General features: G+C 34.3%; 2 protein-coding genes and 1 long non-coding RNA gene across 3 annotated transcripts in view; 1 reads left to right on the top strand and 2 right to left on the bottom strand.

Moving 5' to 3' along the window:
* Positions 1 to 20,760: 20,760 nt before the first annotated feature.
* On the bottom strand, positions 20,761 to 42,195 carry LOC123541761 (cell death abnormality protein 1-like). The gene is made up of 13 exons (XM_045327350.2): positions 41,675 to 42,195; positions 41,362 to 41,518; positions 40,940 to 41,100; positions 40,220 to 40,387; positions 38,825 to 38,981; positions 37,485 to 37,648; positions 34,172 to 35,605; positions 33,617 to 33,746; positions 32,156 to 32,184; positions 27,999 to 28,076; positions 27,255 to 27,310; positions 22,853 to 22,881; positions 20,761 to 21,612 (listed from the first exon to the last, which is right to left on the bottom strand). The coding sequence occupies exons 1-11, from the start codon at positions 41,952 to 41,954 to the stop codon at positions 27,276 to 27,278; spliced, it is 2,793 nt and encodes a 930-aa protein (XP_045183285.2). The 5' UTR covers positions 41,955 to 42,195; the 3' UTR covers positions 20,761 to 21,612; positions 22,853 to 22,881; positions 27,255 to 27,275.
* An 11,394-nt stretch (positions 42,196 to 53,589) lies between these two features.
* LOC128551047 (piggyBac transposable element-derived protein 2-like) lies at positions 53,590 to 54,084 on the bottom strand. The gene has a single exon (XM_053531338.1). The coding sequence runs from the start codon at positions 54,082 to 54,084 to the stop codon at positions 53,590 to 53,592; it is 495 nt and encodes a 164-aa protein (XP_053387313.1).
* Positions 54,085 to 55,179: 1,095 nt separating this feature from the next.
* Positions 55,180 to 55,717, top strand: part of LOC128551223 (uncharacterized) — an 825-nt gene continuing 287 nt past the window's right edge. Inside the window, exons 1-2 of the long non-coding RNA XR_008368720.1 lie at positions 55,180 to 55,336; positions 55,688 to 55,717. The exon at positions 55,688 to 55,717 is cut by the window's right edge and continues 287 nt beyond it. This is a non-coding gene — a long non-coding RNA (uncharacterized LOC128551223). The remainder of the gene's footprint in view (positions 55,337 to 55,687) is intronic.

Here is a 55,717-nt window from a genome sequence, read left to right as displayed (position 1 = left end):
CCAGGCAAGGGATGCAACCAAAGCCAGGTGACCACTTAACGGAGGGTTATATTCTTCTTCTTGGGGGCTTACAGATGTAGTTCATATTTGTTCAAATTGTGGTGTATTATAAAGGGCAATATAATAAATGTATAATCATGTTGTATTCTTTTTTACAGGGACGATTATCGTAATCATCATCTCCAACAACTAAAAAAGCATAAAGCAGAAAAACAGCCGATGTTTTATTATTAAAATATAAAACTTTATAGCAATATTCATACATGTAGTCAAAGCTGGCTAAATTACCATCAATAAAATGTATAGTATACATGTATAATACATCATAATAGTCATCATCATCATCATCCTAGATGTAGCTCACAGTCCTAAATCTAAATGATATCATCACAATCATTGTCTTAAACAATTACTTTCTCTGAAAAAAGTCACCAATCTTCGTCTGCTTCTCAGTGGCTTCAACTCTCATTTGTATGAATAAGTCGTCATAGTTCATGACCATGTTAAGCATGGGCAACTGGTCCTTAACAACTGCATAATTCTTTAGTAAGTTTTTGCAGACACTCTGCCACATCACTAACAGTAATACATGTGAGTTCTGATTGTACCTCAGTGTCAGTCTTCTCAACCTCGCACTCTGCTTCCTCCTCGAGATCCTTTAAGATATCGTTAGCATTCCGATCCCAGTCAGTCATGCCATTGTTGCAGGTAGAATACTCTTGATCAATTTCTACAAGATCCTTAAAATTACAGTCAAACAACTCACTAGCCATCTTGAGGACAACAAGCGGGCAGTCATCATCCAAGTCTAAGTCATCATCACTAGAATCATTAGAAATCACACTGTTAGACAGAACCTCTGGTGTAACGCTACACTTACAAAGCACTTAAAAATGGTCTGCGTCTCAACCTTTTTCCAGGCTGCGGATATCCAATAGATAGCACGGAGAACACTGATGTCACGTAGAATTTCTTGTCCAAGCTTTGTAGGGTTCTTCCCAATCTCAAAGATGATATGCTTTAGCTGTTTATGAAATTATCTGGGTGGTTGAAAGTTAGCACTCAGCTATCTTCTCTGCATTTTCTTACCTCTAAAGTGATATCTGGGGGAACTGGAGCGTTGTCAAACAACAGCAGGATCTTGCGATTTTGGGCGCCCATTTTCCGGTCCAGTTTTTCAATCCAGTCTTTCATGAGAGGAGTTAACATGCACGCTTTGTTGTTTGCTTCGTAGTGGACAAGCAACTTATTGGTACTCATGCGGCCAAAACAACGAGGTTTCTTCGACTTCCCGATGATCGGTGGTGTCAATTTCCCGCCTGTAAAAAAAGACAGAACAACAAAATTAAATCATTTTATCATTTTTTTAAAGAAACTTATAAAAACTGTTCTCTTTGTAGCAATGAGTCTGCTAGTTCAATTAATTGGTCACGGCCGCAGCGAGATAGTTTTTGCAGTTTGACAATAAAAAAAAATCATATCTATAAAAGTGGTCAATCTGGAAAACGTAGTTGAATAGGTTATGAGTCTGCAATGGTTAGATTGTTTCTTCATGCTGGAAATGGATTCCAACAAATTATATGCAGTCGATATACCTAAGCATAAGTCCTGTGAAACGTTTTCTTATCGCTGAAATATCCGAAATGTTGTCAGTATTTTCATCCTGGCTATTTTCTGTATCTCGGACATTATGCACATAATGGTAAAACCCGGACAGCACCAACACCGCGAGTTGCTAGTTTTAGCTGTGGAATCTCCAAAACTGGCTTCTTAAATTTCGGAAACTTAAAAGTTTCAGAAAATGACTGTTTATGAAAGTTAATTTATAAATCATTTTACGTTACATACCTATTATAGACGCACACAAGGCCAGTGTGATTCGTTGCTTAGATCGTTTTCCTCCCGAGCACGTTTCTCCTTTCTTGAAGTAAGTCGACTTTGTTGTACCGCGATAAAAGAAACCCGTTTCACCCATGCTGAAGATATATTCGTGAGCGTAACACTGACACACCCCTGGAATACTGTCTTTCCACTGCTTAACATTAACACTGCTTACTTCCCCGCGTTCACCAACCGCGTCTTAAACACAATGTTATTACGTTTCACGAAAGCTTCAAGCCACCCATTACTGTCCTTAAACTCCTGGCCTTTTCCTGCATCATAGGCCCAGATATATTAATAAGGCGTGCGGTAGCGTCCATAAATCACCGATACACGAGACAGTCCGATTCACTGTACTCCGTCTCCTTCTTGTGACGTTTCAATGTTAAATTTCCATTAGATTCATATTCATTCATAACTTCACGTTTCCTTTACAATACATTTTTGCGTACGTCCGACACCCTGGCCACAACACGAGAACTTTTCCCAGTTACCAAAAGTTTTAAATATTTCACTCTCTCCTCTAACGTCATACACTTTCGCTTAGCACTAGACATTATTCTAAGATTAGCAATGAACGATGTTAACAGTAGCACAGACTTTTGAAAGAATGAGTGTTTAAGGACAGTTCATAATCAATTAGAATTTTGAAGAAATGCTTCGTCAACAAGTTTGCAAATGTGCGATTTACATTCTTTATTCAATGCCACCTAAATACGTCATGGCAAATATCAACAATTATCAATAAATTTTCGAACAATAACTACCGATTCCACTGCGAAAAACAAATGTAAACTGCTTTTATTCTTTATTGTGTTTAGTTGGCGATTAGATATTATTAGAATTATATGATCAAACATTACAACATCTCAAAGTAATTTGAATAAAAACACTTACTTCATTTAATCAGATGTCATAATTGCACATCAAATATACGGCATATATTGTCTACCGGCCACGTGTCTACTACCATCGGTGGTTGATTTCTTATTTGTTACTATGGATACGGCTTGAAATTTAGCAACTTGTTAAATATAATTTTATACATGGCCACGGGACCGACTGCAGATCGTTTTAGGCTTTGGGAGACGATTTGAGTGGCCGCTCGCCGCGGACAGCAGGTGACCGCCAAATCAAGGTATAAAGTAAAGCGAATGTCGTCAGGAGCGTCTCAAACTGACCGTTAACGTCAGGTGACTGCCGAATCAAGGTGGCCGTTAAGGCAGGTTAGACTGTAGCTTAATGATGAAATGTATCATTTTTTTTAATTTATAATTATATCAAAAAGAAAAGTTCATGCTGAACTTTAGTTTTAAAATGTAGGCCCCGTGTTCACGAAACATTTACAGTCTCAGCTGAGTTTGATAATGACACTTAATTTTTCATTTATAGCTAAATAGCATGTTTAAGACTAAATTTTAAGTTGATAACTATTTTAAAGTGATTATTCGGTACTGATGGTTAGTCTCATTTGGAATTTAACCTTGAAGTTTTGGTTTAACTGATATTAAAATTTCAAACACGGGGCCTGATCATTGGTTTATAATACCAATATCTTGCTATATATCCAACAAACAACGTGGCATGCCACTTCGAGCTTTCTTCTTGTATAACTAAGCGCCTTAAACGACACGTAATTTTAATATCTTTATGTCTTTATTTTGAAATGATGGTGTCTCGAAGCGGGCGCTCTTCCGCTAGGCCACCAAGGCCGTCGTCGCTTATACGTATATATTTTCTAAATTCTGACTGGAACTATTTCAACTAAATTTTCTATCCATAAGATTGATTGAAGAAAATCGATGTGTTCTTCCTAAACGTCACTGATATATTAATTTGATACCGATGCCGAACTATATATATATATATATATATATATATATATATATATATATATATATATATATATATATATATATATATATATATATATATATATAATTGGTTTTTTTTTCGATTAAAGGATGGAAGTGTGTACTTCTGGCACCTTTTGTTTTATAATATCAATTATTCTTATATGAGGCCTAAAAAATTCTTTGTTTCCAGTAACAAGCTCAAAAACATTAGGGTAGGCAGGTAGGAATTATTTATTTTTTAGAATTTTTATTAACGGAAACTTTTTGGAAATTATTTTTGTGTCAAAAAATGAATACAGATAAGGGGGTAATGCCATTAGAGCAGCAGGAAGTTGATTTCTAATATCACTGACCATGTGTAAAGCATAAAAAGTGCAGTCTGGCAACTTTTTGTCAAAAAGTTGAAACAATTATTCTCCAAGGCCATAAAAACATTTAGGATCGGGCCAAAAATTTAGGGTAGGTCGGGATACCGGAAACAAACAATATCTTTTAAGCCTTACATATCGTAGCAGAGCAATGAAAATATATAATGATTTTAAATAACGTTTGTTTGAACATTATTTTTACATATTAATTTTGCAAATAATTAACACACACTTATCTTACATTAATCTTATACTAACTAGAAAAAGAGGAGATTTAAAAACATACTTAGCTTAAGCCATTTATCCATAAAAAACTTGAAAATCAACGATACCAGTGTCAGGGTTGCGCGATAGAATAACACGGAAGAGAAAATATAGGATTTTTATTTTCTGCGCATTAACCATCACATTGACATCTTAACTAATTTTAAGTTTAAATCATTTTGTAAGTTTATTACCCCTATAGCAGATTTTTGTCAGTATAACACAGGAATGTTCTTCTCTGATTTCATTCATTGGGTAACTTCATCTTTAACAATTTGCATTATATCATTTACATCAGTTGCATAGAATGTTACACTTTACATAAAAATTAATGTCTTTGATAGGGGAAAGCGTCCTGCAGTAAGATTGTCTAAATCATACAGCTTAAAAAATCACATACGCAGCTGTTTTTCTCTATTTAAACTCGAATTTTATATCGACTGTTCTCAATTTAATAAATTATTTTGAAAATATAAATAAATAAAGTCTACAAAGGAACCTTAGGGTATTAGTTCACTAATAGAGAACCTCCTTTTTGAAGAGTATTCAATTCTTACCATAAACCTACTTTTACTGCAATTCTTAGGTGGGGGGGGGGGGGGGGGGGGGCGTGAAAGCCCTACTGGAACCATTTTTCCCCCTTATTTTCCTTTTTTTCTAGTAAGTTTTTACTTCTTTCAAGACTTATTATTGATTTCTTGTACAAAAATGGAAAAAGATGAATCTTATAAGCGATTTCTTGGTGTACAGAGTGATTTTACTACTTAAACAGAAGGGGTAGAGTTACACATCTTTAAAAATATTGAGTTACACGCGGTAAAAGTTCTCTATTTTGCTTTCACTCTTAGATTATATATTGTGGAAGAAATTTAGGTAGGTTTTACGTCTGCCCTAAGGATATTTTTAAATGGAGTAAGCAAAATTCAAAACAGAAACACAGCATTCGAACTTATTTTTTCAATGTTGAAGTATGAATTCTGTCTCATTAAATCCGTTTACTTGAGGCACCATAGAAAAAAATGATATTGACATTTTTATTTTGTGTTTTATAATTGTTTACCAATAGTTTGATGTTTCTTTTATTAAAATTAATGGTCAAATTAGTTCTTTGCGAACGTTTTGGATAGTGGCTATCACTTTGAAATTTGTCTCTACTTGAGCTTGAGGAGATACCATAAGTTATACAAAATTTATAAAAAACGGCACGGTAAAAGTTGTTTAAAAATTGAAAAATAGTGCAAAACACGGTTACCTTTCAGAATATACCAAACAAAAGCCATTTCGTAAACATTACTATTAGTGCTCTAATACCTTAAGAAAAACAATATATGGTCAAGGCAGTTATGAAAAAAGCAACACCCTTTACGCCTCCCCGGCACATGCAATAGTGTATACAGGAGTAATAAACATAAGATGTTGATTTAATTGGATTAAGTTCACTGATAGATAATTATTTATTACAGTCTTTAGTTATCTTCGTGAAAATGATCTAAAGTGTATAACTATTTAGACAAAATTCACTGATAGGTGAATATTCATTACAACATTCAATTTTTCTAGCGAAAATGTGTTATTTATGAGTACATGCACGACAACCTACCGCTGTAAATTTGTAATTGTGTTTCTACCTATCCGTAATACAATATTGTAAAAATGCGAAAGCATTAAAATATTTGATATATCGTTAAGACAGCTGCACGAACAATCTAGCTATGTGAAAAGATCAGTTACTGTCGACCCGTGCAGACAAGACCTAAAAGGATAATTTAAAACTGTACGGATCACGATGTAAATCACAAAGTTCGGTGACAACGTCTTTGAGATAAATTGTAATATTGCAATATTATAAATGTAAAGCAATAAACTAGATTACATTTTTATGATAATGATGTAAAGTTAAGCTATATTCCTTCTAAGTATGTGCGTAATAAAATGGAAGTACCGAAATACATACAAAAAGCATAGGAAATATCAAATACATTAGACCAAGCCTAGGATATCCTATAGTACTTCTGGTTTAACGTCATAATGCACATGGTTATACCTAAGTGAAGAAAAAAATATTCAGTTCACGAGATAAACCGTTGAATATTCCCTGTCCTTTTAATATTGATCAAAGAAGCTTTTCGTATCGTGAATACATGTATATATATATACTGAATTATAATCATTAGGTGTTTCAAGATTATACTTTTTCATGAAACTAATACTTAATTGGTTTGAATATACATGGATTCATTCGTTGGAAAATAAGATATATTGTTTATCCGTTTGAGTCGTAATATCCTAAAAGGATAAATGAGTTCTCACTTCTAAAGAAAATGACTGTGGCAAAATGCCAATATAGGTTACGTAGATACAATTTAGAACGTTCACGTTGTGAATCCTAGATCACAGTCTGCCCAGTAACTCTCTCCTTCGAAAATAACTCGACGGTATTTTCGTACGTAGCGTTTTAAATCACAATATTAACAGAAACTCTTGTTTTGAATCAGATATAAAGATTGTCATGACGTTTGTTTGTCTGATTGTTTGTTTTGAGTTTAACGCCGTTTTAACAGTATTTCAGTAAACCTAACCAGTGTTCCATGATTCTGTACCAGTACAAACCTGTACTCCGCACGTAACTGCTAACTTGCCCGCATAACTCAAAGGTGGAGGACGAATGATTTCAGATACAACGTCTTTGATTAAACTACCACGGAAGAACATAAGCCCCGCCCGATCCGTAAATTAGCGCCATCCCTATTGAGGTAAGCGGACAGGTTGACTAGGAGTCAATATCAAAATGTTTGTATATAAGTTGGATGTAATTATACCAATTTAGTCTTACGTTGTTGCCGAAAGTCCTGCACATAAATGACATTGATACAGGAAGATACTTTGGAAGAATGGGGCGGGTTGACATGAAGTGAATATCGAAATATTTGTATATAAGTTGAGAATAATAATCCTGTTTAATCTTACGTTGCAGTAGCTCATGCATATCAATGACATTGATACAGGAAGAACATTGAAATCATAGAATGCAGCTCGGTAACCTCTTCATGCATTTTTGTAACGACAAATTCACAGTAAGGTTTCATTTTTCATCCTTCCTATTTATTTTGACTTTAAAAGATATGTATATCTCTACATAAAACAGCATGCTATACAACACAATTTTGCAATTTTGCATTATATTTTTGTTTTCAAATTCCTATTTTTTTTTTCCTTTTTTTTTTTTTTGATATTTTAAAATTTTAATGAGTCAAATCACAGTATGTAAATATTTAAGTTTTATAGCTCTAAAAATCAAATTACAGAAAAAATGTATGTAAATGCGAACTTCCTGAATTACAATCAAACCCATCTATTCAGATATCTTAGATGATGAAACGGTTTTTTTTTTTTTCATAATTTCTACTGTCAAGCTTAATCTGAGTTTAAGAATTCTGATCATTGGTTTATTATTCAAATATCTGAGCCATGCCATGAGAAAACCAGCAGAGTGCTTTGAATCCGCGCAGTCTGGTCAGGATCCATGCAGTTCGCTAACAGTGTCTCTGATTACTATAGGCCTTGAAAGCGAACAGCACGGATCCATGCTGGTCGCAAACTCACTATATTGGTTTTCTCATGGCGTGGCTAATCTATTAATTGGAGCAATTTGATTGTTAAGGTAAAATTAAAACATCTATAAATCATTTCTTATCTATAACAGGTTTTATCCTATCCGATTGTCAAGATTTCTATTTCAAATTTGATGAAAAAATGTTTCGTAAGTTTTGATGCGGAGAGCAAAGTCCTTAAAATTTGAAAATTTGTGCGAAAATGGGTTAATTTAGGATTATAAGGATTAAATTATATATGCAATCTAAGTTAAAATCTCTATTCTGCAACCGATTTTATCAAATACTTACAGGATAATTTGTTTCCCTCGTAACTATTGCCTATTTATTTCAGTACTTCAAATCATCCAAAATTCAACCTTTCTAAAACATATTGAGTTACGGAAAAATAGATATGGGACTTAACATTTACATAACTTGTAGTCCGTGTGACCTTAAATAAAATAATACAGACACTTAATAATAGTGGTAACAAGCACGACTTATATATATATATTCGCAAGGGCGTAGCCCAAGAGCAAATAAAGGTGATATTTCAGATGGGCGTAGCCCGAGTGCCAATAAAGATTATGTTTTACGGGGTCGTAGCCCGAGAGCAGCTGTAGGTTTTATTGCACTGGGGCGCACTCCGAGTACAAATATAAGCTTAGGAACACTAATAACGATATAATTAACGGAATTGCTGTTTAATGAATTGTTCCTTATTTTACCTTAACACTATAATGGTAACTCGATTGCCTTAATCAGTAAACAAATGTCACCATTAACAATTTTTATCGCAAAACTACAGAAAAAAATGATGTTGGAAATTACGATCCTTGGCGGTTATATTGCCCACTTCCTGATTTTGTGTTATGCAATTCTATTACTTTTTAACGTAAGCTATTTATTAGTTATCACTGTTTATATCATTGTAAATCAAATGATTTTCTGCTAATAAAGGGTATAGCGAATAGCCATACAAATTATTTTTGTTTGGATATTTAGTTTATTTTAATGAATCGAAATTTGTTAATTCAATACCAAATGAAGACGAAATAGCTTCTGTACTTCTTTTCGTTTTTATAATGTTGATATTAGATACCATATCGCCTTTGATAAAGCATTTGGACAAAAAATTCATCATTCCAAAAGAGGAAAACAAGGTTAGATTTCCGACAAAACACTTCTGAAAAAGGCTACTGAAATAAGCTAATACGATAGCTGAAAATAGAGTACAATTTTAAAAGGGTTTTATGAAAGTGACACGGGGAATTTAATAAATTTTTAGGCACTGAGATATACGCACAACTAGGCAGTGGACGAAAGCTATACAATTCAAGTAGGCACAATCTATTCTAAAATTCAAACTGCCTCAAAGTACACAAAAATAATATTGAAAAAAGAAGATAATTTGAAAATTGTTTTGATGTGTCTGCGGTTTACGTTGTAAGGTAATTGTGTTAAATGAACGTAGCAGTCCCTTTTGTATATTCTTCCTTGTTCAAATTCACACTTCACCAACCCCCATGTTTTTATACCCCTGCCCCTTCCTTCCCCATTTTTTATATTCTGCATAAAAATCAAAATATACTTGTTGGATTTTTGAAGGAATCCGTCTATAATATTTTTTATTACAGCTTCTTTTTATGACAGCCCTACTTTGCATATGCGTGGCTCTATAGCTGTGTTTGGGATGTCTGTTGCTTCTGGGAAATGTACCCTTATCTTTTATCTTTTTTGAGAAAATGGAGACATCTCCGCTAAGACTTTATTGCTTATATGACTATTGACCTAGTACCTCCTGCTAACCTTGCACTTTCTACCCCTAGCTATAAAAATACTTGCATAATTACTACATGAATTAGCCATCTGAAGAAAAACTATGTAAAGATCAAATCAGTTAATGCCCTGGGAATAGAATAACATTTTTGTGGTGACATTTGTCAACAAACAGACGATTTTTGTTTATTTCAAAACCCACAAAATTTCACATGATGATATTTTGTAAAAGTTACTGCTGGAAAAAGAACAATCTCTGTTACACATATATATGCGTCAAAGAATGGGAAATATCTAGAAATAGAGAAAATCAAAGAAACACTTAAGGAACGTTAGATACATGCTGTGTTATCCTGCATATCATTTAACATAAATTGCTTCGTTTTCTTTTGCATTGATAAAACACAGACAAGATTAGGATTTCCAAACAGTGTTCACTAAACAATTTAACTCTATAAACAGTTTGATTCCTTTGTGTAAAGTGGGCTTAGTGTAAGTCTCTATTACAACAGCAATTCTGAATCTACACCTGTGCTCGGTGTATCAAGTGCCGCTGCGGAAGTTTACCTTATATGATTAATTGGTACCTACTAATCTAAAATCTAAACACACACATTTTAAAAAGTAATTTAAAACCAGTTTAAATGGTGAGCTCTGAATTGTTCTTAAAATCGGCACGAACATACCTTGTATCGTTCATCATTTCATCACCATTTACAAATCTTTCAGGAACTAAATGCTTGAATTTTTGTCAGAATCATGTTTCTAACGTCTGGATCAATGTAAGGTTTAAGATGCAACAAAATGGAACATGCGTATAATTTTCCTATTCCATGCTAGTTTTATATTTGACATTTTTGTTTACGTTTTATACACAGTATCTGAAAAATAATCTCTGAAACGTATATGTTTTATGACAAATATGTGATAAATTATCATAAAACGTCCATTCGTTAACCAATAACTAACAAATTGTCAACGTGGCCGTCGTAGTGACATGCCAACTTTGAGCATTTTTCTTGTATAAACGCGCATCGAAAACAACATTTAGTTTCAATATTTTTATGTCTTTATATCGAGCCCATTGCTTTCAGAACTCGAAACGTAAACAATACAATTTTTCAGTGCTGGCTGAAAACGTTTCAACTTAAGTATGAAGTCATCAGATTATTGTATATGGAAAACTACCTTTGCGACCAATTCGTCACATACAAATCATTTTGATACCGACGTCGAATTTACAGATAAACTTGAAATACAATATTTGAATTTGAATTATTATTTTTTCACTATATAAGGATGTTTGGTTTTATAATATTTTTTTTCTTATAATTCATGTCAACCCAAAGTTACGAAAAAATATGATTTTAAAATACTTTGAAGATAATCTTATATATTTATAGATAATTGATTTTAGCATTCAACATGTAGATTAAAACAATTCTTGGTTTTATCTTATATCTAGTAGTAAAAATGAGATTTAAATACATATTTACCGTAAGTCATTTATCCCTCAAAACTGTTTGGATAACACTTGCAAATTAATGTTACCAGCTTCTAGAGTTGCGTTTTGAAGTAACAAGTAACACGGAAGAGAAAATAGAGGATATTTATATTTTGCGCACTGATTATTTCATTGTCATCATAACTACTTTAAAAGATTTTTAGATTAAACCAGTTTGTAAGTTTTTTACAGTTAAATCAAGTTCTGTGCCAATATAACACAGGAAAATTCGTCTCAGATTTCAATAATTCAACAACTTTATCATTCTGCATTGTATCATTTGCATCAGATGCATACAATGCGACGCATTACATCGTTTTTGCTGTTTGAAAGCGTCCTGCAGTATTTTTTGTTTGTTTGTTTTGGGTCTAACGCCGTTTTAACAGTATTTCAGTTATGCAACGGCGGACAGTTAACCTAACCAGTGTTCCGGGATTCAGTACCAGTCCAAACCTCTTCTTTGCAAGAAACTGACAACTTCCCCAGATGAATTAGAGGTGAAGGAGGGGTGATTTCAGACACACTGCTTTTGATAAAATCGTCACGGAGAATATAGGCTCGCTTGAGGATCGTATGGTAGATCGGCGCTCCTTCCATTGCGCCCTGCAGATGTAACAGGTGTTCATGCAATATGTAATAGCGTGACTAAAGTATGCGCATTAATTACACCGCCGTGCTTCTCGTTTTGAAGCCCAAACTGCTGTGTGTAAAGGTAATTTTTCAATAACGAGCTTTATTAAATACAGAAATCATTTTAAACGATCCTCAGGTGTATTATACGCACGTTATTACCAGAATATTTTACTAAAGCGATATACTTTTTGTTTTGTTTTAATTTAACAATGTTTATTTACATTTTTATGACCTTTCGGCAAAGGTTGATATATACTGGACATTGATTATATTGAACAATAGGCAGACCTCATGTTATTAAAGGATTAGCGATTAAACTAATACACATGAAGAAACATCACGTACCCCGCAGTCTCTTAACAGAAATTCTTTACTAACAGGAAAATGACCCTTTCGAGAAAAGTAAATTTTGATGTAACAGTAGGTTAAATAATTTGAAAAATTAATTGATTTTATTCATTACAGTTATGTGCAATGATCATAGCAACTATTAAGACGTATAAGACGATATTGGCGGCGAATTTTATTGCGGGGGATATTAATCTAATTTCAGACATTTGTAGTGGCCTTAAACTCGAAATTTAAACAGACAGTTTTCACTTCAATAATTCTAAATATATAAGAAAATCCTTCTGATAGCACAACTATCATTTAGATAAAAGATCTACTTAAAAGATATATCAAGTTAAATACTTTAAGCCATTCATATAGGGTATTTAGGACATGTTAAACAATCAAATTAGTATTATTAGTTATTCATTAATTTTGATTTCTGTTGCAATCAAATTCATAAAAGGATGCATTCTAGTAGGTAACACAGTAAAACAGAGCAGTGTCTATTCGTGAATTTTAATTAAAATTTTAATTAGATGTAAAGAATCTCATGTCTTCTAGAACCTTAGGCATCATTTTAAATGAATTTCTTAATCCCAACTGTCTGTCAGTTTTAGCAACCCTTATCAAAATTGAAAGGAGGCTAAAACACGTACATAGTTAGAGTGTTACATAAGTGGGTATCTTTGCAAATTAACTATCATGAGACAGAGGTGTGAATATCGAAGTAAGATTACTTATGCAAACAGCCTGCTGTTTGTCCTATAAAAAGGACATTTAAGAGCATAATTATGCACGAAACGTGATAATACCTGAAGCAGTTTTGTATCTACTTTTCCGTAATATAATAGTTTGCAAAATCGATTGACATGTCAAGTAATTTCAATCTTTGTTAGGGTTGTGCTTGTGGTAGGCAACTGACGTTATCAAAGTACCCGGCTGTGCAAGGTACATGTGTATAATCTTTGGAGGGAGAACGCTTAATAAGTAGCAACCAGACAAATGAAATGATTTAGACAGAAACATCCCCTACAATTGTTACATTCTTGAAAATAACATCTGAGATAACTCAACAAGTCCTGAAAGAGGTTATGTCTGTACTTTTATAGTATAGCATGAAAGTAAATATATACAGTCAAACCTGTCTATAAAGACCACCCTAAGAATAGCCAAAATGTGATCCTTATAAAGAGGTGGTCTTTATTCACAGGTTAAAATACAGATATACACCGTAAATGTTAAAATGGGAAACTAAACACGATTGTCTTAAGAGCCAGGTGGCCTTTGTTCAGAGGTGGTCTTTAACACGGGTTTGACTGTACTAAGCTGGAGTAGATGACGGGAACACATGAACATTAAACAACTTAAAGATAGACTTACAATCAATTCCTTCATTCTTGTTTTCAAGTAACGTTATCAAAGATTAAATAGAGGTTATTCAAGATTTTTGCATGAATATAGTTGATGTATGAAACGAGTGAAATATTTTATTTTCATACCACTCGATGAAAATTAAAACCATATTCATACAAAAAAACTTGAATTTTCTGTTTATAATATACACAAAGAATTTAAAAAGCCGTTTGTTTACATTTAGAACGAGCGATAAGAACAACTATGCATTTTCAGTACATTCGAAGTTAAGTTTTATTTTAGTAAAACGTTACCTCTGCAGCATCTACAAATACATCAAATACAAAAGTGTAGTTGTACGATTTGCGTACAACACGCAGTTCCGGGTAGTGTCCACATATTGTTGTGGTTTACTTGTCTGGCGTTTCAAATTTTCTCCAGAGTAATGTCACTGCGCGGAACATAAATGGCCTAGTACTCGTACAAATATCGGTTAGAATGTACATTGTAGTATCGACGGGCTGCGTCCATTGTAAATTCTTTATTTTAACTTAAAAATAGTTTGTTTTACCATTCATAGTTTCAATCTTTTCACATCAAAAGACAAATCTGCAAAGAATACTAAAGTAGTTCCTGAAAATCAGGGAAAACATAGAAAATATGTTTCACTGTTTTGAAAATATAGAAAAATATGTTCCACTTGAATGAAAAATAAATACAATAAAAATATAAATTATATTTCATCCATATTATTCAGCCTGTTATTAGTATGTATATAATAAAGCAAAATATTCTCTATTAAGATCCCTCAATAACATAGCACAACTGAACTTCTAACTAGACTCTTGAAGAATGTAGATATTTCTGTTTTATTTTAAAAGGTAAGCTTATGAATTGTAAACATCATCGAACAACACGACCCTGGTTAATTAGTCTTAAGCTTAGTTCAACAGTTGGGAGAGCAGTCTTCGTCAGAAGTCGTCCAGGTGATAAGGGTACCAATATGCTTGTGATATCACAATTGAATATTAGCTAAAAGACCTATTAAATTTAACAATATCAAAACGGCAATTTCAAAACATGTCTTATAACATTTATTATGTCTTAAGCAGCTCGAAAATAGGCAACAAAAAAAAAACAAAAGAAGAAAAAAAAACGAAAAAAAAACAAGGAATAATATCCAATAAGGAAAGCCTTCCAAAAACACAGCCTCTCCAAAGGCACACACGATAAACACACACACACAAAATAAACACACAAGGACACAACAAACAAAAACAGGAACACAGTGGGGCACCGCCTCGGAACTGTCAGTGGTAAAACCACCACTGGGGAGTTTAAACCGGTCTATGGTGCACCTAACCTCACTCTTAACCCCTCCATGTTCCAAAGTCAAAAGGCAGTGTAAATAAAAGTTATCCCCGCCAGCTGAAGCCTTAGCATATGCAAAGGCAACAGAAGGCATGTGATGTACTGGAGCTTAGCGATAAAACGAGCTTTATATGATTGTTTGTGTAATTTTGGAATCTAGTACATTGTAGGAAGTTTAATTTGCTGGTCATCTATACAAACTTTCAAACTGGAAACTTTAGTGATGTAATCAGAGATCAGTTGTTGTTCAACAGAAATACTCAGCGTATAAGATTTAGTACTCTCTAGTTCGTTACGTAAATTATTAATATAATGTAGGCGTCAAATGATGATAATATTGTTAGCCGCCTTGTCTGATGGAACTCAAACGTATTTAGTATGAAATTCTTAGATTTCTTTTTTTTTTTTTTTTTTGATGTCTTAAAGTGAACTTTGGCTTAGTTGGAAGTAGGTGTTCATTTGTTTTATAAAACAGTCTCTGCTTTTATGACAGATTTTTCCAAAATTCTGCTGGAGAAGGTAACGGTAAAGCCTGTTAGCACCTCTGCATGATATCTCATTTTATCAGGACTTGACCCCTAGTTCCTTCACGGTTTGTTATTTATGATGTTAGGCCAGATGTTGCCTGTGGATTACTCTGGGAGAATTAATAAACATTTGTAACTTGAAATAAAAAATATTGGGCAGTAATTGTTTTAAGATTTTAAAATGAATCAGGAAAATGAAAAAAAGAAAAAAAGATTTAAATTAAATATTTACTATCTACTAAACGTCATATAATAAAACATATAATAATACTTGATAAAATTAATGAAGGATAGAATATTGTCTGTAGAGCATATGTTTATAATAGACAATTGAACAATTTGCGAAAAATCCAGTGCACAAAAATGTATCTTTAAGAGTCAAATCAATTATAGTGTCCGTAATTTCTAACTTGTGAAACAAACTCTGTGGTCTTTCTATTTGTGTCTTTGCAATAGTTTTGTATAACTCCAAAGATGACTGTATACATATTTTCCTTTCCTCCTTGTACAACAACTCTTTTTCTATGTTAGAAACGATTTCATTGCATGTTGCAGAGGTACCGGAATGGTAGAATAAATATTTAAGAAGCGATTTTGCGGTTGCACATTCCTTAATTTCCTTCTATTATTTTTGCACCTCCTTGAAAATGTTGTAATGACCGTTTTAGATCATATTTAATTAGCTTTTCTCTTTGTGATAAAACACTGTGCACATCTTCTATACAAGCATAGTTGTTATCTGTACTGTTTTCTTTGAAGATTTAAAAAAATTTGAAAACTTCATACTCCAATATTGAAAACAATCTGAAATAAAATATGTTATGTTTCAGTGATGTGTACATGTATGTGGCAAATATGACATTTCCTTCTCAATGGAAATTTAACTATGTACACTAATTACTAGTTTTATAAAGCATTATACTGTTTTCAAATTTATTCATGCACTATTTTTAGACTATATTTCATATGTATGGTTTTTGCATGTTACGCTGGGGCAGTTTTATTGCAGTCAGATAAAAGACTTGGTAAAGAGCAGCAAATAAGGCAAAATAACATACACTAGAAATGTATCCATGGGACACAGATGCCCCCACTACATGAAAAAGGACATAGATCAACTTTGGGAAAACAACATGTTGCTAATTAAACAAAAAGCAAATCATAACCAAAAGTAATGTACATATAAACATATATGCTTTACTGTAGGTAGAATATTTTCGGAGCTACGCGCGACAAAACATTAAAATAACAATTTTTTCCTAGGTCAGGGGCCATAACTCCTACAAGACTAAATGAATCTGGACGCTAAACCCCATGTGCACAACTACACATGCTGACCAACATTCCTGTAAAGTTTTGTGACTCTACGTCAAATAGTTTTGGAGCTAGGCGCGACAACACTAAAATGGCCAATTTTTACAAAGTCAGGGGCCATAACTCCTACACGACTAAATGAATCCGGACGCGAAACCCCAGGTGCACAACTACACATGCTGACCAACATTCCTGTAAAGTAATGTACATCAAATACCTGGCGTGACACATTCTCGTAAGGACGGACGGACAAGGGCAAATCTATATGCCCCCCCCCCCACTCCCCAAAGTGGGGGCATAGAAATGTTAGTTTAGGGCCAGGTTAAATGATAAGCTGGTGCCACTGTTTCATTTTGCTTAAATTCAATCATGAATCGTGTGTCTGCATGTGAGTCATCTTACACCCCTGGAAGATGAGTTTTTTCTAGCACCAGAAAAGCACGTGAAAATCCTGTCCACCATGCAAGAAATGAAGAAAAGAAACATAAACATAGAAATTTGCAAAATTATAGTTTGCAACATTTTAATGTGCCACTTAAGGTATTGGACCTCTAATAGTAATGTTTAAAGAATGGCAATTGTTTGGTATATTCTTAAAGTTGACTATGTTTCGCACTGTGTTCCAAATTTTAAACAACTTTTACCGTGCCGTTTTTTGTAAATTTTGTATAATTTATGGTATTTCCTCAAGCTCAAGTAGAGACAAATTTCAGTGTGATGGCCACTATCTAAAATGTTTGCAGAGAATTCATTACAGCATTAATTTTGATAAAAGAAACATCAAACTATTGTTAAACAATTATAAAACACAAAATAAAACTGTAAATATGATTTGTTCTAAGGTGCCTCAAGAAAACAGATTTAATGAGACAGAATTCTAACTCGAACATTGAAAAATTAATGTCGAATCCTGTGGGTCTGTTTTGAATTTTGCTCACTTCATTCAAAAATAACCTTGGGGCAGAAGTAAAACCTACCGCTATTTCTTCCACAATATGTATTCTAATGAATGAAGGCAAAATATAGAACTTTTACCACAAGTAACTTAGTATTTTTAAAGATGTCTAACTCTACCCCTCCTGATTAAGAGGTAAATTCACTTTGAACAGCAAGAAATCGCTTATAAAATGAAAATTTTCCACTTTTGTACAATACATCCATAATAAGTCTTAAAAGAAGTAAAAACTTACTAGAAAAAAGGAAAATATGGGGAAAAAAATTTGGTCCCAGTGGGGCTTGAACCTACGCCCCCCTGAAAATTGCAGTCAAAGTAGATTTATGGTTGGAATTGAATACTCTTCAAAAAGGAGGTACTCTACTACGGGTCCAATACCTTAATTCAGCAAAATAATTAAATTAATAATTGAGCCGCACCATGAGAAAACCAGAATACTGTATTTGCGACTAGTATGGATGCTGATCAGTCTGCTCATTCCATACAAATTGCTTTCAAACCGTATTCGAGTAAGATAGACTGTTATTGAACTATATGGATCCTGATCAACTGCAGGCATTTACAGGCTGATCTAGTTCCATGCAAATGCAGTAAATTGTGTAGGTTTTCTTATGGTGTGGCTCAACTATGAATAAAGACAAAATTGCATTTTGAAGATCTGCATTTTGTAAATTTTAAGTTCAGACTATTATATAAAGAGGTAAATAAATCTGCCTTCTGCAAACAATGCAGACCATGATCAGCCAGTGTATATCAATCGTGGTCTTCGCTGGTCAAAATTCAAAATTTATTAATGATGCATATAAAGAGTCAGTTATAAAAATTGTTTCATTTAGAACATGTAAAATAAAATTGTCATACCTTTTTACATAGTTCATATTTTTCTGTTTTGTGAAGTATCTTTCTACTACTATGATCTGTGAGATCTTCACAATTCAAATATTTCTTGTAGAATAATACAAACATACTGCACACATGTTGGCTGATAAGCATCTTGAAGAAACACTAATGGGAGATTTATTGCGCCAATGCTGTAAGAGGCTGACCACTAAATCTTAGCATGTAATTGATAAGAGTATAATTGCCCTGTACATAACTGTTAAACCTTCCTCACCAGTGAGGAAAATTCTGTCATAAAAGCAGAGACTTAAAATATAATACGGGAATCGACAATATTAAAGATATTACGTTTCCAAGACGATAATGCATTTGGATCAGCATTTTCAAGTCGGCACCATTTAACACAAAAAGTTTCGATGGATTCTGCATCAAAGTCAATATCTAAAACAGTAGTCTCGAGTCGACTGTCATAATGCACTTGTCTCTGAAAACAGTGAACACTTATCATATTTATAAGTTAAACGGGCTTTATATAACGGCCCTTGCATGATGATCTCTTACAAAGGCAATCACCGAGGATGCCAAAATCAGCCTCTTCTAGTAAAAACACAGAACACACTGACCAGAAGGGTAGAGCAAGAGAAAGTTCCCAGAACAGACTGAAAGGAACAGAGAAAGTAAAAATTCGATGACGCGAAGGCCTGTTGGGCTAACTTGACCTTGCTCTTTTTTGATAGAGAGTCTGCTTCTTAAGCGTGATCGGTGTGTAGCATCGATTCATGCAAAGCCGTTTATTGCAAGAAAAATTAAACGCTACTAGTCTCATAAGTGATTGATGGTCTCAGAACTTTCAAGTACAAGACCTGATTTGGACCCCGGATCACTGGATTGGCGGCTAAGCGCGATACCAATAGATCGCAGGTTCTTTTGTTTTTCTGCTTACATTAAAAATGCTATCAGTAAACACAGGTAAAACAAACACAATATGTCACAGGAAGTAGGTAACTACAACACACCTTTATTTGATCATCAAAATTGCGCTGTCTGTTTCATTCATACAATATCATTAGCATACAAGGAAACAGTAATACAAATTATTGCACGATTTTTTCCAGTTTGTGTTGCATAACTAGCATCACGAATTCAAGGCAGGCAATGATTAGCTTATGTTAAAACCTGTGCGAATTTATTGTTTATTCCTGTGGTAATTGCCGTAGATATAAAAATCAGCTGATTCACAACTATATTATCTTCTAAACATTTTAACCGCAATTAATGCTCGGATCAACTGCATTAAGATTCAAATATAAGGCAAAGGATTGATAGCTATTGGACACGAATTAGGAACTTTTATATTTCTAACCGTTATGTGGTATGTCACTTATTTTGAAGATCCGTTGTTTGACGTTATTCCCTGTTACATCTTAGGAATCATCTGTAACATTTGTCATTAAACATGGATTTAAAATTGCAATATATGTAAAATTAAGTAGTCGTATAACTTCTCACATAAAATGACACTTTTTACATGTAACGACCAGTTTGTATTAAAGGTAAGAACAATATGCTACAAGACCATACAAATATGAGAAAGAATGCGTATGAATTTCGACAAGTGTATTCTTTAGTCTATTAAATGCAACATTCCGGCAAACATTGACATAAAATAGGGGTTCGCTATATAAGCAAATTACAATTGAGATAGAATGTTGAAAACAATGTTTAAACAAAACAATAATTATATAATTTATTTAAAAAAGCTTACCTGGCCTTCCTTTAGTTAGTTCAGGGATATTTGTTTGGGTAACTCATACCTCAACATTCAATTTGTTAAGTGTTGTTATTAGATGAGAGTACATAATTATGTTATTTAGGTAGGCGGCGATGTGCATCAAATTTACCGGAAGCGACTATACATACATACATACATACATACATACATACATAAGTACAAATTTCCGAGCAGATCTGCGCTACTAGTTGGGTCTAAAACTAAATTGGCCGGGAAATGATTGTTTGTCTATAGTGCATGTAAGAACGTTTACTAAATGACATTGTCTTACTGTAACAATGATAATGTCGAGATTCTCCGGTGGTATTATAAACAAATAACTATATTCTATTTTGTTACACGCCTACGTCAGAGACATACCAGAATCAATCGGGAATACAGATAATATAATCTCAACGACTGCTAACAAACATCTTTTATTGTGAAGATATAGAAATTAACCATAATGCGATACATGTACTGTACATGAACAAGCTATTTAAAACAATTAATACAGTGTTTTTTTTTCGGCGTTCTATCATAAAAAAGAAATTTTGCTCGGTGAAGAACATCATAAATTGTGATTGTAGTGTTATATTATTGTATGCTAATAAATGTTAGTATACTTCAAAACAGATTAAATGCAATAAACATAACAATATGTATATTGCGTTTTTAGTAAAAAGATTTATGAAATTATGACTAATTAAATGGCAAATGGCATACTTTCTTTGATTGTGAAAATGCGAAAAAGTAAATGTAAAAGCCAGTAACCCAAACACCAAAATACAAAAGGTTGAAACTTAACAGGTCGCTCAACACGGCAAAAATTAAAAAGTTGCAGGCTCCGTTTAACTGAGTCTGTTCATAGACTGTAGTCGAAATGCATACGACAGTCAACGCCCTCTAGTTCCAACAACACATATATTATATTTAGCAACGTTTGGTCTATCACAGATAATTCTACCTGTTCTAGCATAATATATTTATACGACACTTTCATATTCATTGCGAATTTAGAGCATCATTTTAATCAAATGATTAGAAAGTTTGAATAAAACTTGACATTCACTATTCTTTACACATATGATCAAACTGTTATCGGCTAATGAACACGAAAATGACATATACTTTCAATCATTGTGAGTGACGACACATAATATTCTCTAGCTGGAGCTGGTACTATCAATTCGGTCGTATACACTTGATTCTCTGTTACTTCCTTTTAACTCTTCATATACTTGGAAGCTTGTATTGACATAGCCAGTATCTGAAAATATGAAGAACATATTGCAAATATATAAACTCAAACTAATGCTAATTCTAGATATTTCATTGTATTCTAAGAAAATAATACATTTAATGAGTACGTCATATGACAAAAGGGCAAGTTACAATTTATTGCTTACAGAATAGTACTGAATAAAATGGTACTAGTGTCTGATGGTATATTTGCCGAGGCCTGAATTGATTTAATATCATCATAAGAAGCATCTGTTAACTCATGTGCGTGTTCTGTAGTTTACAAACAGAGAAAGCTTGGATATAAAAAACAAGATGACTTGAATACTGTAAAAGCAGGCATTTTGGGAGGTTTGATTTTCACCGTATTCATCTCACGAAAACTAGTCATCCCGACATTAACCATGTGTAAATTGTAAATCAAGAAACCTGTTCTCCGCAAGTAACTGCCATCGTCCCCACATGAATCAGAGGTGGAGGACTTTACTTTTAGTTTATACCTCATACTTTTAGGTCGATTGTAAAGAAAGTTCTACAACTTATATTAATCACATCACTCTCGACACCTCATTCCTGATGAAATCCATCGCAAAGAGGGTATGAGAGTAGATATCAGTTTCTTAATGCCAACCAAAGGAGTTACTGGTACATTTTTCACGTCTTTGGTATCACGCGGCCAGGGATGGAACCCATGATGGAACCCATGATCTCCCGCACTCAAAGCGGACACTCTAACACTAGGCTATTGAGGCGGTCTCTAAACTTTAAGACAAATAGGCCAAACCACATAACTATTTCAGTTAGACCGATAGAATAACTGTTGTGTTTGGAATGTAATTAATCAAAGAATCATTGGCTTCTATGCCCCTTAGCGTTGATAACATGCAAAGCCGTATTGTTACAGTTATAGAGTCGTCAGGGTTTACAGGTTATTAGATGTGTTAGACCATCCATACAATAAATAGCGATTGATATTCGTAACAATCGGTTACAATTGAATTATTCAGGATACAGTATTCAGTCTTGTAAATAGACAACCTTGCACAAATACTTAATATTTCAAATTAACTAATTTTTGACCCGGCTAAATTATGTGATTGTTCAGTACTTACTTGAATATTTCAGGTATAATTATATTGCTGATATTGCAATATACCAATCAAATGTACGTCTGCAGTTTTAATTAGTTAAAAAGAGTACTTCCTACATTAAATTGAATACCAGTTTCAAAGAATAATATACGCAGGCATCTGTAAATATCACCATACCTGAGGTGTGTCTTCTTACGTGCCCATGTCTAGAAAAAGAATATAAACTGCTTATATATCTTCCATGTTTATAAAATTCAAATATATATTTATACCACTAATCAAATATAGAAAGTTTCCAAATTCGACCAGCACGACAAAAAATGAAACGTTGCCGGCTTGGTTTTGTTGAGGTTTTAACGGTTTTGGCAATGCATGCTACCGTTCATGTCCTCTCATTATGAAGCTGATATTAAATCAGACATTGCTATCAGCGGTTCAAATGAAGCTGTAATGAACGGAATATATATCAATATATAATTAAGGACACGTCACGGCTGAGATAGTTTAGCATTATTACAATACACAGTCGGTATTGAAATTGTGTTTCCAATACATGTGCTCATTAGATAAATCCTCAATATCTATGTGAAAATAAGGGATGTGTTTTGTATGATTGCAACACTGTGAGTTGCTCTAATTACTGACAAATGACTGAAACAATAGGAATTCGTACGAGAGATGGATAGACAAAACGACAGCGAGGTAACAGTATATTATTTTATTGTTTTAATATATGAGTTGTAAGCTACAATAAAGAATACCCATTTTATGAAAATCAAACTGGAAGTTAGAAATAACAGAAAAAAATTAATTAGGTCATGAGTCATCATACACCTGTCAAAATTTGTCATTAGTTTTCACGAGCTGTCAAAATTATTTTTATCTCTCTATTCTGCAAATGCATTGTTTTTGAAAGTATCTTGGATGGATATTGTAGTGTGTAATTTATTTTACATTCCACATTAATATTTGTGCTTGAAATTGCTTTGTTGAGCTCTCCGACGTCACATATGAATGTCTATTGTTTTAGTTTATTGTCTGTTCTAAAGGTACCAGATCTAATTATTAAGATATAAGAATTGTTCCTTTCTGGTAGACAAAGGAAGCTATTTAGTTGAATCATAATATAACGGTTTTTGGAAAGAACTGAATATTCTTTGGTTTTTTGTTATTCACCGGAAATTCAAAAAGTGACATCACCTTAATGCTAAACTTATATATAAGATTGATGTGCCATATATGAATACGGCTGATAAGTAATGAGTCTTATAATATAACCTGATAATTGTAGGCATAATGTCATATTGACCTTTATTTCGCTTCGGTCAATGCGTCTCACTGCCTGTGAATATTAGATCATGGCTTAGGGGTCAATAATTGTATAATACGTAATTACTAGTATAATAGGTGGTCTCCTTTGTACGAAAAGAATGTTCAAATTTCATGTGAATGACATATTCGATGAAAATCGTACCATCGGATTAGGAGGAGAGATGTTGTTTGAAGATTTTTTTTTAAATTTTTAGCTTTGGCAGCCCACATGTGCACCCAAGCTAAACCGTTTGAACAACTGTGGTAGAGAACCACCCAAGGAACCTCATGGCCTAGTTTCATCAAAATCCATTCATTGGTTTTGGAGGAGATGGCATTTAAACAAAAATGTTGACGACGAGCGGACGAACGAACGCACAACGGACGACAAACACAGCTTGGTCACAATACCTCATCATGGGCACTTTGTGCTCAGGTGAGCTAAATGTCTATGTAAGACTGTTATCGTAGCTGTATTATTTTTAAATATTTCATAAGGAATACCATCAAAACAACAGACTTTATTTATTCCTGCTATTAATACTGCTTTATCATCCTATAGAATAGAAATATATAGAATATTTTATGCAGCAGAAGTATCATCATGCTGTGTACATATTAAATGAACATTCATTTTACATTTTCTTTAATGTTATAAGTACTATTTCAAAACATGGTTTCTAAGCTGTAGAACCTGGTCAGGATAATTACGTAAAGACCCATCGTCATATGCAATTTCAAAGTGAATGCTTTTAACTTTACTGGAGTGAATACCAGTTTAACCCACAGATTTCCAAAACGTACTATTATTCTGTTCTACTTGGTTTAACATTTCTTCTTGAAGAGCGGCTCAGTATTTTCGTTTGGCACGTTGAACTACAACAGTAAAATCCTTTCTACAAGCAGTGTATTGAGCTTTGAAGCGTTTTTTGTTTGTTTGTTTGTTTGTATTATTATTTTTTTTTTTGCATGAGAAGTAGTACATGTACATTTTAGCCAATGTTTCTCAGTCAAACAGACATTATTCCACATACAGTAATCCTGACAACATTTCAGAAACACTTTTATGAAATAAATTATTTTTGATAATCTTTCTTACAGCTGTATTGACTACATTTGGTTCTGTCAACATAAATTACAAGAACCTACTAATGAATTATTTGACGGAGATTCCTCAGCCATGGGCAATTCAAATTATGACACATACAACAAATAAGTACGTTTATACAATTGTAAGTCAGAATAAAGTCACTGTCAAAAATATAAATAAACTTAAAATATATAAATACATAGTTTTCATCTTATGAAATACAAACATTTTTTCATTTACAGGCATTCACTTGGAAACGTTTCGCGGGGAAATTAGTTTGCTTACCGAGATAGAACAAAAGGCCACATTTTAAATAAAATAGAAAAATATTCAGATATCAGTCTAACAGTTTTCCAGTATATGTATTGGGACAAGTACGAGTAGTACATATATATGTAAACAAATAATTTTCTGAAAAGATGACACTCGGAGCAGTTTCACATAGAGCCCACGATATACAGGGATGATGAATTCTCATAGACAGAATCTGAAAAACATGAGAAAAAAATAGTGTCTAAACTGACCGTGACAACTAATCAGAACGTAAGTTAAATTTATTCTCTGTATTCAACATGACTGTGACTAAAACGAAACACCTGGAGTGCCTGTGATAAATTACAGACTCCAGTTTGAACCGAATTCAAACGATTTGGTTGATGTGTATAGAGATACAGTCGTAGTACCTGTTATGGACTGTTGACTGCTCCTCAACCAACATCATCAGCATGGAGTCCGCCGTCATCGGCTGTTTCGGCCCTAAAATCCATGAACACTCTCGTGGCGGGTGGGCCCACAGTGGTGATCAGTCACTGCGCGTTGGTTGATTGCTTCCAGCTCTTCTCCTCCCGTCTCAGGCACAACCAGCTAGATGCACGTTCAGCAGATTGGCTAAGTCTCTGGATGGCCTTCCGTCCCTCTCTGCCAGTAGTTCCAACTGCTATCAGTCGGCATACGGACTCTGCACAAAACCCTCTCACGCCTACTTCAACGGGGAACAGCCAAATACGCCAACCTTGTTGCCTGCAAAGGTTCAGAAGCTCTGTGTACTTTGCCTTCTTCCTCTCATAGGCCTCCTCGCATCTTGTCTCCGAAGGTACTGTAAGCTCTATGATGATGAGCTTCTTCCCCGACTTGGACCACAGGACGATATCTGGTCTCAAAGTCGTCTGGACGATATCTGGGAATACAAGTCTCTTTCCGAGGGCAACTTCCATGTTCCATCCGGTAGTGCCGTCTAGGATTGATGCTTGCTGTGGATTGTCTCTCTTCGCAGATTCACCCGGCTTGACAAATGCGATATGACTTTGATGGGGATTACTTCTGCGTTCCTTCTTTCTCTCTCCATCCAGTCAGTCAGCCAACTCCCCGAGGACCGAGTCATGTCTCCATCTGTATCTTCCCTGTGTCAGAGATGTTGAGCAGGATGAAATTACATGCTCTAGTGTACCTGGTCTGTCACATAGGCTGCAATTAGGGTCAGCTGTGAGTCCCCATCGACAGAGGTTCGCTGGTGATGGCAGGAGATCATAGACAGACCTGAGGAGAAACGGTAGTCTCAGTGGTTCGTACTTCCAGATGTCTCCCCAGGTCAACTTCCTGTCTGTGGTGTTCCACGTGGTCCATGTTCCCTGTGATCCCATTTCCACCGCTCTCGCTCCCCTTACCTCTGACTGGATCATGGCTCGCCTCTCTTTCTGGTCTGACCTGCTCCACAGTACTGTCTTGGTGGCACCAATATCTTGACGTCCGACAGCCGTCATCCCGACAATGACTTTGTGCCTGAGTGTGCTCTCTGCCTGGCTCACAGTCTCTGCTGCTGATAATTTCCTGCCAGTACGAGTTACAATCCCTGCTTCACGGATAAGTTCATCCGGAGAATCTCTCAAAGTAAGCACCAGTCTTGTCTTTATCTTTAATATGGTAATCCTAAGCCTAACTTTTAGTCTATATGTTACACATGATATTATAATTTAATTGCGTGCGGACATGCAATAATTTGAGTATTTTTGCCGTGCGCACTGATTGATAATCACTTTCGGACATGCGCAGAAGACCACGGCATGTCTACAGTAAGGAACAACGATACATTAGGTAACAAATATGCAGAACGTGTTACGCATGTCATAGTTATCTGATGACATAACATAATGCTGACGTATTGAGTAAATCGGTACCTACTGTCGCTACTATATTCGGCTTTTAGCATTTCCGTCCGGAAACTTCACCATGGCGTTCTGTAATTTACAAGTACAGAAAGCTGAGATATCAGAAATATTGAATGACTTGTCAACAACTCTTGAATATTATTATTAATTGTATAAAAATAACGAATTTCATATTTGTTAACTGTTTCAATTACAATAAGTATAGTAAGTTTTAATCCACTTATTTATAAGTAAAATACATGTATATTACACCGTGATTAAACGCATAAAAGACACTCTCTTTTAACTATTATTAATGAAGCATTTGAATAGGCATAATCTGAAAACATTAAATCTAAATTAACTGCGACATCAGAACCCAAGTTGACTTTATTCATATTCAAAAACTTTTTTTCTGTATTCTTAGTAATTAATCGTATATGAGTCCAGTATATACTGAATTCAAGCGATTTGACTGATAAGTATCTTTTAATGTATATATTTTGTAACCATGACAATCCTAACCCTAACCTTAAGTCAGTATGTTAAACATATAATACAGTCATTTCGTGTGGGCATGCAAAAATTTGAATATTTTATCGTGTGCTCTGATTGATAATCACTTCCAGACATGAGCTGAAGGCCGCTTCAGGTCTGCAGTTGGCCACAGTGCATTAGGTACTACATGCACAGAACGAGTAACGCACGTCATAGTTAAGCATATTGTAGGTATTTGTTTACAAAACATTATGCTGAATAGTACTGAATAAACTGGTACCTATCGTTGATGTTATATTCGGCATAGCATCAAGTTTTACATTCTGCTGTTTCACATCTTGCAACTCGTATGTCTGTTCTGTAATTTACAAGTACAGAAAGCTGAGATATCAGAAATATCCAATGGCTTTTAAATAACTCTTGAATAGCCCTGTGGTTGGTAATGTGGCGCAGATACGATTTTATAACAAGGGTGCAGAATGTCACAATATACGCCCGTCACAGCAAATTTGTTTACACTAGCACCTGTATTTGCAAATGGAATTTTAATTTTCTAGTTGTTTACAAAGTTGTTTTTTTTTAGAAATTATTGTAATTCTTTTATTTTTCTAAGTCCACAAAAAAAATCCTTACCAGGTAGAGATACCTTAAAATACACCCAAAATTTGAAAGTAACATCAATGTTGTACCACAGAAAAGTGGTCTTGGTTTTTCCCTACGGTCAATTATAAAAAAGTTACAATGTAAGTTATTTATAGTAACAACTAAGGGAAGTTAATCTTTAAAGAGAAAAAAAAAATCGAAAAAAAAAAATTTACAAGTCCACACAAAAATCCTTACCAGGTAGAGATAGCTCAAAAAACACCTCAGAATTGGATGTAACATGCATGTTGTACTACAGAAAAGTGGTCTCGATTTTTCCCTACGACTTGTAATGAAAAAGTTACAATATAAGCTATTTATAGTAACAGCAAAGGGAAGTAATTCAAAAGAAGGGACCAGTGCATGACACTCCGTCTCATGATGGTGTACAATTGTGCCAAGTTACATCAAAATCCCTCCATGCATGAAGAAGAAATGCTCCGGACAAAGTCATTCTTTTATCTGACCTTTGACCTTTAAGTGTGACCTTGACCTTAGACCGAGGGACCTGGTTCTTGCGCATGACACTCCGTCTCATGCTTGTGAACATTTGTGCCAAGTTGTATCAAAATCCCTCAATGCATGAAGAAGATATGCTCCGGACAAAGTTTTCATTCTTGTATCCTTTGACCTCTAAGTGTGACCTTGACCTTACACCTAGGAACCTGGTTCTTGCGCATGACACTCCCTCTCATTATGGTGAACAACTGTGCCAAGCTACATCAAAATCATTCCATGCATAAAGAAGATATGCTCCGGACAAAGTCATTCTTGAATTTTTCATTCTTGTATCCTTTGACCTCTAAGTGTGACCTTGACCTTAGACCTAGGGACCTGGTTTTTGCGCATGACACTCCGTCTCATGATGATGAACAATTGTGCCAACTTTCATCAAATTCCCTCCATACATGAAGAAGATATGCTCCGGACAAAGTCATTCTTGAATTTGATCTTTGACCTCTAAGTGTGACCTTGACCTTAGACCTAGGGACCTGGTTCTTGCGCATGACACTCCGTCTCATAATGGTGAACAACTGTGCCAAGTTTCATCAAAATCCCTCCATGCATGTAGAAGATATGCTCCGGACAAGGTCTGTGGACGCCGCCCGCCCGCCCGCCAGGGGCGTTCCCATAATACGTCCCGTTTTTCAAACGGGCGTATAAAAATATAAAAACGCCTATTTTTTTCTCTAAAATGTGAATTCATTATAACAAGATAACAAGAGGGCCATGATGGCTCTATACATCACTCCACAGATTTTGCCTACTGACCTAGTTTTTGACCCCACATGACCAAGAGTTGAACTTGACCTAAACATTATCCAGACAAACATTCTGACTAAAATTCATAAAGACTTGGTTACAACTGTGGCCTCTAGAGTGTTCACAAGCTTTTCCTTTGATTTGACCGGAGACCTAGTTTTTGACCCCACATGACCCAACTTCAAACTTGACCTACAGATTATCAAAACAAACATTCTGACAAATTCTCATGAGTTTCAAACTTAAATTGTGGTCTCTAGTGTGTTGAAAAGATTTTCCTTAGATTTAGCCTAGTGACCTAGTTTTTGACCTCACATAACCCAGATTCAAACTTGACCTAGAAATGATTAAGACAAACATTCTGACCCATTATCATAAAGATTGAGTCATAAATGTGGCCTTAGACGCCGCATGACCCAGATTCAAACTTTACCTAGAAATCGTCAAGCTAAAGTTTCATAAATATTAGATTACAACTGTGGCCTCTAGAATGTTTATAAACTGTTCCATTTATTTGACAAGGTGACCTAGTTTTAAATCCCACATGACCCAGTTTCAACCTAGACCTAGAAATCATCAAGACTAACATTCTGACCAAGTTTCATAAAGATTGGGTCACAAATGTGGTCTCTAGTGTTCACAAGCTATCCTTTGATCTGACCTACTGACCTAGTTTTTAAGCCAACATAACCCAGATTCAAACTTGACCTTGACATTGTCAATACTAACATTCTGGTGCAGTTTCATGAAGATTGGATTATAAAAGTGGTCTCTAGAATGTTCACAAATCTATTCTTTTGAACTAATCTACTGACCTAGTTTTTAAACCCACATAACCCAGTTTCGAATTTGACTTAGACATAAACTGTTCCATTTATTTGACAAGGTGACCTAGTTTTAAATCCCACATGACCCAGTTTCAACCTAGACCTAGAAATCATCAATACTAACATTCTGACCAAGTTTCATAAAGATTAGTTTACAAATGTGGTCTCTAGAGTGTTCACAAGCTTTTCATTTGATCTGACCTACTGACCTAGTTCTTTACTCCACATAATCCAGTTTCAAACTTGACCTAGGGATCATCAAGACTAACATCCTGCACATGTTTCATAAAGATTGTGTTACAAATGTGATCTCTATAGTGTTCACAAGCTTTTCATTTTATCTGACCTACTGGCCTAGTTTGTAACTCAACATGACTCAGATTCAAACTTGACCTAGAAATCCTCAATACTGACATTCTGATCAAGTTTCATAAAGACTGGGTCACAAATGTGATCTCCAGAATGAGCTATTCCTTTCATCCGATTTACTGACCTAGTTTTTGAACCCGCATGACCAAGTTTCGAACTTGACCAAGAGATTATCAGGACAAACGTTCTGATCAAGTTTCATAAAGATTAGGTCACAAATGTAGTCTCTAGAGTGTTCACAAGCTTTTTCTAACCTACTGATCTAGTTTTTACTCCACATAACCCACTAGAGATTATCAAGACTAACATTCTGATCAAGTTTCTTAAAAGTTGGGTCACAATCGTGGCCTCAAGAGTGTTCACTGACCGGTCAAAATAGCTCACCTTGAGCACTTTGTGCTCTGGTGAGCTAAAAACAAACAACACTAAATCTATCATACTGATTTTCAAGCAAATGTGATTTTGAATATTACTTGTTTTCCCCTCTATAACAACACAGCCCTTTCTCCGCGCTCTCTGTTACATTGCCGGTAATATAAAGCACATGGACGTAGTTGTGTGCACTGTGTAATTTAAGTCATATAAAATAGTTTTAGCTACTGACACGTACGTCATAGATATTTGTAAGTGTTTCTAGTACGGATCAGTAGTACAAGAGTGATCTCAATTGATAAATATATTTAAGTCTAAAATAATGCAACATGGCGTCTAAAATTACACAATAAAACAACATGAAAATAATATCCTAACATTAGTTCGTATGCTTAATATTTGCAGAATGAAGTTTATCAGATTTTTAATTTTTGCCTGAAGACATGGATCCTGTAAAGTATTCAACGTTCAAAATATAATAATTCCAATCTACCCAAACCAATTTGCGCCGCATAATACAGTGGTATGTAGGCTTTCGTTGTAGTGGAACATATGATTGATGTTGTTCAAAAGTCTAAAGATGTGCTTAGTGTAAAAATCTATTGCCGACCATTCGTTTACCTCGCTGTTTTGTACCTCCCTAGACGTGTTTTTATTCAGCAAATTAACACAAAAGAGTATTTTACATGTATCTTCAATGGCGACGTCATCTGCGCCATATTACCGACCGCGACATATTGCCGGCGTTTGTGATATAATGATCAATTGTATAAAAATGACAAATTTCATATATGTTAACTTTTTCAATTACATGATACATTTGTAAACTTAATTTGTAAGTAAAGTCATACTCCATCAGGATTAAATGCATAAAAGGTGAAAAACATCAATGATTGTTTTAAGGAAATGAAAATTGAATACGAAAGCAATATTCATGGAGGCTTCTTAAAAAATATCATCATACCTGGCATGTTTCTGCTTAGGTGTCCACGTCTGCAAAAGATAATATTTTGTAAATATATCTATGCTAACAACATATATTTCCAAGACATATTTGCAAAACTATCAAATATAATAAAAATCTCTACATTATAGTTGATATTGTGCACTAAAGGCTGTCTAAATGGGCGATTGATATGGTAACTTCCGTTGAAAGGTTTATCGACAATGTGCATGAAATACTGCTGATTTTTATATGACATATAGATAAAAGCTACCTCATTTGTCTAGTGCAAGATCGGTGAAGCGAAACAAAATATATATCATATTTCAAGTGTTTTGGAGTTTTCATTAATATACCGTATAGACTAAATTTTGTCTCATTGATATTTACGACAATCCTTTACAAAAACAACTCTTCTCCTACGGAGATGAAAATGAAATAGATCTTCCTCGTCATCGTCAATGATCTCTCATAACTGTTATCTCCATCATCACATCATTATCATTCTTTTCTGTGAAATATTGGAATGTACCAGTGAAATTGATATTTTCACTGTTTGAAATTATCATTTTTATTTTTCACTGGTACGGAACTACACTTAAATTGAAAGAATATGAATTATAAGTAATTAGACATTTTTTGCAAAATACCCTCCAATAAAGATATAGATAAAACATAAACATATAGAAATACGTTCCACCATGTGAAATATAAAAGAAATATTGATTTTTTCAATATAGATATCGTGACGTCATGGCACTAAGATGAAAAAACGTAATGCTCATGACTTTGCTAGGGTAAAATAAGCATCATTTGATTAAACAACTAAAATCATGAAATATAAAGATAATGTGTTTGTTTTTAATGTAAGATCGAAAGATATTTCACTCGTGAACACCAAAGTTTATATTGCTTGGTGTTCAGTCAGTGACATGTATTTCAATTGTACGCTTGGACAAACATATTCTGTATTTCTTTATATGATACCGACAAAAAAATCATACATTAGCATTATTATATAAAATGTAAAGGTCTTGTTTATTATCGTGTCACCCCTACTGAAAGGGACAGCCAATTTGGCTTATGAGACACATTTTAGTGCGTACCAATTACCTCCCAACTCCTACCACTATGCCAGGCGCCAGGCGGATAGAAGTCGGTAACCATTCATTTAACTAGCTCGCGGCTCACGAACCGGCCATTTCGGAACGAGTCCCATGACAAACATCCCCCGGACGAACGATCCCCATGAGGCTCGAACCTTCGACCTCCCGATCCCGAGGCGGACGCCTTAACCACTGGGCCACGGTGACCGGTATATATCATGTGTCATGTAATAAAACAGATACTGAGTAATATGCCGAAGAATATAATCTGACATTTATATTTCGCCTCGGTGAACGAGTCTCTTGGGTTGTGAATATCAGAACATATTCTATGGCTCAACAGTCAATAACTGCATATAAGATAAACGTCACTGACCTTAGGCATCGTCTTAATATAATGACTATTCCGACAGCAATAAGAGTAACTGCCACAGACCCAACCCCAACTCCAATGAATGCACCAACATTCGTAGAATCTGCCGAATAGGATATGTCCCCTGAGGTAGCTGGAATATATATATATTTGTCTTAATTGGAAAGACGTGTAGAAAACACCAACAAATTTTAATGTAAAGAAAATGACTTTAAAATCTTAACTGAAAGTACAAATATACATTTAATATGTAGTAATATGGTGATGTTTTGATATTTATTTGACTTGTTACACAGACAAAATATCTGTCATTGAGCAAGATACGAACATTAATAGTGAATGCATGTGTAAATCACAAGGTCAACAAATACACATAAACCATGTTTGATGCAAAATTGATAAGTGATACATAAACCATGTGAGAAATAAAAATGTTTGACATAAAGTTACGGACAGCAAGAAATCATACGTAAAGTGAATGATGGTATTCCTTCAAATCAGAATACAAGACACTATTTGCTATGTAAAGTTAAAATGATAAAAAGTGTTCATATTTACATATTTGTGTGCATCCTTCTCCTTCAAAACCGTCAATGCAGCCGAATTTACATCCACCGTTATCTCTTAAACAGACAATATTTATGCAGTTTTCACTGCAACGGTCTTGACACATGTCGCCATAATATCCGTTTTGACAGTCTTTTACACAACTTCCATTCGTATGAAAACACCTTCTACCTTCACCGTCTGGTAAACATGTAGATGCACACCTCATGTTACATTGCTCACCGTAATAGTTAATTATACAGCCATCATTACACACACCTGATGTCTTATTACAAGTTTCATGCGCACAATATTTTGAACAATCATGTTCACAGTCAATTCCATATAACCCGTCGACACACTTATCGCATTTAATTCCCATGAACCCATCCTTGCAACTATAACAATCTCCATTATCTTTACAATTGATATTGCTGCAACCAGACGGGCATGCAATGTTACAATCAATTCCATATTTACCATCGATACATTGATCGCATTTACTTCCCGCAAACTCATCCTTGCAACTATAACAATCTCCATTATCTTTACAATTGATATTGCTGCAACGAGACGGGCATGCAATGTTACAATCAATTCCATATTTACCATCGACACATTGATCGCATTTATTTCCCGTGAATCCACCCTTGCAACTATAACAATCTCCATTATCTTTACAACTGATATTGCTGCAACGAGACGGGCATGCAATGTTACAATCAATTCCATATTTACCATCGACACATTGATCGCATTTACTTCCCGTGAACCCATCCTTGCAACTATAACAATCTCCATTATCTTTACAATTGATATTGCTGCAACCAGAAGGGCATGCAATGTTACAATCAGTTCCATATTTACCATCGACACATTGGTCACATTTATTTCCCGTGAACCCATCCTTGCAACTATAACAATCTCCATTATCTTTACAATTGATATTGCTACAACCAGACGGGCATGCAATGTTACAATTAGTTCCATATTTACCATCGACACATTGATCGCATTTACTTCCCATGAACCCATCCTTGCAACTATAACAATTTCCATTATTTTTGCAAGTGCCATTACTGCATCCAAATTGACATGGAATGTTACAATTAGTTCCATATTTACCATACTCACACTGAGTACACATGTTTCCAATAAACCCAGGCTTGCAACTATAACAGTTGCCCTTAATGTTACATGAATTATTTGCGCAACCTACGGAACAGTTTATGTCACATGCATTACCGTATTTGCCATTAACACATTGATTGCATTTATTGCCTTGAAAATTAAATAAACATGTGCAAAACCCACTACTTATGTCACATTGATGATTTTGGCATCCAAGACCACAATCGTGTTGACAGAATGATCCATACTTTCCAGATGGGCAGGCAGTGCAGTTGTTGTACCATGTACACGCTTTACATGCTGGATTACAGCTTTCTGTAAATAATTGTGAAATCTTTATATTTCATCTATACATCTGGTGCACGTGTTACATGATGTAGATGAGTGGCAGTTATCTTGGCATTCATTCAATATCATAGAAGAAACATATTTATTATTTGGCATTCGGACAATACGTAACATCTTGTGTGCTTCCATTGGTTAATTCGTTTTGTCCTTCATTAGTCAAAATTACGTTTGCCAAATAATGCAACAATATTTTCAGCCGAAGCCAAAGCTATTAATTTAGCTCTAAATTATATATCAAAAATAGTGAAGAAAAAATTATTATCTTTTCCGACTCGCTTTCTGGTTTACAGTCAATTCATAACCGAAATATTGAAAATCCATTCATTCAAACTATTCTTCTCAAGGTTCATGAACTATCTTTAAAAAATCTATATTATATTTTGTTGGATTCCCAGTCATGCTGGTATGGAAACGAGGATGCTGATATTGCAGCAAAGAAATCCCTTTCATTATCACAATCTAATTTGAAATTACCACATACCGATTTTAGGCCTAATATAAACAAATACATTTTATCTGAATGAAATTGTCATGAAACAATGCTTCATTTAATAAATTTCATGATATCAAACCTACTCTAGAGGAATAGCACCAAGAGATCAGATCTCTTCGCAGGCCGAAAGTTGTTCTTTCTCGCTGTCGAATAGGTCATACCCGTTTTACTCATTCTTATATATTGATTAAAGATCAACCCGAATGTGTACAATTTCAAACACCGCCAACTATTAAACATATTTTAATCGACTGTTTGGACTTTGCTACACAGCGCAGTGCATATTATGACGTTCAATTTTTGACAGAGTTATTTGAAAGCGTTTCAGTCGGAAATTTTTATCGTTTTTAAAGCAGATAAGAATTTATCAAAAATCTAACATATAATATTTTTATTTTCATCTTTTGCAATATTATCATGTTTGCGGCTGATATTTAACACAGTCATAGTGTTGTCCCAGAAAACGTGAACTGTGTTTATTATTTCGAAAATAAAGCACGAATGAAATAACCATTCAACCGGTGTTATTTCAATGTATACTCTGTAGGATTATAAAGTTTAAAGTTAAGTATCTGTCATATTCCGAGTATTTCTTTAAAAAAAAACACACGTCAGTCAGTGTTAGTCGGCGCACACTCAGTTTTCATCCTACAAAAAGAAGCGGCTTCCTTTTCAAATTTATGTAACTTTCCCTAAATAAATTGTCACAGATTAAAATTTATATCCTCATTAATGGTAACGTGTGGCTCATAATTATGTTGCGAGTCAAGTCATTGGCGTCACTTACGTTAAAATAGTTACGTGTGCCGACTAGCACTGACTGCCGTCCATTATTCAAATAATATGAGAGGTGTTTAATTTTAAACTTTATAGTCCTGTCGAGTATACATTGAAATACCATCAGTTAAAATGATTATTTCATGCTTCGCTTTTTATAGAAATAACAAAAAAAATGTCTACGATTTTCTGGGACAACCCTCGTACGTATATACATTTTTACATAATTGATTTTAGATATGCTTTACATTTTTACTTTTACATGGATGATTTTAGATATACTTTACATTATGCAGTGTGCTTTACATTTTTACATGGATGTTTTTCGGTATGTTTTACATTTTGGCATATATGTTTATGCTTTACATTTAGCATTGGCAATGTGGCTTCTTTTCTGCGATATATGATCATTTTGTGACGATTCGCCGTAAAACCCAACTCATTCACTCACTCCGTCGGATCGTGAATTATAGTTAGCAATTGAATATAGGTAAATATTCGTACGAATAAATAACAAGGTAAGTGTATATATCAATGTATTTTTTTCGCAATACAGCAAGGCAAGTTAATACAAACCTGTGCAAAAAACAGAAACGTCGTCGCCATGGTCACAGTCGTCATATGTAATATAGGTGCAGTTGTTAATATGTGATGCGTCTTCCTCACAGCTCAGATCGTCCACAAATATTGGCCCTGTGCCTTGTCCATAATGGGCGCCGGTATAATACGTTACTGCTCGACTTTCAACAGAAATATTAATGTCAGTGGTTGTTGATATTGAGTTTCAATTGCTTTTTTTAAGGGAATTCCTATAGTTTTTTTATGCGCATCTTTCTGCGCAGCCGACACTTTCTATGGAAAACCAAACTGAAGTCAACATATGTTGAAACATGTTACAGACAATCTTAAATATGAGGAATCTTGAATGAAATAACATTTTTAAGTTTTATCAGTAATCAAATGTTGATACTGGTTTATGTTGTATTGACAAGTATCATGCCTGACAGGTATCTTGCTATTTTTGTGGTTGTGTTTTCACATCGCATTTTAGTACAAAGACAGTGTTGTTCATATAATGTAAGATAATTGACTTAGTACTGATGAGACAATATCACCTTTCGGATTATTTAGTATCCAATTATAGAAAGAATTAAGAATTTTTAAAACTTTTTTTAACTTCTAGCAGACACACATGTAATCAATTTGGCCAGGTTGGCGCCATTTTCCATCCGAACAGGTGTTGTATTCTAGTGGTCTTAACATAAAATTTAGCCTGGTGACCCATACATTTTTAGCCATTTTTATGCTCACAATACAATTATCTATATACAAGAAAAACAAGAAAAAAATCTATGAAAGAGTTTTTTCAAAATTATATTCTTCACTACGGGTATTTTTCATTGAAAAAAGTTCACAAAAGTAAATATGAAACAATATTTTTTTTTCATTTGTACCCATTATTGTAAGGATAGAGTATTACAAATATGACTATGATATCAAATAAGTATATAATAAAATCTGTAAAAAGAAAAAAAAACCGTATTGTGCTGTCTTGATGTATATTTTGGTTGGTATTTATAAAAAAGCAGAAAATTATGAAACTGTTGAAAAATCACTGGCAGTTTCAGCAACAGTGGGTGTGTTCAAAACAGTTTCTCACAAAAACAAGCCTGGTGACCTGTTGTTTTTATTTGTTCATTGTTTTCAGCACAAATTTTTCTATCATATATGTGAATTTAAAAAAAAAATTCTATGGAAGGAAAAAACTATAGGAATTCTCTTTAAACAGCATTTTTAAATGTTAGAACGAATTTCAATTTCGTTTGACTAATGTTTAAATTACATAAATCGACTTACATGCGAATAAGTTTGTTGAAAAAACACATAATATTATTTTCAAGCCTTTGCATGCTTACGGGTATCCAAGCATTCTACAGATAGCATTAGCCTCTTCCGTTCCAAAATCATCATCGCATACTGTCCCCCATGTATCCAATGACTTCAGCTCGACCCTTCCATTTGTTGAATTAGAACCATTAACCAATCTTATGTCGGTTATGTCCAACGGGAAACCTGTATCACATGTATAAGAAAAATTTCTTATTCTTAAACTTGTTCACGTTACATGAAATTAACAAAATGAGGATAGAATTAACGTTTTACATTTTTATATTTATATTATAAAAATAATTGTTTTTCATCCTATCATTTTAGAAATTGTACGCTATACCGCTGACAAATACGTATTTCTGATTTAACTTTCATAGAGATCTTTAAACATCCGGGACATATGTTTTCTTAACAATCTGATTAAAGGTGCTGTGTCTATAATATTTGCCCTTTAACTCTGATTCATGTGGGGTAGTTGGCAGCTACTATTACTTGCGGAGAACAGGTTTATGCCGGTTCAGAATCCAGAAACACTGGTTAGGTTGCCCGCCGTTACATGACTGAAAAACTGTTAAAATGTAGTCAAAAACAAAACAAAACAAACAAACAAACATTGGAAGCCTGATGATGGGAAAATATATATCGGATATGCTAGTTCAAACAGGTGAATGAAGTATAGCTATGCAATACAAAATTCCTTACTGTAACGCATCTGATTTTCTCCGCTGCAGTGTAACATAATGTAAGAAACCATTATATAAGGGGAATTAATTCTGAAAAAATATACCAAAAGGATTCTTGTTTGGGTCAATATGACACCTGAGCTTTTATAAAAAATATTTTACAGGCTCGACGGGAAAAGATCAATGTTGACTAGAGACATAAATGTGTCACCTTGACCTTTGCAGTAGGGGTCTAGGTATTTCACTCAGCATGACAAAAATATGTGTCTAGAAATAATTTAATTCCTTTGATTTATGACAGAGTTTAGGACCAGAGAGGACATATGACCTCGGTAAGTGACATTGACTTTTGAGTAAGGGATAAGGGGTTGCAAAAGATAAGTTTTCACACTGGAAAACATTTGTATTAACTATTATCAAAAGCCCTTCATGGATGACAGAGTTTGTTATCATACAGGAAAAACACACCTTCAAGTGTGATCTTGATCTTAAGTTAGGAACCTGGATTTTGCGCGTGACGAATTGTCTTATCCTAGGGTATATTTGTGCCAAGTAATATTAAAACCCTTTCAAGGTTGTTGAGTTAAAGACCTGACAGAAAAAAGCTCTTTCCGCATTTCATTTCTGTGAGTGACATTGACCTTGCAGGTAATTGTCTGGGTTTTGCGCATGATACGATGTAATATGCTAAAATGAAATATTGCATCAAACAAGCGAGTTGAAGACAAATATACGAACGATATTCTTGACATTTTCCTTCTTTGATCCAGGTTTGCGTGTGTTTATCACACGTCAGTTTAAGCTTCCCAATATATGTCCGATAGTACAAACAGTCGGCAAACAACGTAGTGCCATTGTAGGTGAGGTAATCAGCATCCCAGTTAAAGACATCTGATTGTCCACAATCTAGAAAAAATTGATATACTAGAAAAATAGTTTACAGTTTACATATTATATATATATTAAAGTGATCATTCAGAATAATTTATTTTTCATAACTGTTTGAAGTACCCGAACTAATTTACGTCCTACATATATTTTTCATTTTTCAATACAATATGAACCATTATTCAAAACAAGTTAAGCATATGTCAGTTAAAGAAATGTATCTTCCAAAAATATAATCATTTACATTATAGTTATACTCAAAAATTGTTACACCCTCAATCTAAATAAATCACCTTTCTTTACTTTGCCTTCAATGTTTGTTATGATTCGTCTGTAGCCAAATTTAAATGTTATGTTGACTTTTCGCCGTATTTAAATACCGACATCGAAGAGACATGAAATAAACTAATCATGAGAAATATTCAGCTAAAGAAACTACACAAATAATGATTTTTATATAGAATAATATGTTGGTTTTATTATTTTCAGAACTGGCTAAGATATGATACCTCTACCTCCAGGAAATATACAATGTATTATATTCTTGCGAAACCTATTAATTCCACAAACCATTGCAAACAACAGATATGTCTCTCCTGTGACTGCACTCATTCAGGAACAAATATTTGCATCTGCTGAGGGAATAATGATAATCTTTACAAAACAGTTGATCAATGAAAACTGGACCGTTTCCTTCGCCATATTTTGCACCAGTAAAATACTGAGCTGCCCTACAAATGAAAAAAAAGAAAGAAATAGCCAGGTAGTAGCCAAAAGGAAAGCGCATTGAATAACGTTATTTATACATGCATATAATCGCTGAAAAGAATATTATCCTCCAGCTATATAAACATGTATCATATTTTGTGTAGATTTGTATTTATTCAAAAGTGCTTTACATTTTATGTACATTTTCAACAACAAACATATTTTCGTCAAAATAAACCAAATACAATGCAAAGTTTACAATTGTTATGTTTCAAAAATTCTACCTGAGTCCCAGCAAGTCACAAAATAAATCTGCGGCTTGAATATTGAAGTTTTCATCGCAAATAGTTCCCCACGTACCGTTCACGTTGATTTCTGCACGTCCGTCATATGGGCCAGTTCCATTGACTAATCGTGCAGCGGCAATGTTTAAGGTTGGTCCTAAAATGGTCAAATAGACGATATATAAGCCCAAATATAAACGCAGTGAAACATATCTAAACTATGCATTTTAGTAAATTTAATTGTACTGTAAAATAAATATTTATAGTGTCTCTCAGAAGTTATCAAAACTATAAAATAAAATGTAATAATTACCGTAGCACATTACAGAAAAATCTTTATTATGGCCGCAGTTATAGTAGTTATCAACAGCATATGCACAGTCGTTTAATAAAGGGTAGTTAGTACTAGGTATATGGGCAACTGTATATGGGCAATCAAGCCTGTCTACAAAAATTGGTCCACTGCCTTGACCGTAGTATGCTCCGTAGAAATAATCTCTGTATCTGTCGAGAAAAAATACAGAAAAAGTAAAACGACTGACTGCGAGAATACGGCCATGAACTTGATTGTTGTCGATTGTTGTTGTTAACATATAGTCAACATGCGTCAAACTGCAAAAAGAAATGAAGCACTTCAGTAATATATATCATTTAAGATACAATCATTTAATTTAGATATGTACGTCCGGATCAAAATCTTTTCTACAGAGTAGAATCACAATTAACTACGATTTTCAAAACATTCCACGTCCGATATGAAAGCGTTCCACGTCATGATATAGAAAAATATTGCACGATTGCGGTCCATTGAAACCCAATGGAAAATAATTTTAGGTATGTAATAAATAAAAAGACCTTGAAGAGAGTTTGTCTCAGCATTTTATCAATTGTTAATTATAGCGCAAGTTTATGGGTTAATAGTTGTTTGACTTTTGCTATGGTATATAGAATGTGTGAAGCTGGGAACAACAATAAGCTATAGTTATAGCAATGAAAGAACGAAAAAACTCTATTTGTGCTTACTTGTCTTCCAACAATTTATGTATTTTTTCACCTACAAAAATGAAATAAAATAACCCCTTCATTATGTCATTCAATTACTATTATCGTGATAAATGATATTTTGGTGGTTATGACGTCTTTTTCTGACGTCTTTATATTGTTTTTGAAAGGTGTGTTCACGTCTTTTAGGTACGTTTTAAAGACGTCTTTCAGGAGACGTCTTTTTTACTTCTTTTTGGAGAGTCCTTTCCGTCCTTTTAGGTTGTTTTGAAAGGTACAATCACGTCTTTTAGAGACGTCTTTGTTGTGCACTATAATGTCGTTTTTATGAAGGAAAGAATAAAATATCATCTCTTTGAAATGTGAATTACAATTATAATCCAACGGATAAAGATCTTGTATTTTAGGCATTGATTTATTTTTGCATATCTAGTACTTGTTCTCTTCTATATAGCATGTACATAACCAGATGGATATGCGCTGGTTGTAATTGCCTGCCATATGTTCTGGGCTCAAGGCTTATAGAGAAAAATAAACAATTGCGTGATATCCTTCATCTACCCTCCGAACATATGGAAATGAATGCGGTAAAGGTTGTTTCAATCTTCCATTAGCAGGGACAAAATGTCCGCTTTTTTGCGATGCCACTATCATTTTTATAGTATTTTCAGGTCAGGTGTTCGCAGAAATAAATCAAAATTTATTAGGGCAGAAAAAGTAAGTTTATAAAACTGTATTATGGGTTTAATCATACCTATTACCAGGAAAAAGTGTGTAGAGACCTAAAAACAGGAACACAGGAAGCAAAAGACTTTTTTGGAAATAACTTCATCTTTCTCTGTGTCTGGTAATGAAAGCAAAGGCGAAGGTAGTGATTTTGTTTCAGAGGCAGATAATGGCAAATCAAAGAGCTGATTGGCACCTAGGATACCACAGCGCCATTACTGGTTGCAAGGTTGCAGAAATTTGGACTTGATATGGTAATACGTATTTGTTTTATATTGTCATTTGACTATTTGAAAATATTACTAAGTATAAACAAAAATGATATGGCCAAACACATTTTACAAAAAATATCACACTTTTCATATAAGTTTTCTTGCATGAATTTCAAAGATACTAATAATACAAAACATAGTAATAACATGATATTTTTTTCTGATGCAGATCAGTAAAAACACCTGCAAAGAAACAGGATTGAACGAAGAATGTAAAGAGGTGTGTTAGAGAAATATAAGAAACGAAATATTAGAATGGCGTGCCAAACTTCGAGTCTGGGATATACATGATATATTAGCAATACAGCAGATGAGAATGACTATAGTCCATTTATAATGTTGTTTTCAATATTTAGTATTTATAAATATAATCGACCTATTCAACATTCATAAAGCTTTATATCTTAAAACATGATTATGAAATTGTTGTCAAAATATTTGTAATGTATAATTACATAGTTACATGGCTACACCTTATATTTCTCGTGAACTTTTACAGGTAGAACATTTAATACATTCAATGAAATATAGTCTTTATATCAATATTCAAATGTTACTTCAATATCGGATAAAAGAACTAACGGAAGTAACGTTTAAATTATAATATATTTATTTTTCTATAGTATTTAAAAACTTAGACCAAATTGAAATAATTAAATGTATGAAATAATATAATATCCTTTCAGTTATCATGTATCTGGAGAAAACCTAGATACAACTCTGATTGCGTTTGATTTGAAAGACAGTGCAACACGAATGTATATGATTATTTCCATGAGTTGAGCGAAGGAGGGTTACCCAGAAAAGATGTTTCATTAACGCACGTTTTTTACCACTCCACATGACAGAACTAAATTAAATGACATTAGGAAAATAGAAAAAGTGGAAACCCCACAGGTCGCTCAACACAACAAAAATGAAAATGTTGCAGGCTCGGTTTGATTGAGCCTGTTCATGGACGGTAGTGGAAATGCATGCTACCGTCCACGCCCTCTAGCCCCGGGTTGAGCAGAACTCAACATTTATACATGCTAAAAGTACAAAAAGCAATTTAGAGACATCCGCAGATGTATTCAAACGACGATGAACATGGAACCTTCAATGATACACGTGTTGAGGCGTGTAATTCCATGAAGAGCGGCGTATGGTCCCCAGATAAAATAAAGGGTTTGCCCCAAACGAGGAAACAATGGGCAGAACTAAACAAACTGGAATTTAGGAAGGGGATCTGGGGTTATGGAGCCTGCGTATCACAGGAACTGTCAAAAGACAAAATTAAAAAGCAGGCACCATATCCAAGGGGTGATTAAACAATACCCAAGGCTTTGAAAGCGGGAGTATTGGAACCACCCAGGCCGAAATGGTCATGTTGAGAAACTAAACAGTACCAATAACACGAAATAAAAGTCGTGCTGTTCGATCTAAGAAGATCGAAATATAACAGCCCTGATTGAACACAGATAAGTGAAATCTTAGAACAAGCCATTAGTGAAATACAAAACCATGGTCACACAGATGAAGCCTTCGTTTTAGAGGGACAGTGACAGAAAAAAAGGTAAAATTCTTTTCATTTATTTATTTCATGAATATGCGAATGTTCTGGACAGAAAAAAATCCAGATCTTTGTCGCGTTTAACAACAATTTCTACACGTAATGTGTGTACCCAATAGTTGCACCCGTTTCTGTATTCACAATTTAGTCATACATAATTTTTTCTTCTTCCCTATACGTTTTTGTGGCCAATGTCAAAATTAGATTTACCGCTTTCGGTATCATTATTATCTTGATCTTCAGGAGTAGGTTCTATTACAGGTTTCGGGTATAGTGTTCCACAGGCTGAAGAACATTGGCTGAAACTAGGTCTGGTGTTGGGGCTTGGTCTAGTGTTGAGGCTGGTGGTGGTGTTTGATCTGACCCAGTCGCATTATCTGCTCCTATAAAATGTAATTTTAAGGTAATTCTGCACGTTTCATAAACAGAGTTATGATGCCATCACGTCAATTATACGGCTAGCTTAGTATAATATATGGATATATTGTACGGAAAGTATTTTTAATCCTAGTATTTAAGTAAGTAAATTTATGTGAATGTGTATTCTACTTCAACATAATGATAGATCATATGGTTAATCTCGCCTAGGAATGTTATCATTAAAATATATATTACGGAAGAATTTTATTTTAGTTGTGATTTTCTCACGGAAGACCATCATGAAAGCATGTGAGGTATCACTGTAAAGTCAGTGTAGATATAAAGTAACCACACAAGTCCATAGTTTAAATTGTCGAATTTTCTAAGCTTGTTATGACATTATGAAAAATCAGTGCTTAATAAAAAATATATTATACAATGAACTGACCCGAACATACAAAACTATATTAAGTAAGTGATAACATGTGTGTCGTAGATAAATTTTCTATTTGAAATATCAATTGTAACTTTTTCTACAGGATTTGCTTTTTTCCTATCTGAATTGAAAATTCCACTGCTATCAGTCGGACTTTTCCATCGAACAACAAACTCTAGCTGTCTTTTTGAGTTTTGACAATAGCAGCATTCGCTGAGTTATCTTCCCTAATGATATGACAGATGCCGCCACGGGCGATTATGGCCTATCATGCGGTGTACTCACGGCTTTTATCGTAGTGTAAAAGTCTTTTCTTAACCTTTCATGCATTTGGCACTGAATAAAAAAAGTAACTAAAGTATTTGCAAAAAATAATTCTAATCATGCAATTTATCAATATCATCTATTTGGATAGCCGTTTCTTCTGTTTTTAACATGAAATTGTCATCCTTTCAAAATGCTGGCTAGAAATATATAACTGAAATTATTGTTATAGCATTAATTTAAGTGAGTCACATTTCCGTTTAACTTATAAACAAAGAGGGGCTAATTAATGTAGCTAGTTGACAATATTGCTAAAAGACCTCGGACATTTTTCTATTCAGATTGCCTATCCGATTAAGGAAAACTTGACATAGGGATAGACTTCTGAAATTGCATAGTTATGATAGTTGAAGACCATTTCTAGATAAATGCGACTTCATTTTACAAGTTTATGAACAAAAAAGAAGACTTTGTAGACATTTCGCATTCTCTTTTCTATTAAAATATGAACATAAATCATTTTTACCTTTTAAACATTTTTCCCACCAGTGACGCAACAAAATAGTTCACATGCCTTTGTAAATAATTATTATATACGTATGCTGCAGAAAAGACACTTGGTCACGGGTGGGAAAGTGTTTAAAATGAAAATAAAACTACGTACAGGGTGTCAGCAAATAAATTTTAACATAAATATTTGACACTTATTGCATGTGTTTCCTAAACCTTACATATATATACAGCTTTATTCATTTTTGTAAATATTTCAAGCACAGAAAACACTAAACTAAATAAATAGGGGACATAGAAAGTGAAGCTAGAAAGCAGACAGATCTTTATAAGTATATCTTATGAACTTTGCAATCAGATCTGTTACCTCTTGACAGTCCGTCGATTGAGTGTTATCAGGACTGAGACAACTGCATCTGTCATAAGTCAAGAACCAAGCAAGTGGCTTCGACATATTACATATGTGTCTTCAACGTAAACATGACAAAGAAATACAGACGAACTTTTATGGGAATAGTGCCACTTTGGTGCAATTTTTTTACCTTTTGTAGGACACAGTTGAAGCGAACATAGAATGCATTTTAAGAGCAACATTTGCTTTTATTTGATCCAGCATCCTATACCCTAACAAAAACAACACCAGACACCATCACATTAACTAACCTAATTGCTTCCAGAACTTACACTGACACCCATAGAACTAATACGGACTCGCCCATAACTAACACTGACACCCCCAGAATTAACATCAATTCGCTCACACATCTGAAATTTATTTTGAAGCCAACCGAAATACTAGTAAGGACCTCAAAGAACTAACACAGACACCCCAAGAATATCTATATAAATAAGGTTGCTACTAGCTAGTGAAGTTCCACTGATATAAAATGCTAAAAGTAAGGCATCCCTGAACCCGCAGTGGAATATGCAGTCTCCTGCGCCCCTCCGTTTCAACTGAAAAAGGCCAACTACGCCAATGTATGGCCAGCTACACCACTGCATGTATTCAATAATAATCCTCCATATAATGCCCGGTCAGTATTGTACATGTGTATGAATACAGTATAGCAATAGATGTATAGAAAACAAACAATAGGATATGATCAATGCATCAGTGTTATCATGGGCACTCGGGTGGAAATAACTTGAAGTACAGTTAGGGACCAAATATTTTGTTCCACTCTTATTTTTTCCGTTACGTTTATTTTGAAAAATGTCAATAAAACTGATAATCTGCATTGTATCAGTTTATTTATTGTGTTAAAATATTTCATAGTAGACATACCTTAAATACCAACGCTTATTTTAACTAAAAATACACATTTAAAATTTTTCAAAAATATGACCCTTAGTTACAAACTGTTCGAATTTCAAGAAAACGAATATAAAATAAAACTATTTTTTGTGACAGTTTGATAGGAATATAACTTATTTATCAGTATTTGAAGCTGTTATATAAAACTATCAGCTACTGAATAAAATCTGGAAATTAGATCCCTCGGAAGCATCGAGAACAATGCAAACAGTGAAAAATGAGTTGAAATCAATGATCCCGAAGGACCAGAAAATATAACAACACTGAGATGAAGTCGGGGCGACTTTTTACGGCCGCCACACAGCACTTAACACCCGCAGAAGTCAAGAAATAGCATTGAACTTAGGGCAAAATCCCTAGCATAATGTCCGATGTCCTTTTACCCCTGAATGGAAGCTTTGTTTCAAATAGACAATGGTTACTCTGGATACATTAAGTTTGCATAAAATTTCCTATCCACTGGCTTCATACTGATTTTATCATAAACATGTGCATGCCTTTTGTCCTGTTAACTCAAGGAGGTTCAGTAATATGTCTTTGAAGCAGACTTGACACTTCCTGCTTCCACTTGGGTATTAAATATCGGCCAGTCTGATGTTAATGTTAATGTTAATGTAATGTGTATGATAAGTTTTCTTAATACTTTTAACAATTTGAAATAATGTCTAATAGGTCTCACAATTGTTTTTATTTTTAAAGCTTTACAAATTTGTGGTCTATGTATTAAAAAATCCTACGTGTTTTTTATTGAATGTAAAGATTTATTTTTTCATTTTATGTGGGCAAGTTGCTGTGAATCTGTATAATTTGACTGGAAATTAAAGAGGCAGCACCATAAAATAAGATTAACACGTGGTACGTCAACTTGTCAATAGAGACTATTTATGCTTCATGGATGATATTTGAGAAAACAGCTATAATAATTAATTGGGCTGATGGAAAATTGAAGGGACATCTTATCACAAGGGCATATATTCTAACATTTTACAGTAGTTATTATTTTATTTATTATATCATTCATGGCCTCATTGCATTAAGCTGTGTATGCAGACCTTTCAGATTAAGTTGTAACTTTAGGAATATATACTGTCTATATTGATACTTATTTTAAGAAAATAATCTTAATACTTGCACAATGATATAAAGGATTTTCCAAGGAGGGCATGTCAATATTGCAAAATACTTTAAAGCGAAATAAAATCAGTTATTTTCACAATTAAAAACATAAAAATCATACAGTCCATAAATAAACTGAAACACAGCAAATGCACTTTAGAAAAGTCCTTACAGCTAGTCTCAGAGTTTTCAAGGCATAGAATATCTGAATGTTGATGACATTATCGGATACTATCCAAATGTACTAATTTAGTTTGAAGTTAAAGCGACTGAATACTGATATGATGTAAATAATGTAAACAAACATTTCTAGGACTTATTCGCATGTAGCGCTACCTATAAGCGCATCTGTTTAATCAGGGGAATTAACTGACCGATATCGCCCATTGTTCCATATAAAAACAAAACAACATAAATTTAAGATTATTTTATGTCAGCAAGATGTCTTGTTAAAATAAAACTAAATGTCCCTGTAAAGTAGTTCCATTCTGTTCAAAATATTACACAAGGTTATGCTGTACTTGTTTGTTATCTTATCGGCTTTAATAAATTTTATCTAAGAAAATGAAGGACGAAATGATGATGTTTAACAAAGAGGTTGTGGTCGCTCTAGAAAATGCAACGAATCTAGCAAGTGATGAGGGTAATGTTTTATTACCTTTTGCTAAGAGTTTGTGATCTCATAAAGAAGTCATTCACATACTCCATACGGATGTGTCACTTGTGGTGACTTTTAGCACATGAACATTCTTGCCTGGGTTGCTTCCTTTGGTTTTCAGATTTTAAAAAGCATTAAAGATCTATTTGTTACATATCATTTACAAAAATATGCAGGATATTTATTATATAAAGTGTGAGTTGTATGAATTGTGAATAAGCATTAGAAAATTTTCATTCATTTCTCAGAAGGGGAAGACAAGTCAGAGGATTAAAAAGGGTCATAAAAAAGCTTTATAACTGTGCTCTTTTGTATAAATGGTAATATATAAAAAAGATTATTAACAAAGATTTAACTGTAACACAGACACTACAACTTACAGCCATATATTCAAGCAATTGCCCTCCTTGATGTGTACAGCTACAGGGGAAAAAAAGAAATACACGTGCAAAATACATCACGCCATAGAAAGGCTTGAAATCAATACCAGTCCACACAAAACATATATAATTATTCATCTTTTAAATATCGCATTTTACATTTTGTAAATTTTAATATAGCTTTAAAAACATGAACAACCACTGTACATAATTAACAAAACAAAAATAAATAAATAAACTCATCTAAACATTTCTTTACATAAACCTCCAACGGGAGTTTCTTCAATATTTGAGAGTTACAGTGTGCGAAAAGATCACCTACAGAAATTGTGTTTTAATGAAGAAATGAGTAATTTTAGTAGGTATTTCCCAAAATCTGTGTTTTAAACCCGATATTTCTCGTGTACGTCGGGGATAATGTTGAAAAAAGTTGTAGTTTTAGGTTCCATACTGAAAGTATAATTGTCAAAGTTTCTGGTTTTATTCGATATTTCGGATAAGTATAAAAAAGGGTCATTTAGCAGGTTTCCATTCATTCTAATATAGCCTGAAGGAGTTATTATTGCCCGAATGAGCTATTATAGCTCGATCGGGGGTGTTTCCAAGCCTGTTGTAAGCGACTGTTATTTGCATGTTTGTAGAGTCCACGTCTGAGTGGCGTGGGTTCGGTTATAGAGATGCTGCGTTTTTGGAACATCGCAGTTCACTGTTCGATATATGTCCTTTTTTGCAGGACGCAAACACATTGATTTGCAGGGACGCGGGAAGAAAAGTCGCATTCATTAAATATTATGGCATTGTTGCGGAACGAAAAGACGCTAACAACAGCTTTATTTATGTTCAGTTTCTGCTGAGCAACCTCACTAATTGTCATTCAGCTGGTACACTAGATCTAGGATGTTTGATTTGTGGGATGCGGGAAGAAAGACTAGAACTACTAAATAAAACGGCATGACGCAGGTCAAATATTTTCTGGGTACCTTTCTGAGGGATTTAACTCAAGCTAATGGGCTAGGGCTGAACTGAAACCGTCCAATGGGTTAAAAATCAATTTATCACCCTTTGTCCCACTGGCACCAGAACAGAAAGAAAATGCCTCTGTTCATGTTATACCTTCCTAGGTATTCTATAAGAACCATGATCATGAAGGGGAAAATTTACTGACCCGTTTCAATCGCGCATTTCATACTTAAACACGCAGTTCGTTAAATGTGTACAATGGATATCAAACATGTGGTGATTTATCTTCCATTGTATCCCGGTCACATTTCTTCAGTACATCTTATCTTAGAAAAACAACACGTAGTTTGTAGTTATTTCAACGTTACACAAAAATCTTGGTTGACCTTCCCTGGTGAAGATCCGTTTTAGATTACAGAACCATTCTGATTGGCTGTTGTGAAAATGTATGTCAATCGTCATTTTACTACACGTGTTCGCTAAAAAGTGAAAATGCAGCATAAATGTGCAAAATGAATACAATAAACAAAAAAGATGCAGACTAATGTACGATTTCAAATTAAAGATAATATGTAAGATGAATTTCATTCATCATTTCCAGTTTTAGTGTAAAATTGTATTTTTGTTTTAAATTCTGTTTTTGTTTGTTTACATTTCGCTAAACATGCGCACACTGTCGTGATCTCTAGACCGGATGTTCAATAGGGAAGGACAAGCAAGTTTTTTCTGTAACGTTGACGAAAGCATAAAATATGTTGATAATCTCAGCAATATGGAATATTGAGACAAGATGACTGGTGCACGATGGAAGATACATTATCGCTTGTTCAATATATTAGGTACACATTCACCGAACTGCGCGTTTAAGATGAGGAATTTATAATTGGAAAGGGGTTAGCATATTTTGCCGTTCATGACCATGGTTCTTATAGAATACCTAGGGGTAGGGTATAACATGTACAGAGACATTTTCTTTCTGATCTGGCGCCAGTGTTTTGTCCTCGCTGATTATTGTGTTATTGTAACGCGACCACGCTATATAGAGAGTTGTCACTTTGTGCCGCATCCTTCTAATTCCAACTTTTTAAAAAATTAGACCGTTAAATACAAACACACTGGAATACATAGTTTTGATACTACTTTAAGATACAGGAAGAATGGTTTAACTCCCTGAGGCCGATATCGTAATATACCTGCTGCGGCGAGATAAGAATTACCACTAAACGTCGAAGAGCATTTTCTGATTTTATCATAATCACACTCGCATGCAGTCAAGTACAATCATGCAGGAAAACATTAATAACTGGGATGTAAATCAAAATAAACTTACAAACTCTTCAAAGTTTTAACAAACAATTTTATATCCATATTTCGCCCATAACTTATATCCACATAGAATAATATTTTCACATTGAAATATTCACAATTTTAACACACCTATTACGTTTATTGAATATTTATACATTTCTGATTTTCTTATTTTTTTCACGTGTAAAGACGGTAAATTCCAATAAATAGAGATACATCATTAACACAGAATATTAGCACCAGCATTACTTGAAATTTACATCCGTTTTTGTGCGAATATCGATGGTTAATTTTGATGTAAAATCTATTTTTAAATATGTACATGAACGTGTGACACGCGCTAAGAGCATGTGTAAAGTCCAGTAAAGTTACGATATTTACATCCACCTTAAGTTTAAAAACTATTAAATTCACAAACATGCCTTTATTCACAAACGTTTTTTTTATTTTATGGAAAATATTTTGTTGTATTAATTTTATCCACTTGTATGTGTAGTCTATGTATGTTTATGAATGTTTCAAACTTCTAAAACTTAAACATTTTGAATGAAAGTGCATGTTGTACACAATTTTCATCGGGTATATTGGTCCGGAAATCGTTCTAGATGGTATGGTTTGAAACACTCTGCGCCTGATACCACGGGGCTTGCAATGTTCACACCGACGATTCTTTCCCATGTCCGCTACCCAGCAATTCGAGCCGTCTGCATATGGGGTGTTCTCTTTCATAGCTTTTCGTTTGTTTCTGACCATGTAGATACCAATGAGTTGTTTTGCTAGCGACTTGCGATAGTCAACCATAGAGAGTTGTTTTGTCTACCGTTTCGAGACTTCCTTTGATGATTAGGGGATTCCTTCATCAGAATGTACCCACACACAATTGAAATGTCCACCAGAAACCAAAACAGATATTTCCAACATTTACTTGTTTTTCTACCACAGGAGTATAATGCCCTAAGCTGGTCTGCGCGATCTACTCCATTCATGAATTTTGTGTAATTTTTCACAACTTCTGGACAAGGCACGTCAATACGGGAACCATCTTTCTGACGTCGGAAAACGGTAGTTTGCCGTCGGGGATCAGTGTTTGTTGACAGCAAGTTCACAGGACGCTTGTCCTTCCATGTCAAGGCAACTATATTTCGTTTTTGCATAATCACAGACTCTCCTTGGTTCTTTATATTAGCATTCCGTATTTGCGGTGGTACCCCTTGTCTCTGAGCTCTAACAGTTCCACAGGCATATGTGTCGTTCTCCTCTAACTTCTCAAATAACTTCACCGACGTGAAAATTTGTCCATGTAAATATGATGCCCGCGATTTAAAATGTCTCTAGTTAGATCCAACACTACTCTTTCGCCAAGACCATACTATCCTGTGTTGTTTTCCTTTCCAAGGTACACCTGAAAGTCGTTGATAAAATCATTGTGCGGATCAGCCCGAACCCATACTTTTATCCCGCGCTTCGTTGGTTTCATCGGGACATACTGCTGGGTGGAAAGCCTTCCGGTGTAAGCAACCATTGCCTCGTCAATTGTCGACTCCCTGTGTGGCCGATACGCAGACGACAGTGAAGTTCGTACTTTTTCAAGCATTGGACGCACGTGCGCGATTTTGTCATGACCGGCGTCTCCTCTGGGTGGATTTACCGATGTGTCCGCGGCATGAAAGTACTGATTGATATTGTCAAATCTATCACGATTAATTCTATGCTTGATTCCACATATTCCGAACATTTCATCAGTTGAAAAATAGTCATCAAGTTGTGGTGCTATGATCACTCCAATAACAATTTGAAATCCAATATATGCCTTGATGTCAGCCACAGTCACTTCGCGCCATTTTTCGTCCGGCTTTTCACGCATTTTCCGTACGGCTTACATGTTTGTTTCACGGGCTAAGTCCTCATATATTTCTGGTTTGAAGATTTGTTCAAAAAAGTCAATTTCACATTTGTCCTCGGATAAAACTGACGTCGGTCCAGGATTTCCTTCTAAGTGCGAATTCCATGCAAATTCTCTGACCATTCATTTTTCTGATGTTCTGCTAACTGAATCAAAGGAATTTCATCATCTGAATCATCATCCGACGGAACTGATATGTCAGAGTGAGAATAATTTATTCTTCATTTTCAGAAAGATCACTGGCAGACGACATTATTGTACTCTTTTGAAAGTCAAATAAAGTATGAACAAAACACAGCGGAGTTCATATTTTTATTCCCTTTAACATGACCGCATAATTACGAACATTTATTTAAACAAGGGAATTAATTATTAACATAATTAATAATTACAACATCTAAGAAATAATTCCCAGTATGCATATTAATTTTGCTTTTGTCAGTATTATCAAAAATTAACAAGTATGTGACGCAATCAGCATGACCTCGATGCTGCGACCCTATAAACATGAAGTCATTGGGCCAACGATGGAAAACCGTCAAAGGATAATCGTTGTTGGGCCACTGTTGTATACACATAAGTATTGTAAATACAGCTGTTGGGCCAACGTTGAACCAACTTTAAATTTCAGTCACAGATATCTCTGCATTGGCCCGATATTGATTTTCAGGGAAAGACTTATACAGAGAAAACATCGTTGGCCCAACGTTGGCCCATTAGAGGTAATAATATAATAATTGTATATTTAAATTTACATGTCACTGTTTTATCACAAGCCACCACAGGTATACACAGGTTGTGTAGGTGTAACATGCAATATATAATTAATAATTAAACACTTTTCTGCACCAGTTCGTAATCAGTTAAATTTGGGCTAATTAAACTTTAAACTTATCTGCAGTAATGCGTAATAATATTTTGAAATAGTTCAAATCTACTACCTTGAAATAATTGTGAACAAAGTATTGAAAAAAAACTAACTCTATAACAAATATCTAATTTTATACAATCGTAAAATGTTTACAATAAATCTGTTGAATATTCCAGAACATGAACTCTCGTTAACCCGAGTTATGTAAGAAATCCCAGAAAATGTGGTTAATTTTACTCTCTATGCCAGATTTCTAGCTTTATAGACAAGTGAAGTAAAGGAAACTATTATACATGTGATAGGTCTAGATTTAACAAAAACCCGGTCTTCCAGCTATTAACTGTAAGTAGAAGTTTTTTAAAATATTTTTTTGATAAAGATGTGGGATCTTACAGAGAATTTCTTTTTATATCCTGTATGCATGTTATATCCATATGACTTGAACATATGTTAGATACTTATATCTAAAGCTGGCGGATGGCACTTGTGTTGAGTATTAAATTCTGTAGATAAAATAACTCATACTCGTATTCTCGTTAATTCTTACATATTTTTCTCGGTTAAATACAGACAAAAATTAATTTCATACATTTTACGCAAGTTTATGTCCAGAGGTTTATGTGCATTTTTTAGTTAATGTTATCAATTTGACGTAGATGGTTTAATCAACATTATGATTTTTGTTATTTACAGGGTGCTGTTCAAGAGAGTAATAATGGAGTG

The sequence above is a fragment of the Mercenaria mercenaria genome, chromosome 19 (genome assembly GCF_021730395.1).
Source record: "Mercenaria mercenaria strain notata chromosome 19, MADL_Memer_1, whole genome shotgun sequence".
Lineage (NCBI taxonomy): Eukaryota > Metazoa > Mollusca > Bivalvia > Venerida > Veneridae > Mercenaria > Mercenaria mercenaria.
The sequence above is the reverse complement of the archived record's forward strand: the minus strand, read 5'-3'. Positions and strand labels throughout refer to the sequence as shown.

Coding starts and splice junctions, on each gene's coding strand:
- LOC123541761 (XM_045327350.2), bottom strand. CDS start 41,954: ATGTTAACAACAACAATCGACAACAATCAAGTTCATGGCCGTATTCTC. Junction 38,982..40,219: donor AGGAAAATGTCAAGAATATC/GTTCGTATATTT, acceptor CATGTGATACAG/GTTTCCCGTTGGACATAACC. Junction 32,185..33,616: donor ATATTAAGACGATGCCTAAG/GTCAGTGACGTT, acceptor TATCTTTTGCAG/ACGTGGACACCTAAGCAGAA.
- LOC128551047 (XM_053531338.1), bottom strand. CDS start 54,084: ATGCGTGAAAAGCCGGACGAAAAATGGCGCGAAGTGACTGTGGCTGAC.